We start from the raw sequence: 72,089 nt of genomic DNA on the forward strand, positions 1-72,089 counted from the left end.
CGGGCTTGCTCGTGCGATCAAATCATCAAAATAACATCAATAACTATGAATTTAGCATCAAAATCAAAGAAAAATCTCATGATCTCTTAAGTTCCAACTTTAACAATCGATGGTCCGATTCACGTCATACCAAGTCCGTTTCTTACCAAATTTTACAGGCTCAATTTAAATGCCATATAAGACCTGTACCGGGCTCCGAAACTAAAATACGGGCCTGATACCATCAAATTCAAACATATTCCAATTTCTAAAAAACTCTTATAATTTCAGTTAAACAATTTCTTTCAAAAATTCATTTCTCGGGCTTGGGACCTCGGAATTCAATTCCGGGCATACGCCCAAGTCCCATATTTTCTTGCGAATCCTCGGGGACCGTCGAATCACGGGTCCGGGGTCAATTTACCCAAAATATTGACCGAAGTCAATTTAAATTCATTTTAAAATCAAAATTTATTATTTTTGTCAAATTTTCACATAATAATTTTCCGGATATACGCCCGGACTACGCACACAAATCGAGGTAAAACAAAAAAGAGGGTTTTAAGGCCTCGAGATACAGAATTTATTTCTAAAATAAGTGATGACCTTTTGGGTCATCACAGAACTGCTTGCAAAATTGCCTTGCTATTTTGCTCTCAATTCACGTTTAACTTCTGCTTATGTGCATTACCTGTAAAAGAGAACAACAGTGATATTTATGGAGTTAGTAAATAGAGATTGACTAGAATACTGATGCTACTCTTCCTTGGTGGAAGAGTTCTAGTTGGTCTTATCCTCTAACTCTATCCATTTCTTAAACCGTGTTTCTCTTTGTGTAAGGAGTCTTTCTCCTTATCCAATATGCAACCTTTTTATTAGGATTAGGAGATGCCATTTTTGGTAAGTTAGATTTATCTCCTTCACGTGCATTTCACATGTTTGAGTTGATCATAACTGTGCTTCACAAGATGGACCTGGTCCATGTCTGAGTTCCTTTGTCAGTTTTCAAAACTTCACCTTTACTTGGGCTAACAGTGTTTTTCACAAGTGAGGATAGCTCTGTAGCTATTCTGTCACAAAGCTTAACAAGCCAAAAGGATCAGGAGATGTGGTGATTACAGAGAACTAGTTGTTCATGAATGGAATTCAAGTTGTTGTACTATTTGTCTGTATAGGCTTAGCATTTGTTTGTTTAAGTTTGTTTATATGTCCCTTTGCTGTTGGGCGACAACTTGTTGTTTAAAAGTAAAGTTTTTCTTTCAAATGAGATGTCAACAGTCTTAATTTGATTGTTTTCATTTTGCCCATTGCCTGGAAAATTTAATTCATAAGAATAGATCAATGGTTTTTTCCTTGTAAATTTGAAAGATGCAAAAGATGAAGATCACTTGTCAGAGATGTTTCTCCCTCATGGATTTAGTGTATTTGAGGCGTGGGTTTGGATTTATATCAAATGAGGTTTTGTAATCTATTTTTGGATTAACAATATGTTAAGTAATTAACAATTATTTTCCTTCTGTCCTTGTAGCTAGCAGAGATCTATTTAGGATTACTTTAGTAATATGTTCAAAACCCTTCATGTGTTTGAATTTGTTCAGCAGTACATACTCATACCCCAAGTCATTAGTTAGTTTCAATTTGTCAAACTATAATTGAGCCTTTGATGTATCTCAAATTGCTGTATTTAATTTCAATATGTCTAAAATATAGCTTGGGCCTAAGACTGTATTGTGGTTCGGGCCCGGGCCTAAACGGGCCAAACATGCAGGGCCAAACGGGCCTGGGCTTTGGCGGTCCCCGGGCCTAACGGGCCAAATGAGTGGAACCGGTCCACTGCGGTCCTAAGCCCGCATGGTCCCGGGCTAAACGGGTCGGGCCCGCGGCCTAAACGGGCTTTTCGTTTCGGGCTATTTTTTTTTATTTTTTTTATCTAAGGCAATTTCTTGTAAACTATATATGTATATACTAATATAAATTGCTTATATATAACTATATAAATATATATAGTATGTATATATAATTATATATTGCCTTATATAATATATAGCTTATATATATTATATATAGTTTATATGTATTATATATATATATATATTGCCTTATATATATGTATTATATATATAGAGTTTATATATATATATAATACATACTATATATACTATATATGCACATATACATACATATATACATATATATATACATACATATATATATATATATACATACATATATATATATATATACATACATATATATATATATATATATATATATATATATATATATATATATATATATATAGTTTATATGTATTAGAGATATTTATAGTGCCTTATATATAGCTTATATGTATTATATATGTGAGGATGATATTCCTACTAAATCTCGACCTTAGATCCTTCCATACAGTCATTAAACTATAATAGAATTTCCGTATATTTCGAATCCTTATTGATCGTGCGGACTATCGCCAACCTTTAAAGGGTACTAAAGCAGCTAGATCTGGATGGCCGTGCGGACTACCGCCCTCCTACCCTGATCCTGGTGCAGCTAGATCTGGATGGCCGTGCGGACTACCGCCCGCCTACCCTGATCCTGGTGAAAATGGTATCAGAGCCTAGGAATTTTCATAGTGAATATGTAATAGATATGAAAGATTCAACATAGGTATGAAGCTTTTGGAATGGATCTGGGAGAAACAAGTACTAAAAGTACTAGACTTGAAGAGGTAGATATACCTCAAAACCTTGATTTATTAAATAAATGGACAATTCCTAAAGTTTCTATAAAAACCATTTATGATTATGGTTGGTTTGATAAACTTTCTTCTAAACAATTGATAAAAACGACTGAGCAGTCTTTAGCATTAAATTCGTCTGAACAGACTATTCGTTTGTTAAACAAGCATGATATAGATTTATATAAACATCATTACCATTATGTGCATATTGGTATGGTTCAAATTGCATTTAAACCTTTAACCCTTAAAGGATTACCAGAGACCTTTTTAGCAGCTCTTAGAGATGCTAGAAATCTGAATTTCAGACAGTCTCTAATGGGTTCGATTGAATCTACTGTGGCCTATGGTCCAGTATATTTTAATACTCAACCCAATCTGCAACTATCTCTTTCTGATGTTAATATTCTTGATGCCTTGACTTTAAATGTGAAAACGCATGGTTATAATTATGCGCCTGGTTCTGAACTTATATGTCTGTCATATAGGATTTATTTCAAATTGTTATCTACTTTGAATCCTAGATGTAAGTTATACGATACTTCGGATCAGACCATATTGGTCGAAACCAATTTTGCAAAGTCCAAGGTCACCACTAGGAGACCTATCAGATGGGAGGAAATTAATTTTCCGACTACATGGACTTTAAATTCTGTTATATCCCCAAGTCAGATTACTAACGACTTGTCAAATACTGAATTTTCGCATGTCACTCAAAATCCGGATGGTAGGATTTGTATTCAATTTGATGATAAGTCTACTATTTATAATAGACATTCATTTTCTAATCATAGACTTCTACCTGCTATTCAACATATTTCCCCTGTTGAACCAGTTTACGGTCCAGCCCGCAATCGTGCGGCTTCTTTACACACTATTGCTAGTGATAAGCCTGATCAAAAGGTTAAGAGGGTTGAAAGGGTTAAGATTAACCCTAAAACAAATATTATTCAAGACAATGACAATATTTCAGATAAGGATATTCCTTCTTTATCCGAGATGGATTTCGACCCCAATAATATTTAATGATTCCACACCAAATTGATTTTATCCCCGGTACTCGGGCCGGTAGAGAAGATGCAGTTTATACCCTTATCCTTACTATCTTAGAACATTTCAATGGTAGATTTACCTCGAATCATCAAACCATCCGAACTTTACTTAATGGACTTAGATGTAAGACCCTTAGTGAATTTAGGTGGTATAAAGACACTTTTATGAGTAGAGTTATGGAACTACCCGACAATAAATTTGAGCATTGGAAAGCCAAGTTTATAGATGGTCTCCCTTCTTTATTTGCTGAAAGAGTGAGGAATGTGTTAAAAGGTAGTTGCGGTAAGATTCTGTATAATAATTATACCTACGGTAAGCTTATAGGAGTTTGTACACAAGAAAGATTAATATTGTGTAACGAGCTCAGGCTTTCTAGGCAGCTTAAGATTGATAAGCTTAAAGAAAAGTCCCAATTAGGTGACTTCTGTACCCAGTTCGATTTACCCGGAACTTCCACTCAAAGTAGAAAGAAGAAAATCAGATATCATAGGTATCCTTACCCGGATAGCCCGTATAAGAAAAAGAGGTCTAGATATAGGCCTAAGGAAGAACGTGATACTAGAAAAGCGCATCGAAAATCTACTCGATTTGCGAAGAATAGATCCAAACGTGATCTCGCTGATATTAAGTGTTATAAGTGTAAAAAGTTTGGTCATATTTCTCCAAATTGCAAGCTTCAAAAGCTAAAAACCTTAGAACTCGATGATGAGTTACACGATAAGGTTTATGGCTTGTTATACACTTCGGGATCAGAATCTGACTATTACTCAGAGACTGAATCTGAAGCTGAAGTTGAGTTAATTGATTTTTCTGATAATAATAAAAATGTTGATACTGCTTGCACTGCTTGCAAAGGTGATATTTGTGCTTGTGATAGTGACGAATTTTATAAATTGAAATCACAATTTGATGATCTTAATATAAAAACTATTACATCTGACAATGTAATAGAACTTTTAAAAGAAGTTACTGATGAAAAACTTCGTGAAAAAATTATTACTTTAGCTGCAAGTTCAAGTTCTAGTAGTTCAAAATCTGTTGAAAAATACAAAAACGAATTTGAACATTTTGCACCATATTCTTTATCTGAAATTAATAGAAGACTTCAAAAGTCCAGTACACCTAGTCGAGATACTTCTTTTGATGATTTAAAAGAAGAAATTGAGAATTTGAAAAGGGATATTAAGTCTCTTAAGCAAAATCAAATGATTTGCGATCACCGAATTACTCAAATTGAGAAAAATAATTCTCTACCTGAATTTTCGACTAAAGGAATTTCTGAATTTTCTAATGATAAAGGAAAAGAAATTTCTGATGAAAAATCTGATTTATTTTTAGGTATGATGCAAATTATTACTGCACACAAATGGTATATTAAATGTACTATTTTAATCGATAATAATTTTTCTATAACTGATATAGCTATGATTGATAGTGGTGCAGATGTAAGCTGCATTCAGGAAGGATTAATTCCTACTAAGTATTTTCAAAAGACCACTCATTTGGTGAAATCCGCTTCTGGTCATGCTTTAGATATAGAGTACAAATTGCCTAATACTCATATTTGCCAGAATAAAGTCTGTATTCCACATTTCTTCTTTTTGGTAAAAAACTAGTTATACCCTCCAATCATACTTGGAACACCTTTTATTAATGCTATTTATCCGTTTAATAATATAGATGAACATGGTTTTTCTGCTACTTATCAAGATAAAAAGATAAGTTATTCCTTTGTTACAGATCCCGTAACTAGAGATATTAATGCCTTGATTAATATGAAACAAAGGCATGTTGATTCATTACAATTAGAAATTCTTAGTATGAATATATTCGATACTATACAATCTGCTAAAGTTCAGCAGAAGATTAAATTGATTGCTGAAAAAATGGCCGTTGATGTTTGCGCCGATCACCCTAGTGCCTTTTGGAACAGGAAAAGGCATATTGTAACTCTTCCATACGAAGAAACCTTCTCTGAGGATGATATTCCTACTAAATCTCGACCTTGCCAGATGAATGCTGAGCTAGTTGAATTCTGCAAAAACGAGATTGATAGTTTGTTACAAAAGGGTTTGATAAAACCCTCAAAATCTCCTTGGTCATGTTCTGCCTTTTATGTTAATAATGCGGCAGAAAAGGAACGAGGTATTCCTCGCTTAGTTATAAATTATAAACCATTAAATAAACATCTAAAATGGATTAGGTATCCTATCCCTAATAAAAGGGACTTGCTATCTAGGTTATATGACGCCAATATATTTTCAAAATTTGATTTAAAATCTGGTTATTGGCAAATTCAAATATTTAAAGAGCATACTTATAGAACTGCTTTCAATGTTCCATTTGGGCAATATGAATGGAATGTTATGCCATTTGGTTTGAAAAATGCCCCTTCTGAATTTCAAAAAATTATGAATGATATTTTTAACCCATATTTGGATTTTATCATCGTTTATATTGACGACATATTGGTATTTTCTAAAACTCTGGAGATGCATATTAAGCATCTTGATATTTTCAAGAAAATTGTTATACAAAACGGTTTAGTAATCTCTAAGCCCAAGATGAGTCTATTCCAAACAAGTGTTCGAATACAAAGATCAATTGATTTTGCCTCAAAATTTCCTGATGTTATTACTGATAGGACTCAATTACAAAGATTTTTGGGAAGTCTGAATTATATATCCCCTTTCTAATAATGAGAGACATAAACATACTTGGTTTATCAAAGTATGTGCAAAGGTATTTACAGGACCTATCCCTAACTGGTTTTTAAACTGGTGGTCATACCACGGTCCTACTACCAAGATTTTGCCTGAACCATTCCTAAAGTTATACAAAGAATGGACAAAAGCTTCGCCATTTTTAACCGAGTTATATCACGCAGATCATATCTGCTATCTAGAAAAAATTGATCAAATCTACTTCTTTATTGAATTTTCTATTCCCTAGATCCATAAATGGACTCCGGAATTAGGTTATACGGAAGAACAAATCCCTTATTTATATAGGGTATTTTACAAACAAAAACGTTATATGGACAAGAATTATTGGATTCTATCAAAACACAAATCCAATTATATATAATAGCCCCTCAAAAGAGGATAATAGAAGAGAGCACAGTTAAACATATTGCTCGAAGAATCTCAATTCAAGACGGAGATAAAATTGATTTGATAAATCAATACTTAGAAGGATTGAAAAGAAATTTGCTCCAGTCACTAGATCAGTGCGAAAAATCAGATACTTCAATGAGAAGTGAAACGAGTGGTGATGACCTCGTAGAAGATACACAACCTATACAGCCAGAAATGATATTATCTGACAGAGATATCGACAAGGTGGAAGAATTCCTCCAACAAATGCACAATTTGGACAAAAAGAAGACTTGACAGCTTATCAGCCGCCAGGACCCACTTAAATAGTAGATACACTGTTCATCCACAGTAGAAACACTGTTCAACTACAGTAGAAACACTGTGTAGGGACCCAGATGTGGGATCCAATTTACTATTTTAGATTTTTTTTTGTTATATAAGGAGGCTTCTTCATTTGAAGAAGAGGAGTCGGAACCCCCTCTCTCTCTACTCTCTCTCTTCTCTCTCTCTCAACCAACCCCCTTTGTAAAGATTTAGCTTAATAGTTTGTAAATCAGTTTAAGATAAATAAAAGTTTTGAAGTTCAGTTCATCTTCAGGGCCTTGCTTCTCGGCCTTCAAGGTACTTATTCTATTTTCTTTTTAGTATTTTAAATACTTAGTTTCTCTCCCCAGCCGTGACTATGTCCGGCTAAACAGATTCATATCTATGTTGAAGAACTAATTTCTCTTGCATATTAACCATGAAGAATCCAGACTCTTTCAAAATATAAAGGAATTTTAATATAGTTTCTTGGCTTGGTTCCAAGATGGTGGTACAGTCGGTTCTGATACTACCTTATTGGCTTTGCCTTAGTGGCTATGTCTAGCCAGCTGTGACATTAGAGCCCGTCTGAAGTGTCAAAAGGGCTATCCCTTTCACAGTTAGAACTGCTAGACACATGGGTTCAGTAAGAGTATGTATCGGACCTAAACAAGCCCCTTGCTTGGGTAAAAGGATATAGATCCTTCCATACAGTCATTAAACTATAATAGAATTTCCGTATATTTCGAATCCTTATTGGTCGTGCGGATTACCGCCAACCTTTAAAGGGTACTAAAGCAGCTAGATCTGAGGCAGATAAGCCTTAATAAATCACCTATGAATTTCACTTATTGGGATTATATCCAAGCATTTGATAGGGTGCTTTATTATAACAATGAGAGACATAAACATACTTGGTTTATCAAAGTATGTGCAAAGGTATTTACATGACCTATCCCTAACTGGTTTTTAAACTGGTGGTCATACCACGGTTCTCTTGATGACTTAGCCCAGCTTTTAGATAAAAAACTTTCTGGTTTAAATATTAGACCTATTGATTTATCAAAAAATTTTGCTGATAAAATTGAGACCGTTTCTAATAAAACTGAGACTTGGTCAGAGTTTAATAAACTCAAAGGGATTGTTATATGTATATATATATATATATATATATATATATATATATATATATAGTTTATATGTATTAGAGATATTTATAGTGTCTTATATATAGCTTATATATATTAGATATATAGTGCCTTATATATAGCTTATATGTATTATATATATATAGTGCAATATGTAGATATAGTATATATAATATATATAAGCTATAGATATAGTTCAAATTAAAGTTTACATTTAATACTCGGTATCAAAGCTGCAAATTAAAGTTTACATTTAATACTTCAAATTAAAGTTCAATACCTTCAACATAATACTTCAAATTAATCTAACAAACTAGAACATTAAGCATAATACGTCTAATAATTTTAAAATAACACAAATTATCTCAAATCAACTTAAAATCTTAAATACGAATGTGTGGAGAACGCGCAAGACAACTCTTTATATGCCTCCTTAAAGAGCCTGTGCCCTCCTTTCGACGACGAGTGTAGACTCGACCACAGTTCTTGCACTTTATTATGTAAACTTCTTCATTTTATTCTACCACATTAATGTTTTCCAAAATAAATGGGTGCAATCTAGAATCACCGGGCATGATTTAACTTGAATTAAGAATTGGAGTTTGAGAAATGAGAGATGAGTGAAGACTTGAAGACTTGAATACTTCAATTTGAGTATGAGAAATGAGAGAGATTGATGAATTTGTGAGTAAAAATGAAATAATGAGGGGGTATTTATAGTTGAGAATAGGGGAAAGTTTAATTATAAAAAGTTTGGGGTTAAAACAAAGTTTGGAAGTCAAATGGCTATTTTTTAAAGTGCCAAAAAGCTAAAAATGCAGTCCAACGGTTACATTTTAAATATCTGACCGTTGTCCCTTTTTTTAATTTTTTTTTTAAAATTAGCTGTTGGGCCCGTTTGGCCTGATTGAACCGGCCCAAGCCCGCCTGCTAATCCCGGGTTAAACGATCCCGGACTCACAGGCTTTTTGGTAATGATCGGCCCGCTATGGACTTTTGCACCACTAAAGACCGGCCCGTTTGGCACGCGGTCCCGGGCCGGTCCCGGGCTGGGCCCGACCCACAATACACCCTTATTGGGCCTTAATAATTTTCTCTTACAGTCCTTTAGAATCCACTAAGTTTACTTTAAATTAGCCGCAATGTTTGTGTTCTCATTATTATTGATGAAAGTTTAGTTTAATTTTGATTTCCTCCAAGTGATATAGAATTAACTATACGTATCTTTCGAACAGTCTTTCCATATACATTGGACCTTTGCACATTTCATCTCAAACTTTAGGATCGATTCATTAAAGGTATAATCATCGTGATTATAGGTACGGTTTCCGTGACATAGTCATGATACATAATCCTCAATTTGGGTGCGCATTTCATATGACCCGACCATAACTTCAAACAATAATAAAATAAACATATTGTAAATCGTGGGTACGGTTCCCATGATGTGATTCACAATGTGTACAAAAGAAACGAGTGCGCGACATTGTGACTTGTTCAAACAAATTCCATAAATAATTAAAAGCGGTTAAAAGGTTAAAAATGCACAATAGGTTTTAAATATGTAATTAATCAGATAATTAGGCCAATTCTAGTAGTTGAGCGACCGTGCTAAAATCACGGAACTCGGAAGTGCCTCACACCTTCTCTCGGGTTAACATAATTTCTTATCCAATCTTCTGTGTTCGCAAACCATAAATAAGAGTCAATTTCCTCAATTTGGGATTTAAAATAAACCAGTGACTTGGGACACCATAAATTATCCCAAGTGGCAACTTTGTAATTAATTAAATAATCTCATTTCGATAACGTCACTTTAATTGAAAAAATTCCCTATACCCTCGGAAAAAAGGAGGTGTGACAATAGTAAAGTTGACGTGGCACGTTCCATAAATGAGGATTTCTATTTATCTTTTTTTCTATTTTTTCCCATTTGTTTATATTCTAAAAAGTCATGTTCTTCCAAAAAAGGAGCAGTTACAATATTACTAAGTAATAATAACTGTTGGAATTAGGAACGACACCAACCTATGAGAGGTTGCAAGAGGGAGTATAATTTCCCCAATTAAAGTAGAAACGACGCCATCCTATGAAAGGTTACAAGAGTGAGTATAATCATGTAAATTAAAGTAGTAAAACATACTACTCTTCCTTTTCACAACCGTCTTTGCTGCCATCTACAAGTTTAATTTGTTTCTTCTGTAATACAAATTCTTTTCTGCTTCATTATTACCTATCATTCCTATTATATAAGCATTGAATTTGTGTTTTACTTTTTTCTTAGAATCGACTTGTGTACTATTTTGTGATGACCCAAAAGATCATCTCGTATTTTAGAACTCAATTCGAAGTTCTGAGGCCTTCAAGACCTCCTTTTCTTTCTTCTCGATTTATGTGCGCGGTTAGGACGCATTTCCGAAAAGCCTTTATATGAAAATTTGAGAAAATACTAAGTTTTGCCTTTAAAATTGATTTTAGTTGACTTCGGTCAACATTTTGAGTAAACGGATCCGGACCCATGATTTGACGGTCCTGAAGAGTCCGTAGTAAAATATGAGACTTGGGTGTATGCCCGGAATTGAATTCCAAGGTCCGTAGTCCGAGAAATGAATATGTGAAGAAAATTGTTAAGTTGAAAATATAATAGTTTTTAGAAATTGAATAATGTTTGATCTTGTTGGTATTGAGCCCGTATTTTGGTTCGGATCCCGGTACAGGTTTAATATTGTATTTAAGTCATGTCTGTGAAATTTTGTGAGAAACGGAGTTTATGTGACGTGATTCGAACCCTCGGTTGAGAAAATAGAAACTTTAAGTGTTCTTGAGAATTTCATTGATTTTTTATGCTAAATCTGTAATGGTAGGTGTTATTTTAGCGATTTGATCGTACGAACAAGTCCGTATGATGTTTTTAGACTTGTGTGCATGTTTATTTGGAGCCTCGAGGGCTCGGGTGAGTTTCGGATAGGCTACGAGATGTTTTGAACTTAGAAAAATCTGTTGCATTGCTGTTGCTGGTATGACTGATAGTTTGTGCTTCGCGTTCGTGATGAAACTCTCGCGAATGCGAAGTGCAAGCTGAGCTGGGAGGGGTTTCTTTTACGCGAATGCAAGGCCTTGTTCGCGAACGCGGAACACTAGGGGATTGCTCTTCGCGAAAACGACCGACCATACGCGAACGCGTAGTGTAATGGAGGTGGCTGGGGGAATCTCTGAGTTGTTCTTCGGAAACGCGGTCCAAGGCCTGCGAACGCGATGGTCAGGGGGGAAAGAACATCGCGAATGCGAGCAACTATTCGCGAATGCGAAGGCCTTTCTGGCCGCAATGCATCACGTACGCGACAGGCCCTTCGGGAACACGAAGAAGGCCTGTCTAGTGTTTTAAAAATAGAACTCAAAATGGGAATTGGTTATTCTTTCATATTTTCAAAACCAAGGAAGCTTAGAGGCGATTTTTAATAGGCAAGTTCTTCCCAAAAGTGTTGGTATATGATTCTAAACCACTTTCTTTCAATTTACCCATTGCATTTCATCAATATTCATCCACAAATCTAGGATTTTATGGTAGAAATTGGGGGTTTAGGTAGAATTAGGGCTTGTTGTCGGGTCATAGCATGCAAGTGAGTCTTATACTTGTTATTGTTGTGTTTCTTTATACGTACTGTTCATGCTTAAACTGGTTATTCTTCATGTTAAACAAGTCTTATTAAGCTTTCCTGGCATTGGACATTTGTTGAGTATTGACTCAAGTTGAGATTTATATTGTGAAGTTAAATGTTGGAACGAGGTTGTTTATTGATGATTCCCTTGTTGGGTTGTTATTATTTCTGCTGTTTGCGTGAGGAAGAGTGTAAAACACGAAAGGTGATGTCGTACAATATTTTGTGAGTGAGTGATAAAGCACGAAGAATGATGTCGTGCCATATTCTGTGAGTGTTAATGCACGAAGGGTGATGCCGTGCAATGTTTTGTGAGTGTGTGATAAAGCACGAAGGGTGATATCGTGCCATATTCTGTGAGTGTTGATGCACGAAGGGTGATGCCGTACCGTATTCTGATATTGATAATGCATGAAGGGTGATGCCGTGCCATGATTTTGAGAGAGTTAATGCAAGAAGGATGATACCGTTCCGTTTCTGTTGTTTCTTATGGTAAGGACAAGAGTAAAAGCATGAAGGATGATGTCATGCACGTGATTACTGTGTTATTACTTTCGTTGGTTCAAAGCATGATATTTACTGTGTTCCTGTACTGTACTACTTTTAGAATATCCATAGTCCCCTTAACATGTTTTCCCCCTTCCCGTTATTATCTATTTGTCACAACCCAAGTTCTCCCTCCATGAACTGTCGTGACGACACCTAGTCTCTACGACTAGGTAAGCCTAACAAATTGCGGAAAAAGAAAACAAAGATATGAAACTAGCCATTCACGGGTAATATAATAGAAAAGTTTAAGATGCCACTCGGCATATACAATAACAACACTCTCAATCAATATTAACACTCCCAAAACCCGAAATCTCATGGATCACAAACTAGAGGAATTACATAATGTCTAACTCCGGAAGTCTAAAAAAAATAATTACAGAAGGTTTATAGCTAAAAGAGAGAATAGAGAGGGATTCCTCGGTCTGCGGATGCGGCAGATATACCTCAAAGTCTCTGAGAATCGCCTCGCCTCACTGATAGTATGACTGAGCCGAAGAACCTGGATCTGCAAACGAAAAACATGTGCAGGAAAGGGCATGAGTACACCACAGCGGTACCCAGTAAGTGCCAAGCCTAACCTCAGTCGAGTAGTGATGAGAAAGATTAGGGCCCTACTGGTTATATACATAAAACAAGGTAAATAGTACGAAATGTGACAGTATAATTAAAGCACTAACAGTTAATAGATAACAAAATTACAGAAAGAATGTAACTCAGTACACAGAGATAGCAACATGGGATCTCCCAGGATAGCGTCCCGTAGTCCCAAAAGTAAAAGTGCAGAGGATCTCCCGGAATACCAATCCGTAGCCCCAAAGTAAATATCCAGTACAGGGGAATCTCCCGGGTGTCGTCCCGTAGTCCCAAATATAAACGTGTAGGGGGATCTCCCGGAATACAGATCCATAGTCCCAAAGTAAACATGCAGGGGGATCTCCTGGGATATCGTCCCATAGTCCCAAAGTAAACAAACAACAGTATCAAGAAAGAATCTAAAGTTCTATTCATGGATAAACAGAAATTCTACTCTACACATGCTGCACAGAATACAAGTAAGCAGTTAAAGTAGCTAAGGCAATTAGAACACATAAGCATGCTTTTCCTAAGCTAAACAAAAGGCTTCAAGTACAAGTATTGCTCAATTACAGGAAAAAAACACAGATATTTACTTAATAAAAATGGGATTTTTCAATAATTAGCACGTGTACGCCCTCGTTACCTCACGTACATGACACTCATATAACAACAATACCAAAATCCTAAGGGGAGTTCTCCCACACAAGGTTAGGCAAGCCACTTACCTCGAATTGACTCAAAATCAATCCGAAATCATGCTCTTTCCACGAGTATCCAACTCCGGGCGGCCCAAATCTAATCAAATTAATATCATAACGTAAATACAACTACAAACAACTAATTAGCTAATGAAATCGAAGCTAAGGCAAGAAAATAGAAAAATGTCCAAAAATAATCCCTGGACCAACGTCTCGAAATTGGGTAAATGTTACGGATTATGAAACCCCATTCACTCATGAGTTCACTCGTACCAAAATTATCCATTTCTGATGTCAAAATCCCAATCAAAACTCGAAATCTTAGTTGGAGAACTCTATTCCATTTTCCCCAATTTTTCACCCCAAATCCGAAATTAAATGATAAAATTAATAATAGATTTGTGGGATATAATCAAAATCAAGTGTAGAATCATTACCCAATTGATATCTCTAAAAATCCCTCAAAACCTCGTCCAAATCTGAGCTCCCAAACTCGAGTTTTGATAAAAAATGGCTAACCCTCGATTTTGAAACTTTATAATCTGCCTAGGTAAATCCTTCTTAGCGAATGAGGAAGGCCCCTCGCGTTCGCGAAGCACAACTTCACTTGCCCCAGAATTCCTTTACCACGAACGAGATGATACTGTCGTGAACACGATAGCCACTCTCTCATTCCTACGCGAATGCGGGACCCTCTTCGTGAATGCGTAGGCATATGACCTCTCAGCTTCGCGAATGCGGGACCAATATCATGAACACGAAGTGTTAAATTTCCACCTGCCCCAGATCCTCTTCGCGAACGGGAGACCCCACCCGCGAACGCGAAGAAGGAAACCAGAGCTGGAGACTTCTGCAATTTCTGCAATCTTCTTCTTAAGTTTAAAGCTTAACCACCCAAAATCAACCCGAGGCCCCCGAGACCTCAACCAAACATACCAACAAGTCCTAAAACACCATACGAACTTAGTCCAACCCTCGAATCACATCAAACAATGCTAAAGCCACGAATCACCCTCCAATCCAAACCTAAAGAAGTTAAAATTTCAATAATCCTACAACCGATGTCGAAACCAACCAAACCAAGTCTGATTGACCCCAAATTTTGCACATGTCACATTCAACACTACGTAGCTATTCCAAATTTCGGAATCAGATTCCGACCCTAATATCAAAATCTCACTATCGATCCGGAAACTTCAAAAATTCAACTTTTCGGTATTTCAAGCCTAAATAAGCTCTGGGCCTCCAAACCACAATCCGAACATGCCCCTAAGCCCAAAATCACCCAACAGAGCTAACGAAATTGACAAAATTCCATTATGAGGCTGTCTTCATATTGCTCCAAATACGGTCCATGTTCTAAAGCTTAAGCTCTCATTGAGGAACTAAATGTCCCAAAACACTCCAAATCTCAAAACGAATCTTCCTGGCAACTCACAATAGCAGAAACAAACACGGGAAAAGTAGTTAATAGGGGATCGGGCCGTTAATTCTAAAAACGACCAGTCAGGTTGTTACATCCTCCCCTTCTTAAAACATTCATTCATCCTCGAACGAGCAATGAGACATACCTGAAGTAGTGAAAAGATGAGGGTAACAACTGCGCATATCCTGCTCGGTCTCCCAAGTCACCTCCTCGAGTAGCTGACCCCGCCACTGAACCTTCACTGATGCAATGGTCTTTGACCTCAACTTTCGAACCTGCCTATCCAATATCGCCACTGGCTCCTCAACATAGGATAGATCTTTGTCCAACTAGACTGAACTGAAATCCAACACGTGCGACGGATCACCGTGATACCTCTGGAGCATGGAAACATAGAATACCAAATGAACTCCTGCCAATATGGGAGGTAAGGCAAGCTCATAAGCAACCTCCCCAACACGTCTCAATACCTCAAAAGGACCAATAAACCTCGGACTCAATTTACCCTTCTTCCCAAATCTCATAACGCCCTTCATAGGCGAAACCCAAAGCAAGACCCGCTCTCCCACCATATAGGAAACATCACTATCCTTCCGGTCCGCATAACTCTTCTATTTGGACTGGGCTATGCGAAGTCTATCCTGAATCACCTTAACCTTCTCCAAGGCAACCTGAACCAAGTCTGTGCCCAATAATCTAGCCTCACCCGGCTAGAACCAACCCACCGGGGATCTACACCGCCTACCGTACAAAGCCTCATACGACGCCATCTGAATGCTGGACTGATAATTGTTATTGTAGGCAAACTCCACCAGTGGCAAGAACTGATCCCAAGACCCTCTAACCTCAATCACACACGCACAGAGCATATCCTCAAGATCTAAATAAAGCGCTCGGACTCTCCGTTTGTTTGGGGGTGAAATGTTGTGCTCAACTCCACTCAAGTACCCAACTCATTCTGCACGACCCTCTAGAACCGTTATGTGAACTGAGTACCTCTATCTGAAATGATGGAAACGGGAATACAATGAAGTCGAACAATCTCCCGAATATAAATCTCAGCCAACTGCTCTGAAGAGTAGGTAGTACACACAAGAATGACGTGCACGGACTTGATCTGCCGATCTACAATCACCCAAATGGCATCGAACTTCCTCGAAGTCCGTGGGAGTCCAACTACGAAGTCCATGGCGATCTTCTCCCACTTCCACTCCGAAATCTCTATCTGCTGAGGCAAACCACCCGGTCTCTGGTGCTCATACTTTACCTGTTGACAATTGAGGCACCGAGCTACAAACCCAACTATATCTTTCTTCATCCGCCTCCACCAATAGTGTTGTCTCAAATCCTGGTACATCTTCGCATCACCCGAATGGATGGAATACCGCAAACTATGGGCCTCCTCTAGAATCAACTCCCGAAGCCCATCAACATTGGGTACACAAATCCGACCATCCATCCTCAATACACCGTCATCACCAATGCTCACATCTCTGGCATCACCATGCAGAACCTTGTCCTTGAGGACAAGCAAATGAGAGTCATCATACTGATGCTCTCGAATACGATCGAACAAGGAAGACCGAGAAATCACATAAGCTAGAACTCGACTGGACTCCGAAATATCCAATCTCACAAACTGGCTAGCTAAGTCCTGAACATCCATCGCCATGGGCCTCTCCGCTGCTGGTAAATAAGTTAAACTCCCCAAACTCTCCGCCCGGTGACTCAAAGCATGGGCCACCACATCGGCCTTGCCTAGGTGATACAAGATAGTGATATCATAGTTCTTCAGCAACTCTAACAACCTCCTCTGGTGCAAATTAAGATCCTTCTGCTTGAACATATGCTGCAAACTTTGGTGATCCGTATAAATCTCATAAGGAACACCATACAAATAATGGCGCTAGATCTTCAAGGCATGAACAATAGCAACTAACTCGAGATCATGGATAGGATAATTCTTCTCATGTACCTTTAACTGTCTGGACGCGTAGGCAATCACCCTACCATCCTACATCAATACCGCTCCAAGGCCAATCCTTGAGGCATCACAATAGACAGTATAAGACCCCAAACCTGTAGGCAATATCAAAACTGGGGTTGTAATCAAAGCTGTCTTGAGCTTCTGGAAGCTCTCCTCACACTCTTCCGTCCACTGGAACGGAGCACCCTTCTAGGTCAGCCTGGTCATAGGTGCTGCAATAGATGAAAATCCCTCAACAAATCGACTGTAATAACCTGCCAAGCCAAGAAAACTACGTATATCTGTAGTTGAGGATGGTCTGGGCCAACTCTGTATTGCTTCCACTTTCTTCGGATCCACCTTGATCCCTTCACTTGATACCACGTGACCCAAGAATGCTACTGAATCCAACCAAAACTCACATTTCAAGAACTTTGCATATAATTTCTTTTCTCTCAAAGTCTGAAGCACTGTCCTCAGGTGTTGTTCATGATCTTCCCGACTCCGGGAGTATACCAGAATATCATCGATAAAGACAATGACGAACGGGTCAAGATATGGCCGTAATACACTGTGCATCAAATGAGTGAAGGCTAATGGGGCATTGGTCAGCCCAAATAACATAACAAGGAGCTCGTAATGACCATACCGAGTCCTGAAAGCAGTCTTCGGGATATCTGGCTCCCGAATCTTCAACTTATGGTAACCTGAACGCAAGTCAATCTTAGAAAATACTTGTGCACCCTATAACTAGTCAAACAGATCATCAATACGAGGCAAGGGATACTAGTTCTTTACCATAACTTTATTCAACTGGCATAATCAATGCACATAAGCATAGAACCATCAGTTTTCTTCACAAACAAGATAGGAGGACCCCAAGGTGATACACTGGGCCGAATGAAACCCTTATCAAGCAATTCCTGCAACTAATCCTTCAACTTAGGAGGAGCCATACGATAAGGAGGATAGAAATGGGTTGAGTGCCCGACAACAAATCAATGCCGAAATCAATATCTCTATTGAATGGCATACTCGGAAGATTAGCTGGGAACACATCCGAGAAGGCCCGTACTACTGGGACTGAATTAACTGTAGGGGTATCAACAATAACATCTCTCACATAAGCCATATACGCGCCACACCCCTTCTCAACAATTCGTTGAGCCTTAAGGAATGAAATAACTCTACTGGGAGTGTGGTCTAAAATATCCCTCCACTCTACTCGCAGCATACATGGCATTGCTAGCATCACAATTTGGCGTGACAATCAAGAATAGTGTAATGGGGCGACAACCAGTCCATGCCTAAGATAACATCAAAATCTACCATGCTGAGCAATAATAAATCGGCTCTGGTTTCAAACCCACTAAGAGCAACCAAACACGACCGATTAATGCGGTCTACAATAAGAGAATCTCTCATAGGATTAGAAACATAAACAGGGGAACTCAAAGAATCCCGAGATACGCCCAAATGTGGGGAAAAATAAGAAGACACATAAGAACAAGTGAAGCCTAGATTGAATAGAACTGATGCATATCTATGAAAGACTAGAACAATAGCTATGATGATAGAATCGGAGGCAACAGCCTCGGTACGGGCAAGAATGGCATAGTATCTAGCCTGACCTCCCCTTCTAGGGCGACCTCTACCTCCCCGACCTCCATCTCTAGCTAGCTGGGCAGGTGGGGTGCCAACTGGTGCTGTAATCATAGCCTGAGGACCTGGTGGAGCACGCTGTGGCTGGGAAGTTTGTGGAGGTTCAACCCTCTTAAGTCTGAGGCAATCCCTCACCATATGGCATATGTCGCCACATTCAAAACAAGCTCTGGGAGGATGTGGCGGATGTGGCTGACTCAGGCCAGGTCTGCTGGTCTGACCACTGAAAGCACCCCGTGCAGGAGGCGCACTAGCTACTGGAGGTGCATAATATGTCTCTTGAGGCCTAGGAGGAGCTGGAATACCACTGGCTACTGGAAGATATGAATGAATGTGGTGACTCATATAACCCCTACGATGACAAACTACAGTTGTAGCACGGGCACCAGAATAATGGTCCGACTCTTGAGACCTCTTGGCCTCCCTCTCCTCTCTATCTCGAGCATGCATACCCTCTACTCTCCTAGAAATGCTCACCACCTACTAATAAGAGATATCCATCTCCAACTCACAAGCCATGCTAGACCTGATGCTAGGAATGAGCTCCTCAATAAACCAGCGAACTCTCTCACAAACTGTAGAAACCGAGGCTGGTGTATGCCAAGCCAAGTCAGTGAAATGGACAGCATACTCCGAAATAGTCATAGTACCCTGGCGCAAATGCTCAAACTTTGCGTATCGTGCGTCCCTGAGGCTCTAAGGAACATACTCCCTCAAAAACATATCTGAAAACTGGGTCCATGTAAGGGAAGCTGCCTCAGCTAGGCTATCCAACTCATAAGTACGCCACCACTAATAGGCTGCTCCTCGAAGCTGGAAGGTAGTGAAAGAAACCCCACTCGATCCTAATATACCCATAGTACGAAGGATATAGTAGCACTACTCCATACATTCTAGGACATCATCTGATGCTAAACCACTGAATACAGGAGGCTTGTACCTTTTGAACCTCTCAAGCCTCTACTGCTCATCCTCTGAAGCTGTTGCCCTGTCCTCAGGCTGAACTGGGGCTACAGGCTGTACCGGTATAACCTCTGGGATCTGATCAACCTGAACCCGCTGCTCATGAGTACAGGTGGCGGGAGTCTGTGCTCCTCCCCCGGCTTGAGATATGGCTGCAGTAGGGGGAATCAACCCTGCTTGAGCTAGAGTAGTGTATATGCTTATGAACTGTGCAAGCGCCTCTTGAAGAGCTGGAATAGTAGTAGCAGTAGGCGTATCAGGTGCCTGGACTCCGTCTGGAGCTGCTGGTGGCTCCTCGGTGTCAGCTCGCGGGGATGCTCTGGCTGCACCACGTGCGCGTCCTCGGCCTCTACCCTGGCCCCGAACTTTGACGGCTCTAGCAGGGGGCGCGGGTAACTGGTTATCTTCGGTAGCACGTGTCCTCACCATCTGTGAGAGAATGAAGACAAAAGTTTAGAATTTCGATAGCAAAAATCTCGCATGACAAGGAAATTAAATGAAGTGGAATTTTCCTAACAGTTACATAGCCTCTCGTAGATAAGTAAAGACATCTCCGTACCAATCTGCGAGACTCTAATAAACCGGCTTGTGATTCATGACTCCTATAAACCTAGAACTATGATACGAACTTGTCACGACCCAAGTTCTCCCTCTGTGAACTATCGTGACGACACCTAGTCTCTATGACTAGGTAAGCCTAATAAATTACGGAAAAAGGAAACAAAGATACGAAACTAGCAATTTACAAGTAATATAATAGAAAAGTTTAAGATGTCGCTCGGCATATACAATAACAACATTCTTGATCAATATTAACACTCCTAAAGCCCGGAATCTCATGAATCACAAACTAGAGGAATCACATAATGTCTAACTCTGGAAGTCTAAAAAATAATTTCAGAAGGTCTTTAGCTAAAAGAGAGAATAGAGAGGGACTCCTCGATCTGTGAACGCGGCAGATATACCTCGAATTCTCTGAGAATCGCCTCGCCTCACTGATAGTATGGATGAGCCACAAAACCTGGATTGGCGCATGAAAAACACGTGCATGAAATGGCATGAGTACACCACAATGGTACCCAGTAAGTGCCATGCCTAACCTCGGTCGAGTACTGACGAGAAAAGTCAGGGCCCTACTGGTTATATACATAAAACAAGGTAAATAGTATGAAATGTGACAGTATAATTAAAGCACTAATAGTTAATAGAGAACAAAATCACAAAAATAATGTAACTCAATACACAGATATAGCAACAGGGGATCTCCTAGGATAGAATCTCATAGTCCCAAACGTAAAAGTGTAGAGGATCGCCCGAAATACCAATCTGTAGTCCCAAAGTAAATATCCAGTACAAGTGAATCTCTCGGGTGTCATCCCGTAGTCCCAAATATAAACGTGCAGGAGGATCTCCTGGAATACCGATCTGTAGTCCCAATGTAAACATACAGGGGGATCTCCCGGGATATCGTCTTGTAGTCCCAAAGTAAACAAACAATAGTATCAAGAAAGAATCTAAAAATCTATTCGTCGATAAATAGAAATTCTACTCTACACATGCTGCACAAAATAAAAGTAAGCAGTTAAAGCAAGTAAGACAATTAGAATACATAAGCATGTTTTTCCTAAGATAAACAAGAGACTTCAAGTACAAGTATTGCTCAATTATAGGAAAAAACACAGATATTACTTAGTAAAAATGGGATTTTTTAACAATTAGCATGTGTACACCCTCGTCACCTCACGTACATGGCACTCATATAACAACAATACCAAAATCCTAAGGGGAGTTCCCCCACACAAGGTTAGGCAAGCCACTTACCTCAAATCGGCTCAAAATCAATCCAAAATCATGCTCTTTCCACGAGTATCCAACTCCGGGTGGCCCAAATCTAATAAAATTAATATCATAACGTAAATACAATTACGAACAACTAATTTAGCTAATGAAATCGAAGGTAAGGCAAGAAAATAGAAAAATACCCAAAAATCCTCTCTGGGCCCACGTCTCGAAATTGGGTAAAAGTTATGGATTATGAAACCTCATTCACTCACGAGTTCACTCGTACCAAAATTATCCAAATATGATGTCAAAATCCCAATCAAAACTCGAAATCTTAGTTGAAGAACTCTATTCCATTTTTCACAATTTTTTACCCCAAATCCGAAATTAAATGATAAAATTAATAATAGATTAGTGGAATATAATCAAAATCAAGTGTAGAAGCATTACCCAATTGATATCTCTGAAACTCCCTCAAAACCTCATCCAAATCCGAGCTCCGAAACTCTAGTTTTGATAAAAATGGCTAACCCTCGATTTTGAAACTTTATAATCTGCCTAGGTAAATCCTTCTTCGCGAACGCGGAAGGCCCCTCGCGTTCGCGAAGCACAACTTGACTTGGCCCATAATTCCTTCACCGCGAATGAGATGACACTGTCGCGAACGCGATAGCCACTCTCTCACTCCTACGCAAATGCGGGACCCTCTTCGTGAATGCGTAGGCATATGAACCTTTCAGCTTCGCGAACGCGGGACCAATATCACGATCGTGAAGCGTTAAATTTCCACCTGCCCTAGCTCCTCTTTGCGAACGCGAGACCCCACTCGCGAACACGAAGAAGGAAACCAGAGCTGGAGACTTCTGCAATTTCTGCAATCTTCTTCTTAAGTCTAAAGGTCTGTTAACCACCCGAAATCAACCCGAGGCCCTCGGGACCTCAACCAAACATACCAACAAGTCCTAAGACACCATACGAACTTAGTCCAACCCTTGAATCACATCAAACAATGCTAAACCACGAATCACCCTCCAATTCAAACCTAAAAAACTTGAAATTTCAAGAATCCTACAACCGATGCCGAAACCAACCAAACCAATTTTGATTAACCCCAAATTTTGCACACAAGTCACATTCAAAACTACGGAGCTATTCCAACTTTCAAAATCGGATTCCGACCCCAATATCAAAATCTCACAATCGATCCAGAAACTTCAAAAATTCAACTTTTCGGCATTTCAAGCCTAAATAATCTACGGACCTCCAAAACACAATTCGAACATGTTCATAAGCCCGAAATCACCCAATAGAGCTTGTTTACCATGAAAATGGTAATAACAATTAAATTTGTAAATGGGACTCAAAAACTACATGATCTATTTTTATGCTAGTTGTTAGAGCAGTTGATACTTGGCGTATGAAGTTTAATGACGAAATACAAGTTAAAATGGGCAGTAATAAAATCGAGAGGCTTGCTACCTAGGCTTCGAACTGATCGATGAAAGGCCTCGAGGTCGATACCCGGCTCGAGCTCGAGCTATCGGGGGTGACCCGGAATGGGATAACAATTAAGATATAATTAAAGAAGGCTCTTTATGGCCAATATCAAGCAATAAATGAAGAACAAGTATGAAAGTAATAAATGGAAAGAGTACCCTCGAGCGAGTAAGTTAGAGAGAAAAGAGAGAGAGAGAGAGAGAGAGAGAGAGAGAGTTACTATTGATCTTGTGTAGAGTAGTTGGAGCAACAGCAGCCGAGAGTTACAAAATGATGGGGATCCCCTTTATGTAGGAGGGGAATCCCGTTATAGTAAAAAATACATTAATTGTAAAGGCATGGAGACGGGAAGGCTGGACGTGACATCTTAAGACAGGCCCCGGATAGGTCAGCTTTGCCAGATTAAGTCGTGTGCCTTGGGAATTACCCCTCATATACTATAGCCGTTAGAACGCAATGACCTCCGGGGTTGGTACCTGACGACCCCCGAGGGTGAGTCTCGACTTCGTCTTTAATGCTTGAGGAGCATGACCGCAAGACGACCTAATGACGAGGAAATAGGGTCCCCGGATTCACCGCATACAGATAGTCTCCGCGTTTCTTAGAGTGAAAGTGGTAAGAAATGATCCTGAAATTCTGCTTCCTTCGATGTTCTTGCAATCGGCGATGGCTACGAGGTGCCAAGATGCAACATGCGTGCTGTTCCTATAGGTTTCCGCATTGACTGCGGCGGTTCGCTGCCTTTTGGCTTCCTTCAATGTACATACGGTGCTTTTATAAATACTCCCCTCTTTCTTTCTTTCCCCCATATTGTGTAGAAAATCCCTAATAAGGTTTGTTCTTCTTTCGTTCTTGTTTGAAACTATTTTTCTTCTTTCAGAATCTCCCAAGGATGGCAAAAATTTCCACTTCTGCTTCCCAGGAGGTTGCGGGTCCGTTCTTTTCATTTTTCTCTCAAAGCGAAGCGACTACTCCCCCTTGTGCTGTGGAATGCATCCCAGGATCCTTTGCGATGAGCTCTGATTTCAAGGTCGAAAGACCTTCTTCGAATCTAGGGAATCGTGAGCCTGTAACTCGGTATATCATCTCGATAACGGACGTCGAGAGAGTGAAGGCTAACTGTCGCTGGGGTGATATCGTGCTTGTGGAGAATCCTGCTAAGGAGGAAGATATTACGGCTCATAAAGCCGGCTTTCTGAGCGTATAAACCTACCCATTTACCTTGGGGCCGGTGGGGCCATCCTCGCCTCCGATCGGCCCCGTGATTCTCGACTTCTGCCGGAGTTATCAAGTGACTCTGGGACAAATTCATCCCTCGTTCTGGAACGTGATTTATATGATCAGGCATTACTCGAACATGATAGAGGAGATGCCCTTCACCCTCAACCATCTGATTCGGATGTAGTCCCCGTTTTCTCCGTGGGGGTTTAATCAAGCTTCATTGCCGAGCCTCGAGATCCCTTTTTGCCTGCACCGAGGATCTCGGGGATGAGGGATGGGTAAGCCGATTCGTCCGAGTGAGGACATCTGACCTGATTCCTATGGAAAAAATGTCGTTCCTTGAGAAGTAGAATGTTGGGCATAAGTAAACGTGTTGTCCTTGCTTCTTTTTGGCGATATTTCTTCAAGCATCTAACTCTGCTTCTCTTGCTTTTTCAGTCGTAACGCTCTACCCTGGTATGGTGTCGGATCTCCAGGCTTGGGTTGGTTGCTTATACTCGATTTGCCCATATACCAAATGAGTGTGGCGAGATTTATCCCGAGCTCGGTGGGAAGTCAAAGACTATGGTGAGCCCCGAGCCTTGTTGCATCCGCATACTTTGATGTAGATCGTTGTTAGTAGCGTTCTTCATCCTTTGAATTTAACCTATGCATTTATGTAGGTCTGGGGGAAATCCCTTTGACGAAGGATGCACCGCCCGTTGGAGGGGATGCCCTGGTGCTTGGCGAGAAGAAGAAAAGGTAGGGGAGTCTACCGCTTGGGCCTCCGGAGCTCAAGAGGGTTAAGGCGGAAGATTCCAAGGTTGACCTAGAAATTTTGACCTCTAAGACGACAGGAAACCCTCAAACTGAAGGTGAGGGAGAAAGCATCTTCTCAACAACCCCCAAAGAGCGTATAGACTCGACCGACCCTCGGGCCGTGAGGATGGATACTCTCGAATCGGAGTTCGATGCTGCTACAGCCTAGCTTTGTGGTGGTAAGGCAATAGATGGAGTATCGAGCACTACCCCCGAGGTGGCAAGCGGCTAGAATTCTTCCCGAGCTAGGATGCCCTTAGTGAGTAATTCGAAGGGGCCTGGATCTAGGGTCCAGGGTGAACAAGGGATGGAGATTTTGGCTGATCCTGTTATCTCTTTGGTTGTAGTTGATTCTCCTCAAGGAGAGATCCTACCATCTCACAAAGTGCAAGATGTCCCGCGTGAAGAGCCTTCTGAAGTAGGAGCACTAGACAAAGGCGGAGATGCACTCGAGAGGTCGCCGACCATTCTCAAGGGAGGTCCCGAGGTTGATGCTTCATTCATTTTCGGCGAGATGGGCAGACTTTGAAAGCGAGTAATTTTAGCTAACCTTGTTCGCCGTTCTGGGCTGTTCCGGTCTTCGTTTTTCTAACTTGTCTTTTTACGTGGCTTCAGTCTAAAGTGCTTTATAACCAGGCTTTCACCCAGTATCAGGATGAGGTGAGCCGCCGCGAGAATGAGAAAGGCTATCTTACCGAGCAGGTTACTCATTCCCCGTTTTTACTATTATTCGTTGTGAGATTCCACCGCTTTTAACTTCTTAGACCTAATTTGTGTAGTTTGAGAAAGAGAATGCCCTACTGAGATGGGAGCTTCAGGCCAGAGATGCTGAAATTTTTGAGCTTAGTCGGTATGTAAATGAAATGGCTTCCGAGAGGGACAACCTCTAGGGAAAGGTAACCTTGATCGAGCATCAGCTCCAGGATGAGAAGGAGGATAGTGAAAATTACAAGGGTCTCCATTATGAACTAGTGGCTGCATTGTTTCGGATCAAAGACGAGGCCCAGGTGCTTGTATCCTCGCACAGGGGGCGGGGATGAGTTGTTGTCGTAGGTTCTTGCGTTGAGAAGGCATTTGAGGGGGCTAGACCGACGTTACCTCGAGCTGCGGATCATGCCTGGCCGGTATCCCAAAAGTAGACCGTTGGGGGCGCATCGGAAGGTAGCTCAGAATCCCCGTGGAGAGAAGATGCTGTTGAGAAGGGGCCGTCAGGGGACACGTAATTGCCTGGGTGCAACCCTTGGCGAGCTATTGAGGATGCCGGTTTGGAAATAGATTAAGATATTTGTTGATTTTCCTGTCGATTTTTATGTTGATCTTCCTGTTTGTATATAGTATTTTCATACTGGCATATGTATAAAGTGAATCCTGCGGCTTTGTTTCCTCTATTCCCCTCTTTGTCCGAAATTCAGCAAGAATTGTCAAGAAACCTTAGACCTGCGATATGGCCCTGTGGCTTGTTAGGCAATCCCAGGGGCTTTCATGCGCCTGGTCGATGCGGCCTTTAATGTAAACTGCTGTCAGAGCTATTACACTTTTGCTCAACTATTTTGGGTTCAGTCTTCGAGTCAGGCTTCGACTCGAGCTCAATCAACCCTCAAGTTTTATATCTGCATGGGCTGGCGACAATGGCTCTTATGCCTTGGGTAGAAGCGACCTTTTATGTATGTGGACCTGAGGCTTATGGAGTTGGCGACGATGACTCTTACGCTATGCCCTTAGGCATGTGTAGTTAAATATTTTGGATCCGGTGTCCGAATCAGGTTATGACTCGAGCTCATTTGAATCCTCAAGTTTTCAAATTTTAAGCTGGCGATGGTGGCTCTTACACTTTTGGTCGTTGCGACTTTTTGGTGTGTGGCCCTGAGGCTCATTTGGCTGGCGACTATGTCTCTTACTTTTGCCCATGGGAATATGTAGGCTTTCTTTTCCTCTCGTTAAGGTCTTTTTGAAATGATTTTGCCTGACCCGTCATCGGTTCGGGAAGAACCTCGATTAGCGGCGATGTTCGAGAACCTCGGAAGGTTTAGCTCGTAGGCTGAGTAGCTCGAAGCCTTGTGATTTGAAGCTGACATGGTCAAAGCTCATTTTCTTGTTAAGGGTAGCCTATTTTAACCGATTCTTTTTGAAGTAGATTCGAAGTAATGGCCTGTGATTTTATTAGCGACGGTTGGGCATCCCCGAGTCACATTGAGGTCTGCATCGAGGGAATTCCCTTTCGGGAGTCTTACAAATGTGACACATAGCCTAAACTTCGGGATTGAGTTTTATGCCTTTAGTAAGGTCTTACAAATTTTTCATGCCTGTTGAGGTCTTACAGTTTTTTCGTGCCTGTTGAGGTCTTACAATTTTTTCATACCTGTTGGGGTCATACAGTTTTTCCATGCCTGTTGAGGTCTTACAGTTTTTTGTTATCATGTAAAATAGATCTGGCCAAATCGAGTTTGCCCGCTCGTGGTCTTACGACCTCAGGTTTTTCAGTGAATGGCGACTGATGACAGTCTCTGAGTCATTGAGTTTGCTTAGGCTCGAAAACCATTACTCGTGAGCTCGGAATTGCCTCGTTGGGGCCTTATGAACATGGAGTTCTGACCCTGAGGTCATGTGGGTGCCAAATTGTTGATGCTAAGTCTCCGAGTATTTCGGGACGTACTCGATGGAGGGATCCTTGCCATGAGCATGCTCGATTTTCTGTGGAGTATGAGATGCTTTTGGCGAAAGATATTCTTTGATTGCTTGGCGTAAATACATGTCGTTGTGTTGCTATAAGCCCAGCTTATGCGGATGCGGTTCGTTCGACCGTTTTTCCCGGTACATTATTTCCTATTGGAACCTCGTTTGTCATTTCCTGGTACAGGGTTAATTGCGAAAAAAATATGGTAGGTTTGTTGAGTCCTTCTTAGGAAGTGCGTGGACGTTGCCTCGTTAAAAACCTTGCCGGCAAAAACCCATTTCAGGATAAAAAAACTCGGTCGGAGGAAAAGAGTGCAACGTTTGCTCGAGGATCTTTGTGGGATTTTCCGGTCGGGTGCCCTAGCAGTAATACCGCTTAAGCATCGATACATTCCAGTTGCTCGGAAGTTGTTTGCCTTCCATGGTTCCAAGCTTATAGGATCCCTTGCGAACTATCCCGAGGACACGGTACGGTCCTTCCCAATTCTGGCTCAGCTTTCCTTCATTAGGGTTTCGGGTATTGAGAGTAACCTTCCTTAGGACTAAGTCCCCAATCCCGAAATATCGGAGATTTGTTCTTCTGTTATAGTATCTTTCGATTTTCTGCTTCTGGGCAGCCATCCGAATCAGCGAGGCTTCCCGCCTTTCATCGAGTAGCTCGAGGACCGTTGTCATGGCCTCATTGTTCGAGCCCTTGTTAGTGTGTTGGAATCTGGCGCTCGGTTCCCCGACTTCCTCCGGTATCAATGCCCCGGCTCCGTATACTAGAGAGAAGGGTTTTTCCCCGGTGCTTGATTTTGAAGTTGTTCGATATGCCCATAGCACCTCGGGCAGCGTTTCTCTCTATTTTACCTTGGCGCTCTCCAATTTCTTTTTTAAGTTCTGAATGATGGTTTTATTCGTGGATTCGGCCTGGCCATTTGCACATCGATGGTAAGGCGTTGATAGGATTCTCTTGATTTTGTTATCTTCAAGGAAATATGTTACCTTGCTCCCGATGAACTGCCTCCCGTTATCGTACGTTATTTCGGATGGGATTCCGAACCGGCATATGATGTGATCCCATATGAAATTGATGACTTTCTTCTCTCTTATTTTCTCGAAGGCCTGTGCTTCCACCCATTTTGAAAAGTAATCAGTCATAAACAGAATGAATCTAGCCTTACCTGGTGCCATCGGCAAAGGGCCGATGATGTCCTTTCACCATTTCATGAATGGCCATGGTGATAAAATGGAATGTAGTTGCTCGCCGGGTTGGTGGATCATGGGAGAGAACCTCTGGCACTTGTCACATTTTCGGACAAATTCTCGGGTGTCTTTTTCCATGCTGTCCCAATAGTAGCCCGCTCTGATCACCTTTCGGACCAAGGAATCGGCCCTGGAATTATTTCTGAAGGTGCCCTCGTGGATCTCTCGGAGCACATAATCTGTGTTTCCTGGTCCCAAGCATACCGCTAGGGGGCCATTCTCCTGTACAAAGTCCCATTTTCGTCGAGCGAGAACCGGGTTGCTTTGGTTCGCAGGGCCCTCGATTCTTCTGGATCTGCGGGAAGCTTCTCGTCTTTTAGATAAACAATATATTTATCTTTCCAATCCCATGTCAGACTGGTTGAGTTAATCTCTGTGTGACCTTCCTCGACCACTGATTTAAACAGCTGGACAACAGCTCCGGGGAGTAGGTCTTCTTCTTCAGCAGAAGATCCCAGATTTGCGAGGGCATCGGCCTCATTGTTCTGCTCTCGGGGTACATGGACTAAGGTCCATTCTTTGAAGCGACATAACGCAACTTGGATTTTGTCCAAGTACCTCTGCATCCTATCCTCTCGAGAATCGTAGCTCCCATTCACTTAACTCACTACGAGGAGAGAATCATATTTTGCCTCGACGGTATCGGCCCCCAAACTTTTGGCCAACTCTAAACCTGCAATCATAGCCTTGTACTCGGCTTCATTATTAGTCAATTTTGTGGTTTTTATAGATTGTCTGATTATGCCGCCAACAGGTGGCTTTAGGACTATACCGAGCCCGATCCTCTTATGTTTGTGGCACCGTCTTTGAACAGGGTCCATACCCCGGAGGATGTGCCTGATTTCAATAAAAGTTCCTTCTCTACCTCAGGTACGAGGGATAGCGAGAAATTGGCCATGAAGTCCACCAGGATTTGGGACTTCATGTCCATCTGAGGTTGATACTCGATATCATACCCTCCGAGTTCAATGGCCCATTTGGCCAATTGACCCAATAACTCGGGTTTATGCAGTATGCTTCGGAGGGGGTACGTTGACAAAATGCAGATACGGTGACACTGAAAATAAGGCTTCAGCTTGCGCGAGGCTCTTATTAGCGTGAGAGCCAATTTTTCAAGATGGGGATACCGAGTTTCGATGTCCCCTAAGGTTTGGCTTACGTAATAAATAGGAAATTATGTACCTTGCTCCTCTCGAACCAGTACACCGCTTACCGCTATCTCAGACACGGCCAGGTACAGGTATAGCGTTTCATCCTCCTTGGGCGTGTGCAGCAAATGTGGGCTAGTCAGGTATCATTTTAGTTCTTCTAGGGCGCGTTGGAATTTTGGAGTCCATTCGAAGTTTCTCTTTCTTTTGAGTAGAGAGAAGAAGTGGTGACTTTTGTCTGATGACCTTGATATGAATCTGCCTAGGGCCGCTATCCGCCCTGTTAGTCGTTGGACGGCTTTTACGTTGTTCACCACCGTGATTTCTTCGATGGCCTTTATCTTGTCGGGATTGATCTCGATCCCCCTATTTGAAACTATGAAGCCAAGAATTTGCCCGAACCCACTCTGAAGGCACACTTCTCGGGGTTGATCTTCATGTTGTAGCTTCTGAGGATGTTGAAGTTTCCTACAAATGGGTCAAATGGTCCTCTGTGCGTAGGGACTTAACTAGCATATCATCAATATATACCTCCATTGATTTACCTACTTGATGCTCGAACATTTTATTAACTAGGCATTGGTACATTGCCCCTGCATTTTTTTATCCCGAAGGGCATTACGTTATAGCAATATGTACCATACTTTGAGATGAATGAGGTCTTTTCCCTATCTTTGGGTTTTATCTGGATTTGATTATACCCCGAGTAGGCATCGAGAAAAGTGAGGGTCTCGTGGCCGGTCATAGCATCGGTCAGGCGATCGATATTAGGAAATATGAAGGAATCTTTGGGGCACACCCTATTTAAGTCTTTATAATCTATGCACATTCTTAGCTTGTTCCCCTTTTTGGGCACTACTACTGCGTTGGCCAGCCATTTAGGGTACTTTACCTCTCTAATGGATTCGATTTTAAGAAGTTTCGCTACCTCTTCTTTGATGAAGGCATGTTTTACCTCAGACTGCACTCTTCTCTTCTGCTTCATGGGTTTGAATTTGGGATCCACACTCAGCCTGTGAGAGGTTATTTTCGGTGGGATTCCTGTCATATCTAGGTGGGACCAGGAAAAATAGTCGATATTGTTACTAAGAAATTGAATAAACCCTGTCCTAAGTTCGGGGGTCAACCTCGTTCCCAGGTATACCTTATGATCCGGTAGGTGCTCGATTAAAATGGTCTGCTCCAGCTCTTCGACTATTGATTTAGTCGCATCCGATTCTTCGGGGGCGACGAAGGTTCGGGGGCAAAGAAAACTTCCTCATCATCCTCGGGAGCCTTTGTGTTTCTATCCTCATCCGGGATTGGGCATGTGGGGATCAGTGCCTCATGGTGGACCACGAACATTTCTTTCGATGCCCGCTGTTCTCCATGTATGGTCATGATGCCATCCCTCATGAGAAACCTTATCACCTGATGCAAGGTTGAGGGTACTGCCCTCATACTGCGTATCCAAGGCCTTCCGAGTAATGCATTATACCTCATGTTGTCGTCGATGACCTGGAACTCGGTGTTCTGAATCGCGCCGGATGTGTCGATTGGGAGGGTGATCTCTCCCTTCGTTACTTTGCCTGTCATGTTGAAGCCGTGGAGGATTCGAGGGACAGTAATGACTCGATTGAGCAGCCCCAGTTGTTCTACTACCTCTGATCTAATTATGTTGGCCGAGTGTCACGACCCGGATTTCCCACCCTCAAGAGTCGTGATGGTGCCTACTAATGAGAGCTAGGCAAGCCAACCCTTAGCTATCTAATTCCTTACCAAATTACTTCCTTTTAATAATTACGAGCAATAACATAAAAACAACAGAACTTTAAATAATTAAGCGGAGGATAACCATGAAATGTCTGAAGGCTACATCTATTACAACTTTTAAAACCTCAAATACCCCAAAACCTGGTCCCACAGTGTCACGGACTGTCTAAGAGTTTCTACATACATGGTCTGAAGAAATAACAGTACACTGTTTCTGAAGTATGAAAAATGAAACAGGAAATAGAGATAGAGGGAGACGCCAGGGCCCGCAAACGTCTGCAGGTCTACCTTGGGTCTCCGGATGGACTGAAGGAAACCCTCCACCTAATGTCTGAAAGCTGCTCCGCGATCTGCACACAGTGCAGAGTGTAGTATCAACACAACCGACCCCATGTGCTGGTAAGTGTCTGGCCTAACCCCGGCGAGGTAGTGACGAGGCTAGGACCAGACTCTAGATAAACCTGTGCAGTTATATAACATATGGCGGAAAAGTAACAAGTCATAAGCAATTAAAGCTGGGGAAGGGTAACATGATTCGGGGGCAGCTCACAAGACAAAATAACAAGAAATAACAAGGAAGCTACCAATATAACTTCTAACATAGATAAAGAAAAGTAAGGACAACTTTCACTTTCAGTTTCCATCTTGTTGCAGGCGTTCAACCCGATCCCATTTCTCATATCTCGTGGTAGGCGTACCACCCGCTCCCATTTCATAATATCTTGTGGTAGGCGTACCACCCGCTCCCCTTTCATAATATCTTGTGGTAGGCGTACCACCCGCTCCCATTTCATAATACCTTGTGGTAGGCGTACCACCCGCTCCCTTTTCATAATATCTTGTGGTAGGCGTACCACCCGCTCCCATTTCATAATATCTTGTGGTAGGCATACCACCCACTCCCATTTCATAATATCTTGTGGTAGGCATACCACCCTCTCCCATCTCATAATATCTTTTAATTTCAAGGAATCCCGGCAAGGGAAAATAATCAATATAATGACTTCCCGGCAAGGGAACACAACAATGAAATAATTTTCCCGGCAAGGGAACAACAATATTGAAATAATCATCCCGGCAAGGGAGAATCAGCTATAACCATCTCAACTTAGCTTGTGCTCAGTTCAATTATTGAAAATGCTCAATCATAGAAGATCATTAAGTAAAGCACCCAAGTGTCAGTTAAGAACACAACAAATTTCAATTTAAGACTCACGGTCATGCTTGACACCAACGTATAGATACTCGTCACCATGCCTATACGTCATACTCAATAAGAAACAAGTAGCAAATATGACTCAACTCCTAATACCTCAAGCTAGGGTTAGACCAAACACTTACTTCGATGCAACGAACACAATTCAAACCTCAATTATATCTTTACCCCTTGATTCCACCACCAGTCCACTCGAATCTAGTCACAAGTTACTTAATTACATCAATAAGTGCTAAATGAATCAACCCCCAATGCATGAAAATGAGTTTTCCAAAGTCAAAAATCACCCCCGGGCACACGTGGTCGAAACCCAAGGTTCGGACCAAAACTCGATTATCCATTTCCCCACGAATCCAAATATATAATTTGTTTTGAAATCGGACCTCAAATTGAGGTCCAAATCCCTAATTTTAGGAAAAACTTAGGTTCTACCCAAAAACACCCAATTTCCCCCATGAAAATCTTTGATTTGAAGTTGAAATCATGTTAAAATATGTTAAGGAGTGAAGAAAATGAGTTAGAAATCACTTACCAACGTTTTGGAGAAGAAAGGTTGTTTGAAAAATCGCCTCTTATGTTTTTGGGGTTTTGAAAAGTGGAAAATAACTGAAATTCCCATTTATTTATACCCCACTCAGACCCCCTGTGCGGCCGCATCAAATGGACCGCATCCCCACAGGCCTCCCTGAAGACCTGCAGTTCAGCACCCTGTGCGGACTGCACAAGGCCGACTGCGGCCGCACAGCCTCCATCGCGGTTGCACGCGATTTCTCGCAGACCGCACTAGAGGGTTCAGAGGCCTGCAACTTCCTAAACCTGCAACATCTGACTTTCTAAGCCTAAGGCATCCGGAACCTACTCGAAACTCACCCGAGCCCTCGAAACTCCAACCCAAGTATACACACAACCTCAAAAACATCCTACGGACATATTTGTGTAATCAAATTACCAAAATAACATCACGAGCATCGAATTAAACCTCGAGATCAATGAAATTTCTCAAAACTCTTTTAAACATCAAATTTCTCAATTATGGTCCGGATCGCGTCAAACGACGTCCGTTTTTAACCAAATTTCACAGAAATGACTCAAGTCATATATAAGACCTATACCGGGCGCTGGAAGGAAAACTATTCGACCTCAACTGTCAAACTTGCCGGTCTAGAATAGCTTCCGACTCCTCCTCATAAGACAAGTCCTTGTCCAACTGGATAGTGTTGAAATCTAACACGTGGGATGGATCGCCGTGATATTTCCGAAGAATGGACACATGAAACGCTGGATGCAAGGCTGATAAGCTCGGCGGCAATGCAAGTCTATAAGCCACCTCTCCCACTCAATCAAGAATCTCAAACGGGCCAATAAACCTATGGCTAAGCTTGCCCTTCTTCCCAAATCTCATCACGCCCTTCATAGGCGACACTCGGAGCAATACCCGCTCACCAACCATAAAAGCCACATCTCGAACCTTGCGGTCTGCATAACTCTTCTGCCTAGATTGAGTTGTACAGAGCCTATCTTGAATGATCCTGACCTTGTCCAAGGCCTCCTAAACCAGATCCGTACCCAACAACCGAGCCTCTCCCGGCTCAAACCACCCAACCGGAGATCGACATCGCCTACCATACAAAGCCTCATAAGGAGCCATCTGGATACAAGACTGGTAGCTGTTGTTGTAGGCAAACTTTGCTAAAGGAAAGAATTGATCCCACGAGCCTCCAAAGTCAATAACACAAGCTCGGAGCATATCCTCCAATATCTGAATAGTCTGCTCGGATTGCCCGTCCGTCTAGGGATGAAATGTTGTACTCAACTCAACCTGGGTGCCCAACTCTCGCTGAACTGCTTTCCAGAAGCGTGAGGTAAACTGCGTACCTCGGTCTGAAATGATAGATACCGGCACACCATGAAGACGAACAATCTCCCGGATATAAATCTCAGCTAACCTTTCGTATGAATAGGAGACTGCCACAGGAATGAAATGCGCTGACTTGGTCAGCCTATCAACAATGACCCAAATTGCGTCGAACTTCTTCCGAGTCTGCGGGAGTCCAACAACTAAGTCCATAGTAATCCGCTCCCACTTCCACTCGGGAAGCTCAATCCTCTGAAATAAACTACCAGGCCTCTGATGCTCGTACTTAACCTGCTGACAATTCAAACATCAAGCCACATATACAACGATATCCTTCTTCATTCTAAGCCACCAATAATGCTGCCGCAAATCCTGATACATCTTCGTGGCACCCGAATGAATAGAGTACCGGGAGATATGGGCCTCTTCTAAAATCAACTCTTGAAGCCCATCCACATTAGGCACACAAACTCGACCCTGCAATCTCAAAACTCCATCATCACCTAAGGTAACCTGCTTAGCACCTCCACGCCGCACTGTGTCTCTAAGGACACACAAATGGGGATCATCAAACTGCCGATCCCGGATACGCTCCAATAATGAAGAACGAGCTACCGTGCAAGCTAATACTCGGCTAGGCTAAGATATATCCAATCTCACAAATCGATTGGCTAAAGCTTGAACATCCAACGCAAGCGGCCTCTCACCGACCGAAATATAAGCAAGACTGCCCATGCTAGCTGACTTTCTACTCAGAGCATCAGCCACCACATTGGCCTTTCCCGGGTGATATAAGATAGTGATGTCATAATCCTTTAATAACTCCAACAACCTTCTTTGCCTCAAATTCAACTCCTTTTGCTTGAACAAATACTGAAGACTCTTACAGATAGTGCCTCCAAATCTTCAATGCGTGAACAATGGCTGCTAACTCTAAATCATGAACTGGATAGTTCTTCTCGTGGATCTTCAACTTCCTTGAAGCGGAGGCAATGACCTTGCCATCCTACATCAACACTGCGCCAAGCCATATACGGGAAGCATCACAATAAACTGTGTAAGGCCCTGAACCTGTGGGCAAAACTAACACCGACGCCATAGTCAGAGCTGTATTGAGCTTCTGAAAGCTCGCCTCACACTCGTCCGACCATCTGAACTGGGCACCCTTCTGGGTCAACCTGGTCATCGGGGCTACAATAGATGAGAACCCCTCCATGAACCGACGGTACTAGCCTGCCAATCCCAAGAAACTCTGAATCTCTGAAGCTGATACTGGTCTAGGCCAGTTCTTGACTGCCTCAATCTTCTTCGGATCAACCTGAATACCCTCTGCTGATACGATATGACCCAGGAATGCAACCGAACTCAACCAGAACTCACACTTCGAGAACTTAACATATAATTGACTATCCTTCAGATTCTGAAGAACCACTCTGAGATGCTACTCGTGCTCCTCCTGGCTGCGGGAATATATCAAGATATCATCAATGAAGAATATCACGAACGAGTCCAAATAAGGTCTGAATACTCGGTTCATCAAATCCATAAAAGCTGCTGGGGCATTTGTCAACCCGAATGACATAACCAAGAACTCATAATGCCCGTACCGAGTGTGGAAAGCTATCTTAGGGACATATGATGCCCTAATCCTCAACTGATGGTAGCCAGATCTCAAGTCAATCCTTGAAAATACCTTGGCACCCTAAAGCTGATCAAACAAATCATCAATCCAGCAGTGGATACTTATTCTTGATGGTGACCTTGTTCAACTACCGATAATCAATGCACATTCTCATCGAACCATCTTTTTTCTTAACGAACAAAACCGGCGCACCCCAAGGCGAAATGTTAGGTCTAATGAAACCCTTCTCAAGCAAGTCTTGCAACTGTTCCTTCAACTCTTTCAACTCTGGCGGGGCAATGCAATACGTCGGGATAGATATGGGCTGAGTGCCCGGAGCCAAATCAATGCAGAAGTCAATATCCCTGTCGGGTGGCATCCCTGGCAGGTCTGAAGGGAAAACCTCAGGAAACTCATGAACCACGGGCACATAATCAATAGAGGGAACCTCCGCACTAGAATCACGAACATAAGATAAATAGGCCAAGCGCCCCTTCTCGACCATACGTCGAGCCTTCACATAATAAATAACGCTACGGGTAGAATGACCAGGAGTTCCTCTCTACTCTAAAAGAGGCATACCCGGTAAAGCTAATGTCACAGTCTTGGCATGACAGTCCAAGATAGCATGGTAAGGTGATAAGCAGTCCATCCCTAATATAACATCAAAGTCGACCATGTCTAGAAGCAACAAATCCACACGAGTCTCGAGACCCCCAATCACAACTACACAAGAGCGATGGACTCGATCTACCACAATAGAATCACCCATCGGTGTAGACACATAAACATGAACACCCAATGAATCACTAGGCATGATCAAATACAGTGCAAAATAAGATGACACATACGAGTATGTAGACCCTGGATCAAATAACACTGAAGCATATCTATCACAAACCTGAGCCATACCTGTAATAACTGCATCTGAAGCCTCAGCCTCGGGCCTGGATGGGAGAACATAACATCGGGGATGGGCCCCACCACCCTAAACTACCTCTATGGGACAGCCTGCAGCTGGCTGGCCTCCACCTCTGGTGGCTTGAGCTCCACCTCTAGGACCTCTACCTCCACCTCTAGCACCTCTACCCCCACCTCTAGCTGGCTGGGCGGGCTATGGAACATCTGGTGCGTGAACCATAGCACGGGAACCCTAATGCGGAGAACTACTCGAAGCTTGAGGGAAATACCTAGCAATGTGCCTCGTGTCGCCACAAGTAAAACAAGCCCTCAACTGTTGGGGCTGATGACCCTGAAAACTCTAAAGCGGTGGTGCACTGATAGGTGCTGGTGGTGCATTGAAGGACTACTGATCAGAATACTGCATCGGAAGACCACGGCCACCTGAAGCACCGTGAGAAACCTGAAGAGCTGACTGAAAGGGCCTAGGAGGATGGCCTCTACCATATGAATCTTTACCTCCAGACGAGGTACTACTGAATTTGCCTAAATTGCGGGGCCTTTTATCCGACCCATAACCCCCTCCCTGCGACAGAACCATATCAACTCTGCGGGCCACATTGGTCGCCTCCTAAAATGTGATCTCACTCCCAGCCTCCTTATCCATCTGAAGACGAATCGGTTGAATAAGACCGTCGATAAACCTCCTCATCCTCTCTCTCTCTCGATAGGAAGTATGACAAGAGCATGGCGATCTAAGTCGATGAACCTGGTCTCATACTAGGTGACCGACATGGAACCTTGCTGGAGGCGCTCAAACTGCCTCTAATATGCCTCTCTCTGAGTAACAGGGAGAAACTCAAGAAACAATACTATAAACTACTCCCAAGTCAAAAATGGCGACCCAACTGGACTAGCTAAGCAATAATCCCTCCACCAAGTCTTGGCAGATCCAGACAAGCGGAATGTAGCAAAATCAACCCCATTGGACTCAATAATGCTTATGTTCCTGAGAACCTCGTGGCAGCTATATAGGAAATCTTGGGGATCCTCAGAAGAAGCAACACTGAAAGTAGTAGTGAAGAGCTTGGTGAACCTATCCAGCCTCCACAAAGCATCGACAGACATCGCCACTCCATCGCCGGTCTGAGCTATGACACCCGGTTGAACTGCTCCAACTGGCTGAACTGCTGGAGGCTGAATCTGGGGAGCTACTTGCTCCGGAGTGCATGTAGCAGTAGTCTGAACTCCTCTTGTAGCCTAAGAGATGGATGGCGCTACAGGAAGCAAGACTGCCCGGGTGACACTCTCCATGAGGCCCACTAATCGGACCAGAGCATCCTAAAGAACTGGGGTAGCAATAAACCCCTCTGGGACCTGAGTTGGGCCCACCGGAACTGCTGGAGCCGGAACCTCCTCATCAAAATCAACCTGAGGCTCCGTCACTAGGGCTGCTGCTCGGGGCTGAGATATGCCCCTACCTCGGCCTCGGCCTCTACCCTTCGTGGGAGCTGCTGCTGGGGACTCGGGCTGCTGAGCGGTAGATGAGGAAGAGCGTGTTCTCTCCATCTATGAAAGAATAAAGCAGAGATTCAATCAGTGTTGGGAAACAGAACCGCACGACAAGAAAGAACAAATGTGAAGTTTTCCTAACTCTGTAGCCTCTGGGGGATAAATACAGACGTCTTCGTACTGATCACTCAGACTCTACTAAGTTTGTCTGTGAACTATGAGACCCAGGTAACCTAGAGATCTGATACTAACTTGTCACGACCTGGATTTCCCACCCTCGGGAGTCGTGATGGTACCTACTAATGAGAGCTACGAAAACCAACCCTTAGCTATCTAATTCCTTACCAAATTACTTCCTTTTAACAATTACGAGCAATAAAATAAAAATAGCAGAACTTTAAATAATTAAGCAGAAGATAACCATGAAATGTTTGAAGGCTACGTCTATTACAACTTTTAAAACCTCAAATACCCCAAAACCTAGTGTCACAGTGTCACAAACTATCTAAGAGTTTCTACATACAAGGTCTGAAGAAATAACAGTACACTGTTTCTGAAGTATGAAAAATGAAACAGGAAATAGAGATAGAGGGAGACGCCAGGGCCCGCGAACGTCTGCAGATCTACCTTGGATCTCCGGATGGACTGAAGGAGGCCCTCCAACTACTGTTCGAAAGCTGCTCCGGGATCTGCACACAGTGCAGAGTGTAGTATCAACACAATTGACCTCATGTGCTGGTAAGTGCCTGGCCTAACCTCGGCAAGGTAGTGAAGAGGCTAGGACCAGACTCCAGATAAACTTGTGCAGTTATATAACATATGGCGGAAAAGTAACAAGTAATAAGCAATTAAAGCTGGGGAAGGGGAACAAGCTTCGGGGGTAGCTGACAAAACAAAATAACAAGAAATAACAAGGAAGCTAACAATATAACTTCTAACAAATATAAAGAAAAGTAAGGACAACTTTCACTTTCAGTTTCAATCTTGTTGCAGGCGTTCAACCCGATCTCATTTCTCATATCTTGTGGTAGGCGTACCACCCGCTCTCATTTCATAATATCTTGTGGTAGGCATACCACCTGCTCCCATTTCATAATATTTTGTGGTAGGCGTACCACCCGCTCCCATTTCATAATATCTTGTGGTAGGCGTACCACCCGCTCCCATCTCATAATATATTATAATTTCAAGGAATCCCGGCAAGGGAAAATAATCAATATAATGACTTCCCGGCAATGGAACACAACAATGTAATAATTTTCCCGGCAAGGGAACAACAATATTGAAATAGTCATCCCGACAAGGGAGAATCAGCTATAACAAATCTCAACTTAGCTTGTGCTCAGTTCAATTATTGAAAATGCTCAATCATAGAAGATCATTAAGTAAAGCACCTAAGTGTCATTTAAGAACACAACAACTTTCAATTTAAGACTCACAGTCATGCTTGACACCAACATATAGATACTCGTCACCATGCCTATACGTCGTACTCAACAAGAAACAAGTAGCAAATATGACTCAACTCCTAATCCCTCAAGCTAGGGTTAGACCAAACACTTACTTCGATGCAACGAACACAATTCAAACCTCAATTATAGCTTTACCCCTTGATTCCACCACCAATCCGCTCGAATCTAGTCACAAGTTACTTAATTACATCAATAAGTGTTAAATGAATCAACCCCCAATGCATGAAAATGGGTTTTCCAAAGTTTTACCCAAAAGTCAAAAATCACCCCCGGGCCCACGTAGTCGAAACCCGAGGTTCGGACCAAAACCCGATTACCCATTCCCCTACGAATCCAAATATATAATTTGTTTTGAAATCGAACCTCAAATTGAGGTCCAAATCCCCAATTTTAGGAAAAACCTAGGTTCTACCCAAAACACCCAATTTCCCTCAAGAAAATCTTTGATTTGAAGTTGAAATCATGTTAAAAGATGTTAAGGAGTGAAGAAAATGAGTTAGAAATAACTTACCAACGTTTTGGAGAAGAAAGGTTGTTTGAAAAATCGCCTCTTATGTTTTTGGGGTTTTGAAAAGTGAAAAATAACTGAAATTCCCGTTTATTTATACCCCTCTCAAACCCCCTGTGCAGACCGCATCAAATGGACCATGGCCGCACAGGCCTCCCTAAAGACCTTCAGTTCAGCACCCTGTGCGGACCGCACAAGGTCGACTGCGGCCGCACAGCCTCCACCGCGGCCGCGCTGGCCCCTCCGCGGTCGCATGCGATTTCTCGCAGACCGCACTTAAGGGTTCAGAGGCCTGTAACTTCCTGAACCTGCAACATCTGACTTTCTAAGACTAAGGCATCTGGAACCTACTCGAAACTCACCCGAGCCCTCGAAACTCCAACCCAAGTATACACACAACCTCAAAAATATCCTACGGACATATTTGTGTAATCAAATTACCAAAATAACATCGCGAGCATCGAATTAAACCTCGAGATTAATGAAATTTCTCAAAACTCTTTTAAACATCAAATTTCTCAATTAAGGTCCGGATCGCGTCAAATGACGTCCGTTTTTAACCAAATTTCACAAGAATGACTCAAGTCAAATATAAGACCTGTACCGGGCGCCAGAACCAAAATACGGGCCAGATACCATTGCTTTCTAATCAGTTTTCATTTCAAATTTCCTTAAACAATTTTACTTAAAAATTCATTTCTCGGGCCCAGGACCTCGGAATACGATTTCGGGCATACGCCTAAGTCCCATATTTTCCTACGAATCCTTCGGGACCGTCAAATCACGGGTTCGAATCCGTTTACCCAAAAGGTTGACTGAAGTCAAATTAACTCATTTTAAAGTCAAGACTTAACATTTTTCATAGAATTTTGTATTTAAGCTTTCCGACTACGTGCCCGGACTATGCACGCAAACCGAGGCTACTCTAAATGAGGTTTCCAAGGCCTTGGAGACACATAAATCGACTAAAAGCAAGTGATGACCTTTGGGTCGTCACATTGAGCTGCTTGGATCCACGAGCACGCGCTTTATCCTGGTATTATTTAAAAGAAACGAGATCACCAGCGCATCGTTGTGCGGTTCTACCATGGCCTCGAGGTCCTTTTCACTGAATATGAGGGTGTCTTTGGGCACGCGAATCCGGGTCGGTCCTTCTTCCTAGTGGATGTTCTCGTTCGTTTGAACATGGGTCCTTGGGGAACATCGGTTCCCCCAAAAATCATGTGGACGTCATGTCGGAGAACCTTCCCTTCCACCCAGGTGGAGTTCGGTGGTGTACTGACATATGGAGCAGCTGTGTCCTTCTCTCTGTTATTACTAAGGCTCTGATTTCCCATTTTGTTCACCGAGTCGGGCGCTCTATCCTTAAATCGAAGATCTTGGACAAGAAAAGTATGAAAGATAACTTGCATCGTGTAACAAAACCAATAAGAAAATAATCACTATTATTTTTAACCCCACGATGGGCGCCAAAGTATTTACCGTAAAAATGGTAATAACAATTAAATCTGTAAATGTGACTCTAAAAGTACATGATCTATTTTTATGCTAGTTATTAGAGTAGTTGATGCTAGGCGTATGAAGTTTAATGACGAAATACAAGTTAAAATGGGGCAGTAATCAAACCGAGGGGCTTGCTATCCAGGCTTCCGACTGATCAATGAAAGGCCTCGAGGTCGATACCCGGCTCGAGCTCGAGCTATCGGGGGTAACCAGAAAGGGGATAACAACTAAGATATAATTAAAGAAGGCTCTTTATGGCCAATATCAATCAATAAATGAAAAACAAGTATGAAAGCAATAAATGAAAAGAGTAGCCTTGAGCGAGTTAGTTGGAGAGAAAAGAGAGAGAGAGAGAGAGAGAGAGAGAGAGAGAATTATTATTGATCTTGTGTAGAGTAGTTGGAGCAACAGCAGCCGAGAGTTATAAAGTGATTGGGATCCCCTTTTTATAGGAGGGGAATCTCGTTATAGTACAAAATGTATTAATTGTAAAGGCATGGAGACGGGACGGCTGGACGTGACATCTTGAGACAGGCCCTGGATAGGTCAGCTTTGCCAGATTAAGCTGTGTGCCTTGGGAATTCCTCCCTCACATACTATAGCCGTTAGAACGCAATGCCCTTCGGGGCCGGTACGTGACGACCCCCGAGGGTGAGTTTCGACCTCGGCTTCAATCCTCGAGGAGCATGACCGCGAGACGACCTAATGATGGGGAAATCGGGCCCCCAGATTCACCGCATACAGAGCTAACGGGATCAACGGAATTCTATTCCGAGTCCGTCTTCACACTGCTCCGACTACGGTCCAAATTCTAAAGCTTAAGCTCTCATTGAGGGTCTAAGTGTCCCAAAATACTCGAAAACTCAAAATGAATCTTCCCGGCAACTCACAATAGTAGAAACAAATAGGGGGGAAAGCAGTTAATAGGGGATCAGGATATTAATTCTTACAACGATCGGCCGGGTCGTTACACTGTTAAATTTTCATTATTGTTATTTTCTCGTATATAATTTAACTGTACAGGTTTATGTTATTTGCCGTGTCCTAACCTTGTTACTACTTCACCGAGGTTAGGCTCGACGCTTACCAGTACATTGGGTCGGTTGTATTGATACTGCACTCTGCACCTTTCTGTGCAGATCTCGGTACTGGACTGCATTGATCAGAGTTAGGGTTGCTGCCTTAAATCCATATGAGACCCAAGGTAGATCTGCCGGCGTTCGCAGACCCTGGAGTCCCCTTCCCTCTATCGTAGTTCCCCTGTTTTCTTTCATTTCGAGAACAGATGTATTTTCTTTGAACCAGTATTTGTAGAAACTCTTAAACGTTTGTGGATTGTGACACCAGATCTTTTGGGTAGTCGTGCATTAGTATTTAAAACTGTTATAAAATTTCCGCACTTCATATTTGTTTAGTTTAAATTATTATTAATTACTGTTTTGGTTAATGATTAATGTATTAAAATTGTATCTGTTGACTTGCCTAGCATTCTAAGAGTTAGGCGCCATCACGATCCCGACGGTGAGAAATCTGGGTCGTGACATATTTGTAAGACAACCATCTGTGTTGAGCCATTTACACGTTTAATTTGTTTTTCTATAATACAAACTATTTTTTGCTTCATTGTTACTTATCATTCCTATAATATAAGCTCTGTATTTGTATTTTATTTTCTTCTTGGTATGATTGCGTATTGTTTATAGGATATAATTATATTTTTTTTCTCTTTTGATGAGAGGACACAAATAATAATAGCAAGTATTGTGAAGTGAAGTATCCGATTTTCTTCGTAACTCGTAATTTTTCTAGAAGTTGAGATAATTCTATTTTAAATTTGTAATTCACTTTCATCATTGAGTTGGATGGTAGGATACAAAAAATTGGAGCAAGTATTTTCAAGAGAAGTATTATGTCTACCTTATAACGTTTGACTTTTTCTGAAAAAATATTGTGATAATTCTAATTTGTTTGCAGTTTCTGCCTTCAATTTTTTTTATTTTGATCAATCTCTATGGTATCAACTTTTATTAACAAAAAAAAACAACTACTCTTTCATATCATTTGTTGAATCGCAACTTATTGCAAGAGCATGATTACAGTCCCTCAGCACCGCTCCGTGAGGTGGGTTCAATGTAAAGAAACTTGTGATTGGATTAATTGATAAACTCTATACATGAGTCTTTGCATCATAAACTTTAATGTGAATAAGATTTAGTGGAATAGAAAACATTCTTTAAGATGTCTCTCTTATTTTTTTAATCATATTTTGGCATTTTATGTCCAAAATTGTCGAAGTATGTTTTATGAGTCTAATTTTGTGAGAATCATTTTTTTTAAGACTAGCATATGTAGGAAAATATTTTTGTAGAAATTTTAATGAATTTCGTGAGTAAGAAAGAGGGAGAAATGAGAAAAAGAAGAAAAACAAATATAAAGGAAGTGAGGGGAATAAAAAGAAAGAGGAAGAAACAAAATAGAGGACAGATAGGAAGTAATGACTTTTTATTATTTTTCTTAAATCATTTTGCAATTTTTTCTCTCATTTAGCCCAAAATGCTACAATTTTAGTTGTTTTCTCTTCCAATATTTAAGATAGTTTCGTAGTAATTCTCAAAACTAAACTAAATGTGATAAACTGAAAGGGTGACCGTATAAAGATGGAGTAAAGAACAAAAAGATAAAATAGAGGAAGCAAAAGGTACAAGTTATTAAATGTAATAGAAAAAGCAATCCTAGAAAGAAGGTTTGATGAAGAAGAAAAAAAGAGGGAGGAAAAAGGAAGAAGGAAAAATAATCAAGGATAGAACTTAGAAGGAAAGTAATGTAACTTTTATGGAATAGTAGCTTAGAGAATATGAGATGTTAATCTATATCTATACTATATTAAAAGTACGAAGGTCCTTAGCAAAATGTCGGTTGCCTTTTTTACCCTTTTAAAATAGAGTTCATATTGAACAGAATCGTAATTCAAATTATTTTTCTAATATTTAGAATTTAAATCTACTAAAATTTTAATTATTAGATATTTTCTTATTTGAACTGATATAACTTTCCTTCTCTGAATTAAGTAAACGACCCTATATTTAAAACTTTACAATCAATTAAAATTTACCTTATATATAAATTATATACTACAATATTTGGACACTGGCTTATAATAAACTTTAACTTCAACTAAAACTATGTCCACTTTGAATTTATGTAAATTAGGTAGCGATGGACTAAATTCGATTTATATTCAAATCCATAATGGTAAAATCGAAAGAATACAGTTTGTCTAGAATAACATCTATTCCTCTAATAAAGAAGTTATTTTTCCAAGTTGATTCTTATTAGAATTCTGCAACTTTTTACTGTTAAATGGACGAATATTTAATATAGTTAAAATAAGATATTTTGTGAAATAAAATTATTTTGACCTATGGAAAAAGTATCAATATGTAGGAATCTAAAATCAAATTAAGATTTAAATTATTTTATACAAATAATTTTCTTATATTTGAACAATATAACATTAGTGTAATTCTGTGACGACCCAAAGGGTCATCACCTATTTTCTTACCCATTATGTGCTTTCGAGGCCTTGAAAACCTCATTTAGAGTCGCTTCGATTTGCGTGCACAGTCCGAGCACGTAGCCGGAAAGCTTAAATATGAAATTCTGTGAAAAATGTTAAGTCTTGACTTTAAAATGAATAAATTTGACATCAGTCAACATTTTGGGTAAATGGATCCGGACCCGTGATTTGACGGTCCCGGAGGGTCCATAGAAAAATATGGGGCTTGGGCATATGCCCGGAATCGGAATCCAAGGTACCTAGCCCGAGAAATGAATTTTTAAGTGAAATTGTTTTCAGAAATTGTTTAAGGAATTTGAAGTGAAAACTGATTAGAAAACAATGGTATCGGGCCCGTATTTTGGTTCCGGCACCCGGTACAGGTCTTATATATGACTTGAGTCATTCCTGTGAAATTTGGTTAAAAACAGACGTCGTTTGACGTGATCCGGACCTTAATTGAGAAATTTGATGTTTAAAAGAGTTTTGAGAAATTTTATTGATCTCGAGGTTTAATTCGACGCTCGTGATGATATTTTGGTCATTTGAGTACACCAATATGTCCGTAGGATGTTTATGAGGTTGTGTGTATACTTGGGTTGGAGTTTCGAGGGTTCGGGTGAGTTTCGAGTGGGCTCCGGAATGCCTTAGGCTTAGAAAGTCAGATGTTGCAGGTTCAGGAAGTTGCAGTCTCTGAACCTTCTAGTGCAGTTCGCAAGAAATCGCGTGCGACCGCGGAGGAGCCAGCGCGGTCGCGGTCGCCTTTGTGCGGTTCGAGGTGGAGGTTGTGCGGCCGCAGTCGCCTTTGTGCGGTCAGCTCAGGGTGCTGTACTGCAGGTCTTCAGGGAGGGGCCAGCGCGGCCGCGGTCGCCTTTGTGCGGTCCGCGGTGGAGGCTGTGCGGCCGCAGTCCATTTGATGCGGTCCGCACTAGAGGTCTGAGAGGGGTATAAATAAATGGGAATTTCAGTTATTTTTCACTTTTTCAAAACCCCAAAACATAAGAGGTGATTTTTCAAACAACCTTTCTTCTCCAAAACGTTGGTAAGTAATTTCTAACTCATTTTCTTCATTCCTTAACATCTTTTAACATGATTTCAACTTCAAATCAAAGATTTTCATGAGGAAAATTGGGTGTTTTGGGTAGAACCTAGGTTTTTCTAAAATTAGGGCTTTGGACCTCAATTTGAGGGAATGGGTTATTGGATTTTGGTCCGAACCTCGGGTTTCGACCACGTGGGCCCGGGGGGGGGGTGATTTCTGACTTTTTGGTAAAACTTTAGAAAACTCATTTTCATGCATTGGGGTTGATTCATTTAACACTTATTGATGTAATTAAGTAACTTGTGACTAGATTCGAGCGGATTGGTGGTGGAATCAAGGGGTAAAGCTATAGTTGAGACTTGAGTGGTGATCAAGGCATCGAGGTAAGTATTTGGTCTAACCCTAGCTTGAGGGATTAGGAGTTGAGTCATACTTGCTACTTGCTTCTTTTTGAGTACGATGTATAGGCATGGTGACGAGTATTTATACGTTGGTGTCTAGCATGGTCGTGGGTCATAAATTGAAAGTTGTTGTGTTCTTAAATGACACTTGGGTGTTTTACTTAATGATCTTCTATGATTGAGCATTTTCAATAATTGAACTGAGTACAAGTTGAGTTGAGGTTAGTTATAGCTGATTCTCCCTTGCCGGGATGACTAATTCAATATTGTTGTTCCCTTGCCGGGAAAATTATAACATTGTTGTGTTCCCTTGCAGGGAAGTTATTATATTATTTATGTTCCCTTGCCGGGATTTCTTGTGATTGTGTGATAAAATGTGAAATGGGAGCGGGTGGTACGCCTACCACAAGATATAATGAAATGGGAGCGGGTGGTACGCCTACCACGAGATATAATAAAATGGGAGAGGGTGGTACGCCTACCACAAGATATAATAAAATGGGAGCGGGTGGTACGCCTACCACGACATATAATGAAATGGGAGCGGGTGGTACGCCTACCACAAGATATGAGAAATGTGATCGGGTTGCACGCCTGCAATAAGATGAAACTAAAAGTGAAAGTTGCCTTATTCCTCTTTATCCATGTTAGAAACTAAACTGTAGTTTCTTTACTATTCCTTGGTATTCTATTTTATCTGCTACCCCCGGAGCATGTTTTCCCTTTCCCAGCTTTAATTACTTATTACCTGTTTAGTTTTTTGCCATATAGTATGTAACTGCACAGGTTTATCTGGAGTTTGGTCCTAGCCTCGTCACTACCTCGCCAAGGTTAGGCCAGACACTTACCAGCACATGGGGTCGGTTGTGCTGATACTACACTCTGTGATCTTTTGCATAGATCCAGGTCTTGGACAGCAGCAGTAGCGTAGGAGCCAGCTTTCAGTCCAGTGAGACACCGAGGTATCCTTGCAAGCGTCTGCAAGCCCGGCGTCTCCTCTATCTTTATTCCAGTCTGTTATCTCATGTATTCGAGACAAATAGTTTATTTATTTTCTTTCAAACGGTTGTATTTAGTACTTTTAGAAGTTCGTGAGTAATGTGACACCAGTTCTTGGGTAGAGTCATATGTTGATTTCCATATTATTGTTCAGTTTCCTTAATTTAAGTCTTCTATACATTTATTAAATTCCGCTATTTTTATGTTATCACTGATAATCGTTAAAAGAAGTGATTTGTTAATGAAGTAAGTTGTTAAGGATTGGCTTGCCTAGCTCATATTATTAGGCGCCATCACCACTCCCGAGGGTGGGAAATCTGGGTCGTGACAAGTTGGTATCAGAGCTCTAGGTTACATAGGTCTCACAACTCACGGACAAGCTCAGTAGAGTCTGAGAGATTGGTACGTAGACGTCTATATTTATCCCCCAGAGGCTACAGAGTTAGGAAAATCTCACATTTGCTCTTTCTTGTCGTGCGGATTTGTTCCTCAAATGCTAATTGGATTTCTACTCTGTTCATTCGCAGATGGCGAGAACACGCGCTTCCTCATCTACCGCTCAGCAGCCCAATCCCCCAACAGCAGCTCCCACTAGGGGCAAAGGCCGAGGCCATGCTAGAGGCTGAGGTAGGGGCAGAGTTCAGCCCTGAGCAGCGGCACCAGTGGTGGAGCCTCAGGTTGATTTTGAGGAGGAGGTTCTGGCCCCAGCAGTTCTTGTGGGCCCAGCTCAGGTCCCCGAGGGGTTTATTGCTACCCTAGTTCTTTAGGATGCTCTGGTCCGATTGGTGGGCCTCATGGAGAGTGTCACCTGAGCAGGTTTGCTTCCTGTATCCCCAGCCACTTCTCAAGCTGGAGGAGGGGCTCAGACTCCTACTACACGCACTCCGGAGTAGGTAGCTCCTCAGATTTAGACTCCAGCTGTTCAGCCAGTTGGAGCAGTTCAACCGGGTGTAGTAGCTCAGACCGGTGATGGAGCGGCTATGTCTGCCAATGCTTTGTGGAGGCTGGATAGGTTCACCAAGTTCTTCACTACTACTTTCAGCGGTGCTTCTTCTGAGGATCCCCAGGATTTTCTATATAGTTGTCACGAAGTTCTCAGGAACATGGGCATTGTTGAGACCAATAGGGTCGATTTTGCTATATTCCGCCTGTCTAGATCCGCCAAGACATGGTGGAGGGATTATTGCTTAGCTAGGCCAGCCAGGTCTCCATCTTTGACTTGGGAGCAGTTTACAGTATTGTTTCTGGAGAAGTTTCTCCCCGTTACTCAGAGAGAGGCCTATCGGAGGCAGTTCGAGCACCTCCAGCAGGGTTCCATGATGGTCACCCAGTATGAGACCAGGTTCATCGACTTAGCTCGCCATGCTCTTGTCATACTTCCTACCGAGAGAGAGAGAGAGGGTGAGGAGGTTTATCAACGGTCTTATTAGGTCGATTCGTCTTCAGATGGCCAAGGAGGTCGGGAGTGAGATCACTTTTCAGGAGGCAGCCAATGTGGCCCGCATAGTTGAGATGGTTCTGTCGTAGGGAGGTGGTCAGGGGTCGGATAAGAGGCCCCGTCATTCAGGCAGATTCAGTGGTACCTCGTCTGGAGGTAGAGATTCATATGGTAGAGGCCATCCTCCTAGGCCATTTCAGTCAGATCTTCAAGCTTTTCACGGTGCTTCAGGTGGTCGTGGTCCTCCGATTCAATATTCTGATCAGCAGTCCTTCAGTGCACCACCAGCACCTATCAGTGCACTGCCACTTTAGAGTTTTCTGGGTCGTTAGCTCCAGCAGCCGAGGGCTTGTTTTACTTGGGGCTACACGAGGCACATTGCTAGGTATTGCCCTTGGGCTTCGAGCAGTTCTCCGAATTAGAGTTCCTGTGCTATGGTTCAGGCACCAGATGTTCCACAGCCCGCCAGCCCGCTAGAGGTGGGGGTAGAGGTACTAGAGGTGGAGATAGAGGTCCTAGAGGTGGAGCTCAGGCCGCCAGAGGTGGAGGCCAGCCAACTACAGGCCGTCCCAGAGAGGTAGTTCAGGGTGGTGGAGCCCAGCCCGATGTTATGCTCTCCCAGCTAGGCCCGAGGCTGAGGCTTCAGATGCAGTAATTACAGGTACGGTTCTGGTTTGTGATAGAGATGCTTCAGTGTTATTTGATCCAGGGTCTACATACTCGTATGTGTCATCTTATTTTACCATGTATCTGGTCATGCCTAGTGATTCATTGAGTATTCTTGTTTATGTGTCTACACCGGTAGGTGATTCTATTGTGGTAGATCGAGTTCATCGCTCTTGTGTAGTTGTGATTGGGGGTCTTGAGACTTGTGTGGATTTGTTGCTTCTAGACATGGTCGATTTCGTTGTCATATTAGGGATGGACTAGCTATCACCTTACCACGCTATCTTAGACTGTCACGCCAAGACTGTGACCTTAGCTTTACCGGGTATGCCTCGTTTAGAGTGGAGAGGACTCCTGGTCATTCTACCCTTTGCGTCATTTCTTATGTGAAGGCTCGGCGTATGGTTAAGAAGGGGTGCTTAGCCTATTTAGCTTATGTTCGTGATTCTAGTGCAGAGGTTTTCTCTATTGATTCTGTGCCCATGGTTCGTGAGTTTCCTAAGGTATTCCCTTCAGACCTGTCGGGTATGCCACCCGACAAGGATATTGACTTTTGCATTGATTTGGCTCCGGGCACTCAGCCCATTTCTATTCCGCCGTATCGCATGGCCCTGTCTGAGTTGAAAGAGTTGAAGGAGCAGTTGCAGGACTTGCTCGAGAAGGGTTTCATTATACCCAGTGTTTCGCCTTGGGGTGCGCCGGTGTTGTTTGTTAAGAAAAAGGATGGTTCGATGAGAATGTGCATTGATTACTGATATTTGAACAAGGTCACCATCAAGAATAAGTATCCACTGCCAAGGATCGATGATTTGTTCGATCAGCTTCAGGGTGCCAAGGTATTTTCAAAGATCGACATGAGATCTGGCTACCATCAGTTGAGGATTAGGGCATCCGATGTCCCTAAGACAGCTTTCCGCACTCGGTACGGGCATTATGAGTTCTTGGTCATGTCATTTGGGTTGACAAATGCCCCAGCGAGTTTTATGGATTTGATGAACCGAGTGTACAAGCCTTATTTGGACTCATTCGTGATATATTCCCTCAACCAGGAGGAGCACGAGTAGCATCTCAAAGTGGTTCTTCAGACTCTGAAGGATGTCAGTTATATGCTAAGTTCTCGAAGTGTGAGTTCTGACTGAGTTCAGTTGCATTTCTGGGTCATGTTGTATCAGCAGAGGGTATTCAGGTTGATCCAAAGAAGATTGAGGCAGTCAAGAACTGGCCTAGACCAACATCAACTATAGAGATTCGGAGTTTCTTGGAATTGGCAGGCTACTATCGTCTGTTTGTAGAGGGGTTCTCATATATTGCAGCCCCGATGACCAGGTTGACCCAGAAGGGTGCCTAGTTCAGATGGTCGGACGAGTGTGAGGCGAGCTTTCAGAAGCTCAAGACAACTCTGACTACCGCACCGGTGTTGGTTTTGCCCACAGGTTCAGGGCATTACACAGTCTATTGCGATACTTCCCGTATTGGGCTTGGTGCAGTGTTGATGCAGGATGGCAAGGTCATTGCCTATGCTTCGAAGCAGTTGAAGATTCATGAGAAGAACTATCCGGTCCATGATTTAGAGTTAGCAGCCATTGTTTACGCATTGAAGATTTGGAGGCATTATCTGTATGGCGTGGCATGTGAGGTGTTCACTAATCACAAGAGTCTTCAGTATTTGTTCAAGCAAAAGGAGTTGAATTTGAGGCAGAGGAGATGGTTGGAGTTGTTGAAGGATTATGATATCACTATCTTATATCACCCGGGGAAGGCCAACATGGTGGTCGATGCTCTGAGTAGAAAGTCAGCCAGCATGCGCAGTCTTGCTTATATTCCGTTCGGTGAGAGGCTGCTTGCGTTGGATGTTCAGGCTTTGGCCAATCGATTTGTGAGATTGGATATCTCTGAACCTAGCCGAGTATTAGCTTGCACGGTCGCTCGATCTTCATTATTGGAGCGTATCCGTGATCAACAGTTTGATGATCCCCATTTGTGTGTCCTTAGAGACACGGTGCAGCGTGGAGGTGACAAGCAGGTTACCTTTGGTGATGATGGAGTTTTGAGATTGCAGGGGCGAGTTTGTGTGCCTAATGTGGATGGGCTTCGAGAGTTGATTTTAGAGGAGGCCCATAGTTCCCGGTACTCTATTCATCCAGGCGTCGCGAAGATGTATCAGGATTTGCGGCAGCATTATTGGTGGCGTAGAATGAAGAAGGATATTGTTGCATATGTGGCTCGATGTTTGAATTGTCAGCAGGTTAAGTATGTGCATCAACGGCCTGGTGGATTGTTTTAGAGGATTGAGCTTCCCGAGTGGAAGTGGGAGCGGATCACTATGGACTTCGTCACTGGACTTCCGCTGACTCGGAAGAAGTTCGATGCAGTTTGGGTCATTGTTGATAGGCTGACCAAGTAAGCGCATTTCATTCCTGTGGCAGTCTCCTATTCATCCGAGAGGTTAGCTGAGATCTATATCCGGGAGATTGTTCACCTTCATAGTGTGCCTGTGTCTATCATTTTGGACCGAGGTATGCAGTTTACCTCGCGTTTCTGGAGAGCAGTTCAGCAAGAGTTGGGCACTCAGGTGGAGTTGAGTACAGCCTTTCATCCCTAGATAGACGGCCAGTCTGAGCGGACTATTCAGATTCTGGAGGATATGCTCCGAGCTTGTGTCATTGATTTTGGAGGTTCGTGGGATCAGTTTTTGCCTTTAGCAGAGTTTGCCTACAACAACAGCTACCAGTCAAGTATCCAAATGGATCCTTATGAGGCTTTGTATGGTAGGTTATGTCGATCTCCGGTTGGATGGTTTGATCCAGGGAAGGCTCGGTTGTTGGGTACGGATCTGGTTCAGGAGGCTTTGGACAAGGTCAGGATCATTCAGGAGAGGCTTCGTATGGCTCAGTCCAGGCAAAAGAGTTATGCAAACCGTAAAGTTCGAGATGTGGCTTTTATGGTTGGTGAACGGGTATTGCTCCGAGTGTCGCCTATGAAGGGCGTGATGAGATTCGGGAAGAAGGGCAAGCTTAGCCCTAGGTTCATTGGTCCATTTGAGATTCTTGATCGAGGGGGAGATGTGGCTTATAGACTTGCATTGCCGCTTAGCTTATCAGCCGTGCATCCAGTATTTCATGTGTCTATGCTTCGGAAGTATCACGACGATCCATCCCACGTGTTAGATTTCAGTACTATCCAATTGGACAAGGACTTGTCTTATGAGGAGGAGCCGGTGTGTCACGACCCCAACCCCAGTCATGATGGCGCCCAACACACTACTAAGCAAGCCCGACCATTCTACAACATTATCCCAAATTCTTATTCAGATTATAGATAAATATCACAGAGAATTTACTAAGTCATTACATACAAGTGTATAATTAATAATAAAATCTGCGGAAGTTCAACTAAAATACCACACCATAGCCCAATAGAATCTGGTGTCACGAATATGAGCCTCTAATACAGAATATCCACCTATTACAAGTCTGTCTAGGAAAAATGCGGAATAAAAGATAGAGATAGAGGGGAGAGATCAAGGCTGCGAATGCCATGCAGCTACCTTAATACTCCCGGATACTGCTATTCAGCTAAACAAATCCTCACTCAGCCTGTGGTGTACCTGGATCTGCACGCAAGGTGCAGGGAGTAATGTGAGTACTCCGACCCAGTGAGTAATAAACATAAATAAAGGCTGAGAATAAGAAATCATGGAAAAATACAAAGTAAACTATAACTGGCAGTTTAGAACAACAAATAGTGAAGCAACAAGTCAATTAAATCAGAGTAACAAATACTGAGACAGGTATAATCGATAAAAACAAATGCATGAGTGCAATGCAATGCATATGATGGTACACTCTAGTACCCACTGCGGCGTGCAGCCCGAGCCATCCATTTATTTATCGTCGACGACGCCTCACTGGGGGTGTGTACAGACTCCGGAGGGGCTCCTACAGCCCAAGCGCAATATCAAGCCATCTCGTGGCATCAAATCTAGGCCCTCGGCCTCATATCAATCTCAGTATAATCAACCAGGCTCTCGGCCCGCAATATCAATGTACTCAACCAGGCTCTCGGCCTCAATATCAATGTAATACTGCTGCGGCGCGCAGCCCGATCCATGCTCAGTCCAGAAACCATCATAAGCCCCTTGGGCATTTGTAAAACAGTAGTTCTCAGCCCGAAATATCATTTAGAAATATCATTTAAGTTTTTAAATCTTAGAAAGATGGCTGAGTTTGCAAAACAGTATTTAAAACCTTGGACTGAGGTCAAATGATATGCAAAATATACGAAAGCAGTGATATCAATCCCTGTAGGATTCAAATAATTGGTGTAACAATTAAATCTAAGTAAGGATGATTTTCAATTTAGTTCAAGTAGAAAACACGGTAGAAACATCTCTCGGGATGGACCAAATCACAATCCTCAATGGTGCTCTACCCCACGCCCGTTATCCGGCATGCAAGTCACCTCAATATTGCGTTACGATGTGAAATTCCGGGGTTTCAAACCCTCAGAACATCATTTACATCAATTACTCACCTCGAACCGGCTAATTCTCTAGCTCGCGATGCCTTTGCCCCTTATTGACCTCTGAATGCCTCGAATCTAGCCATAACGATTCGATTCTGTTAATAAAAATTATAGGAAGTAATTCCATATGGAATTCTACATTTTCCATCAAAAATCCGAAATTACACTCAAAATTCGCCCGTGGGGACCACATCTCGGAATCCGGCGAAACTCATAAAATCCGACAACCCATTCCGATACGAGTTCAACCATACCAAAATTATCAAATTCCGACAACAACTCGACCTCCAAATCTTAATTTTTCATTTTAGAAAAGTTTTGCAAAAATTCCAATTTCTTCCATTTAAATCCGAATTAAACGATGAATATAATCATGTATTTATGAAATATAATCACTTTCGGATATAGAACACTTACCTCAAATGTTTCCCTTGAAAAATCTGTTGAAAATCGCTTTTTCCAAGCTCTACAATAGTCACAAATGAATAAAAATGGCTAATTCCCGAATATAAGTTGTTTTCCAGGCAAGTCGCATCTATGAAATGCGATTTGCACTTATTTCCAGCCAAAACAAAAGGCAGTCCCAGCCTTCACTAAATCCGTCATAACTTTCTGTACAAATATCGGAATGATGAATGATTTAACTTTTTGGAAAATAGAATGCAAGGGATACAACTTTTATGTTTTAAAAATTTTCAGATTCCTTATGAATTTCGAGGTATAATCTTCCAAAGTAGCCCTCTCGCATGAAACATTTCTGAAAAATTTCAAAACAGCTTTACCAACCCTTATTCAATCAATCATAACTTTCTGTATAATTGTTGGAATAATTAATAGTTTATCTTTCTGGAAACTAGGATGCAAGGGCTACAACTTTCATGTTTTGTAAATTTACAGATTCCTTATTTATTTTGAGATATAAGCTTCCGGAATAGGCTCCACGATTGCACAGTTGCTGTCCAAGACAGCTTCTGCAGCAGAAAATTCCAGCAATCCTTTTATCCGATTTCCATTCCGTTAACCTTCCGAAATCCATTCGAGGCCCTCGGGACCTTAACCAATTATACCAACATGTCCCACGTCAACCAAGAATTCCTTCAAATTTCATAAAACATCAAATTTTATCATTTTGAGTCCGAAACACGTCAAACGACGTCCATTTTCAACCAAACTTTACAGAAAGTGCTTAACCCATATATAAGACCTGTACTGGACGCCGGAACCAAAATACGGGCCTGATACCATCACTTTCTAATCAAATTTCATTTCCATTTTCCTTAAATATTTTCAGAAAGCAATTTTACTCAAAAATTCATTTCTCGGGACTGGGACCTCGGAATTCGATGATTCTTGTTCCTATGAGTCACAAATAATAATAAGAATATAGACCTTCAGTCGAAACTCAATTCGGAGCTTATTTGCTCACTTCAATACCCATTTCGCTCGTTAAACAATTAACTCATGTTTCGCGTCAAAAACCCAATCAAACCACGTCTGATTGACCTGAAATTTTGCACACATATCCCAAATACCCTAACGAAGCTACATCGACTCTTGGAATTCCATTTTGACTCTCGGATCAAAATCTCACCTATCAACCGGAATTCGCCAAAATACTAACTTCGCCAATTCAAGCCTAATTCTACACCGGACCTCCAAAATTACTTCCGATCACACTCCTAAGTCACAAATCATCCCCCGAAGCTAACCGAATCATCGGGATTCAAATTCGATCCCTTTAACTCAATAGTCAACATCCGGTTGACTTTTTCCAAAACAAGCCTTCCTTAAAGATACTAAGTGTCTCATTTCCTATCAAAGCCAATCCGATTTAACTCTAACACCGAATACCGATAACGAAACATGAAGAAGCATAAAAATGGGGGAAACGGGGCGGTAGCTCATGAGACGACGGGCCGGGTCGTCACATCCTCACCAACTTAAACAAATGCTCGTCCTCGAGCGAGTCAAGAAACATACCTGAAGCCTCAAACAGGTGAGGATATCTGCTCCGGATCTCCCGCTCGGTCTCCCAGGTAGCTTCCTCCACGGACCGACCTCTCCATTGCACTTTTACTGAAGATATATCCTTTGACCTCAATTTCAGAACCTGACGACCCAAAATAGCCACTAACTCCACATCAAAGGTCAAATCACCATCCAGCTGAACCGTGCTGAAATCCAAAACATGGGACGGGTCCCCAACATACTTCCGGAGCATAGAAACATGAAATACCGAATGCACACTCGACAAGATGGGTGGCAAAGAAAGCATATAGGCCACCTCCTCAATCCTCCTAAGTACCTCAAAAGGTCCAATGAATCGTGGACTCAACTTTCCTTTCTTTTCAAATCTCATAACACCCTTCATAGGCGAAACCTTCAGCAAGACCTTCTCACCAACTATGTAGGACACATCTCGAACTTTCCGATCCGCATAACTCTTCTGGCGCGACTGCGCTGTACGAAGCCTCTCCTGAATCACCTTCACCTTCTCTAAGGCATCATGAACCAAATCTGTCCCCAATAGCCTAGCCTCGCCGGGCTCGAACCAACCAACTAGAGATCTACACCGCCTCCCATACAAAGCCTCATACGGTGCCATCTGAATGCTGGACTGATAGATGTTGTTGTAGGCAAACTCTGCAAGCAGCAGAAACTCATCCCAAGAACCTCCGAAATCAATCATACAGGCACGCAACATATCCTCCAATATCTGAGTAGTACGCTCGGACTGTCCGTCCGTCTGAGGATGAAATGTTGTGCTCAACTCCACCTGGGTACCCAACTCTCGCTGAAAAGTCCTCCAAAACTGGGAAGTAAACTGAGTACCTCTATCTGAGATAATGGAAACTGGAACACTGTGCAATCGCACAATCTCTCGGATAAATATCCCTGCCAACCGCTCCGAAGAATAAGTAGTACACACCGGAATGAAGTGCGCGGACTTGGTCAGCCGATCCACAATCACCCAAATAGAATCAAATTTCTTCAAAGTACGAGGAAGACCACTCACAAAATCCATGGTAACTCTCTCCCACTTCCATTTTGGGATAATCATCCGCTGAAGCAAACCACCCGGTCTCTGATGCTCATATTTCACCTACTGACAGTTGAGACACTGAGCTACATAACCTACAATATCTTTCTTCATTCTTCTCCACCAATAGTGCTGTCTCAAATCCTGATACATCTTCGCGGCACCCGGATGAATAGAATACCGCGAGCTGTGGGCCTCCTCCAGAATTAACTCTCTAAGTCCATCTACATTGGGCACACATATACGGCCCTGCATCCTCAATACGCCATCATCATCTATAGTCACATCCCTGGCATCATCATGCTGAACTCTGTTCTTAAGGACAATCAAATGCGGATCATCATACTGGTGTTCTCTGATGCGATCATATAAAGAAAATCGAGAAACCACACAAGCCAACACCCGACTGGGCTCAGAAATGTCCAGTCTCACAAACCGATTAGCCAAGGTTTGAACATCAACTGCAAAGGGCCTCTCCCCAACTGGAATGTACGCCAAACTCCCCATACCGACTGCCTTTCGGCTCAAGGCATCTGCCACTACATTGGCCTTTCCCGGATGATATAAAATAGTGATGTCATAATCTTTTAGCAACTCAAGCCACCTCCGCTGCCTCAAATTAAGGTCTTTCTGCTTAAACAAATGCTGAAGACTGCGATGATCAGTGAATACCTCGCAAGATACGCCATATAAATAGTGCCTCCAAATCTTCAAGGCATGAACTATAGCAGCCAACTCTAGGTCATGAACAGGGTAGTTCTTCTCATGGGGCTTTAACTAACGAGAAGCATAAGCAATAACTCTACCCTCCTGCATCAACACACAACCAATCCCAACTCTCGAAGCATCACACTATATAGTATATGAACCTGTAGCTGATGGTAAAACCAATACTGGAGTTGTGGTCAAAACTGTCTTGAGCTTCTGAAAGTTCTCCTCACACTCGTCTGACCATACAAATGGAGCACCTTTCTGAGTCAACTTGGTCAAGGGAGACGCAATAGATGAAAACCGCCGAACAAACCGGCGATAATAGCCTGCTAATCCGAGAAAACTACGGATCTCTGTGGCTGAGGACGGTCGAGACCAACTCTGCACTGCTTCTATCTTCTTTGGATCAACCTGAATACCCTCGCTGGACACTATATGTCCCAAGAATGCCACAGAACTTAGCCAAAATTCACACTTGGAGAATTTTGCATAGAGCTTCTCCTCCCTCAATCTCTGCAACACTACACGCAAATGCTTGGCGTGCTCCTCCTGGCTACGTGAGTACACCAGAATGTCATCAATAAATACAATAACAAAAGAATCCAGATAAGGCGGAAATACACTGTTCATCAAATGCATGAACGCTGTTGGGGCATTGGTCAGCCCGAAAGACATGACTAGAAACAATTAGTGACCATATCTAGTCTTGAAAGTTGTCTTAAGAATATCCGAGTCCCTGATTTTTAACTGGTGATAGCCCGAATGGAGATCAATTTTTGAAAACACCCTCGCTCCCTGAAGCTGATCAAATAAGTCATCAATGCAAGGCAAAGGATATTTGTTCTTCACCGTTACCTTATTTAACTGTCTGTAGTCAATGCACATTCTCATTGTGCCATCTTTCTTCTTCACAAACAGAACTGGCGCACCCCATGGTGACACACTAGGCCGAATGAACCCCTTGTCTAGGAGCTCCTGAAGCTGCTCCTTCAATTCTTTCAACTCTGCTGGTGCCATACGATATGGCGGAATAGAAATGGGCTGGGTGCCCGGCACCAAGTCATTGCCAAAATTGATATCCCTATCCGGCGGCATGCCCGGCAGGTCTGCAGGAAATACATCAGGAAAATCCCTCACAACTGGGACAAAATCAATACTAGGAGTCTCAGCTCCAACATCTCGCACAAAAGCTAGATATGATAGACAACCCTTCCCAATCATACGTTGGGCTTTCAAGAAGGAAATTACTTTGCTAGGAACATAATCAGTCATACCATGCCACTCGATCCTCGGAACACCCGGAATAGCCAAAGTAACTGTCTTAGCATGACAGTCTAGAATAGCATGACATGGAGATAGTCAATCCATGCCCTAAATAACATCAAAATCTACCATGCTCAACAGCAATAAATCAACTCGGGTCTCCAGACCCCTAATAGTCACAATACAAGACCGATACACATGGTCTACAATAATAGTATCGCCCACTGGGGTAGATACGTGCACAAGTAAAGCAAGACACCCTCAGGTCGTACCCAAATGATGATCTAAATATGAGGACACATAAGAATAGGTGGATCCTGGATCGAATAATACAGAGGCATCTCTATGGCAGACTGGAACATTACTTGTAATGACAGCATCTGAAGCAATAGCATCTGTCCTGCCTGGAATAGCATAGAAACGAGCCTGGTCACCGCCTGATCGACCTCCCCCTCTGGGGCGACCCCTTGATGCCTGACCTCCACCCCTAGTGACTGGGCGGGTGCTGAAGAAACTGGAGCAGAAGACAAAGGTTGGCCCCTCTGCTGAAACTGACCATCACAAAGTCGAGGACACTGCCTCTTTATATGACCAAACTCTCTGCACTTGTAGCAACTACCAGGTACTGGAGAAGGGAACTGGAGGGAACCCCTCACACCTGAATGACCAGCCGATGCACTCGGCGTAGATGAACCCTGAACTGAAGGGGCATAGGATGAGCTCTGAGCTGGGAGAGCGTTAAGTAAAGTCTGGCCCTGCTGAAATCCCTGATGACCACGGTTTGAATATGTCCTACTATACTCTGGACGGGTCGGCTGAGGAGGTCTGAAGGAATGACCTCTACCACGCTGGAACTGTCCCCTAGACGGAGCACCACTGAAACTGCTTGAACCTCTGGGCCTCTTGGCCTCCCTCTCCTCTCTCTCTCTGCGGCGAACTGTCTCAATATCACGAGCAATGTCAGCTACACCCTCAAACGAAACACCCAATACTCTCTCTCTAGTCATCAAAATGCAGAGAGAGTAGTTAAGACCATCCACAAATCTCCGGATCCTCTCACGATCCGTCGGCATCATCCAAGTAGCATGATGAGCCAACTGTGAAAATCCCATCTCGTACCAGGTCACGGACGTATCTCCTTGAGTCAACCACTCAAACTGCCTACGCAGCTCCTCTCTGCGGGACTGAGGTACATATTTCTCTAGAAATAGAGTGGAGAACTACTGCCAAGTAAAGGGCGTTGCACCAACAGGTCTACGCCTCTCAAAATCTTCCCGCCATGTAAATGCAGCTCCCTGAAACTGAAATGTAGTAAAAGATACACCACTCAACGCCAAAATCCCTGCGGTGCGAAGCATACGCTGACACGTGTTGAGAAAACCCTGGGCATCCTCGCCTTCTGCACCACTAAATGTCGAAGGCTGGAGCCTACCAAATCTCTCGAGACGATGCTGCTCATCGCCTGGCATAGCTGGGACCACAAGGTTCTGAACTGGTTCAACCGGCTGAGCTGGAACAGCTTTCGGTGTCTGCAATCCCTGCACAACCTGCTTAGTTGTGCGATTAACAGGAGTCTGGGTGCCTTCACTGGCCTGTGAAGTAGCTGCGACTATAGTCGCTGAGACCGCCTGAGCTAGGCCAGTGCAAACTGTCAAAATCTGAGCCAAGATATCCTAAAGACCCGGAATCACAATAGGCATAGCTGGTGCTTGAACTGGTACAGCTGTTTGAGCCTGATCTGGAACTGGGGCAGCTGGTGGATTAACAGGTGCTGCCCGCGCTACTCTACCTCTGCCACGCCCATGACTGCATCCACGGCCTCTGGTGGCATCAGTGGGTGGCACTGGTGGTCGTCTGCCTCATCCAGTAGCACGAGTCCTCGCCATCTGCGAGAGAATAGAATGATAGAAATTTTTAGTGTTCGGATCAACAAAGTCGCACGACAAGAATTTCAAGAATATGAAGTTTTCCTAAAGGTTCTGCAGCCTCTCGAGGATAAATACAGGCGTCTCTGTACCGATCCGCGAGACTCTACTAAACCGGCTCATGACTCGCGAGACCAATTAACCTAGGCTCTGATACCAACTTGTCACGACCCCAACCCCGGTCATGATGGCGCCCAACACACTGCTAGGCAAGCCCGACCATTCAACAAAATTATCCCAAATTTTTATTCAGATTATAGATAAATATCACAGAGAATTTACTAAGTCATTACATACAAGTGTATAATTAATAATAAAATCTGCGGAAGTTCAATTAAAATACCACACCATAACCCAATAGAATCCGGTGTCACAAATATGAGCCTCTAATACAGAATATCCACCTATTACAAGTCTGTCTAGGAAAAATGCAGAATAAAAGATAGAGATAGAGGGGAGAGATCAAGGTTGCGAATGCCATGCAGCTACCTCAATACTCCTGGATAATGTTGTTCAGCTAAACAAATCCTCACTCAGCCTGTGGTGTACCTGGATCTGCACGCAAGGTGTAGGGAGTAATGTGAGTACTCCAACCCAGTGAGTAATAAACATAAATAAATGCTGAGAATAAGAAATTATGGAAAAATACAAAGTAAACTATAACTGGTAGTTTAGAACAACAAATAGTGAGGCAACAAGTCAATTAAATCAGAGTACCAAATACTAAGACAGGTATAATCGATAAAAACAAATGTATGAGTGCAATGCAATGCATATGATGGTACACTCTAGTACCCACTTCGGCGTGCAGCCCGAGCCATCCATTTATTTATCGTCGACGACGCTCACTGGGGATGTGTACAGACTCTGGAGGGGCTCCTACAGCCCAAGCGCAATATCAAGCCATCTCGTGGGATCAAATCTAGGCCCTCGGCCTCATATCAATCTCAGTATAATCAACTAGGCTCTCGGCCTCAATATCAATGTACTCAACCAGGCTTTCGGCCTCAATATCAATGTAATACTGCTGCGGCGCGTAGCCCGATCCATGCTCAGTCCAGAAACCATCATAAGCCCCTTGGGAATTTGTAAAACAGTAGTTCTCAGCCCGAAATATCATTTAGAAATATCATTTAAGTTTTTAAATCTTAGAAAGATGGCTGAGTTTGCAAAACAGTATTTAAAACCTTGGACTGAGGTCAAATTATATGCAAAATATGCGAAAGCAGTGATATCAATCCCTGAAGGATTCAAATAATTGGCAAGAAGCCCAAATGTAACAATTAAATCTAAGTAAGGATGATTCTCAATTTAGTTCAAGTAGAAAACATGGTACAAACATCTCTCGGGACGGACCAAGTCACAATCCCCAATGGTGCTCTACCCCACACCCGTTATCCGGCGTGCAAGTCACCTCAATATAGCGTTACGATGTGAAATTCCGGGGTTTCAAACCCTCAGGACATCATTTACATCAATTACTCACCTCGAACCGGCTAATTCTCTAGCTCGCGATGCCTTTGCCCCTTATTGACCTCTGAATGCCTCGAATCTAGCAATAACGATTTGATTCAGTTAATAAAATTATAGGAATTAATTCCATATGGAATTCTACATTTTCCATCAAAAATTCAAAATTACACTCAAAATTCGCCCGTGGGGCCCACGTCTCGGAATCCGGCGAAACTCATAAAATCCGACAACCCATTCCGATACGAGTTCAACCATATCAAAATTATCAAATTCCGACAACAACTCGTCCTCCAAATCTTAATTTTTCATTTTTGAAAAGTTTTGCAAAAATTCCAATTTCTTCCATTTAAATCCGAATTAAACGATGAATATAACCATGTATTTATGAAATATAATCACTTTCGGATATAGAACACTTACCCCAAATGTTTCCCTTGAAAAATCTGTTGAAAATCGCTTTTCCCAAGCTCTACAAATCGTCACAAATGAATAAAAATGGCTAATTCCCGAATATAAGCTGTTTTCCAGGCAAGTCGCATCTATGAAATGTGACTTGCACTTATTTCCAGCCAAAACAAAAGGCGGTCCCAGCCTTTACTAAATCTGTCACAATGTTCTGTACAAATATCGGAATAATGAATGGTTTAACTTTCTGGAAACTAGAATGCAAGGGCTACAACTTTTATGTTTTGCAAATTTTCAGATTCCTTATGGATTTTGAGGTATAAGCTTCCAAAGTATCCCCCTCGCATCAAACATTTCTAGAAAATTTCAAAACAACTTTACCAATCCTTATTCAATCGATCATAACTTTTTGTATAAATGTCGGAATAATTAATGGTTTAGCTTTCTGGAAACTAGGATGCAAGGGATACAATTTCATGTTTTGTAAATTTATAGATTCCTTGTGTATTTTGAGATATAAGCTTCCGGAATAGGCTCCACGATTGCACAGTTGTTGTCCAAGACAGCTTCTGCAGCAGAAAATTCCAGCAATCTTTTTATCCGATTTCCATTCCGTTAACCTTCCGAAATCCACCCGAGGCCCTCGGGACCTTAACCAATTATACAACATGTCCCAAAATACAATACAAACTTAACCGTGCGATCAAATCGCCAAAATAACGTCATATACCACGAATTAAGCTTTAAAATCCAAGAATTCCTTCAAATTTCATAAAACAACAAATTTTCCATTTTGAGTCCGAAATACGTCAAACGACGTCCATTTTCAACCAAACTTTATAGAAAGTGCTTAAACCATATATATGACCTGTACTAGGCGTCGGAACCAAAATACGGGCCCGATACCATCACTTTCTAATCAAATTTCATTTCCATTTTCCTTAAATATTTTCAGAAAGTAATTTTACTCAAAAATTCATTTCCCAGGCCTGGGACCTCTGAATTTGATGATTCTTATTCCTATGAGTCACAAATAATAATACGAATATAGCCCTTCAGTCGAAACTCAATTCGGAGCTCATTTGCTCAGTTCAATACCCATTTCGCTCGTTAAACAATTAACTCGCGTTTCGCGTCAAAAACTCAATCAAACCACGTCCGAATGACCTGAAATTTTGCACACATATCCCAATTCACCTAACGAAGCTACAAAATCTCTCGGAATTCTATTTCGACTCTCGGATCAATATCTCACCTATCAACCGGAATTCTCCAAAATACTAACTTCGCCAATTCAAGCCTAATTCTACACCGGACCTCCAAAATTACTTCCGATCACACTCCTAAGTCAAAAATCATCCCCCGAAGCTAACCGAATTATCGTGATTCAAATCTGAGCCCTCTAACTCAATAGTCAACATCCGGTTGACTTTTTCCAAAACAAGCCTTCCTTAAAGAGACTAAGTGTCTCATTTCCTATCAAAGCCAATCCGATTTAACTCTAACACCGAATACCGATAACGAAACATGAAGAAGCATAAAATGGGGGAAACGGGGCAGTAACTCATGAGACGACGGGCCGGGTCGTCACACGGTGGCTATTCTAGACCGGCAGGTCCGTCAGTTGAGATCGAAGAGTTTTCCTTCGGTTCGTGCTCAGTGGAGAGGTCAGCCTCCTGAGGCATCGACCTATGAGTCCGAGTTCGATATGCGGAGCCGTTATCCTCACTTATTCCCCGAATCAGGTACTTCCTTCTTCTGTCCGTTCGAGGACGAACGGTTGTTTTAGAGGTGGAGAATGTGACGACCCAAAGGGTCATCACCTATTTTCTTACCCATTATGTGCTTCCGAGGCCTTGAAAACCTCATTTAGAGTCGCTTCGATTTGCGTGCGCAGTCCGAGCGCATAGCCGGAAAGCTTAAATATGAAATTCTGTGAAGAATGTTAAGTCTTGACTTTAAAATGAATAAATTTTACTTCGGTCAATATTTTGGGAAAATGGACCCGGACCCGTGATTTAATGGTCTCGGAGGTTCCGTAGGAAAATATGGGGCTAGGGCGTATGCTCGGAATCGGAATCTGAGGTCCCTAGCACGAGAAATGAATTTTTAAGTGAAATTGTTTTCAGAAATTATTTAAGGAAATTTGAAGTGAAAACTGATTAGAAAACAATGGTATCGGGCCCGTATTTTTGTTCCGGCGCCCGGTACAGGTCTAATATATGACTTGAGTCATTCCTATGAAATTTAGTTAAAAACGGACGTCGTTTGACGTGATCTGGACCTTAATTGAGAAATTTGATGTTTAAAAGAGTTTTGAGAAATTTTATTGATCTCGAGGTTTAATTCGACGCTCGTGATGTTATTTTGGTCAGTTGAGTACGCGAATATGTCCGTAGGATGTTTTGAGGTTGTGTGTATACTTGGGTTGGAGTTTCGAGGGTTCGGGTGAGTTTCGAGTGGGCTTCGAAATGCCTTAGGCTTAGAAAGTCACATGTTGCAGGTTCAGGAAGTTGTAGTCTCTGAACCCTCTAGTGCGGTCCGCGAGAAATCGCGTGCGACCGCGGAGGGAGAAATCGCGTGCGACCGCGGAGGGGCCACCGCGGTCGCGGTCGCCTTTGTGCGGTTCGCGGTGGAGGTTGTGCGGCCGCAGTCGCCTTTGTGCGGTCCGCCCAGGGTGCTGAACTGCAGGTCTTCAGGGAGGGGCCAGCGCGGCCGCGGTCGCCTTTGTGCGGTCCGCGGTGGAGGTTGTGCGGCCGCGGTCCATTTGATGCGGTCCGCACTGGGGGTATGAGAGGGGTATATATAAATGGGAATTTCAGTTATTTTTCACTTTTTCAAAACCCCAAAACATAAGAGGTGATTTTTCAAACAACCTTTCTTCTCCAAAACGTTGGTAAGTAATTTCTAACTCATTTTCTTCACTCCTTAACATCTTTTAACATGATTTCAACTTCAAATCAAATTTCATGGGGGAAATTGGGTGTTTTGGGTAGAACCTAGGTTTTTCTAAAATTAGGGATTTGGACTTCAATTTGAGGTCCGATTTCAAAATAAATTATATATTTGGATTCGTGGGGGAATGGGTAATCGAGTTTTGGTCTGAACCTCGGATTTCGGCCACGTGGGCCCGGGGGAGGGGGTGATTTCTGACTTTTGGGTAAAACTTTAGAAAACTCATTTTCATGAATTGGGGTTGATTCATTTAGCACTTAGTGATGTAATTAAGTAACTTGTGACTAAATTCGAGCGGATTGGTGGTGGAATCAAGGGGTAAAGCTATAGTTGAGTCTTGAGTGGTGATCAAGGCATCGAGGTAAGTGTTTGGTCTAACCCTAGCTTGAGGGATTAGGAGTTGATTCATACTTGTTTCTTGCTTCTTGTTGAGTATGACGTATAGGTATGGTGATAAGTATCTATACATTGGTGTCAAGCATGACCGTGAGTCTTAAATTGAAAGTTGTTGTGTTCTTAAATGACACTTTGGTGCTTTACTTAATGATCTTCTATGATTGAGAATTTTCAATAATTGAGTACAAGTTGAGTTGAGGTTAGTTATAGTTGATTCTCCCTTGCCGGGATGACTAATTCAATATTGTTGTTCCCTTGCCGGGAAAATTATAACATTGTTGTATTCCCTTTCAGGGAAGTTATTATATTATTTATGTTCCCTTGCCGAGATTTCTTGTGATTATGTGATTAAATGTGAAATGGAAGCGGGTGGTACGCCTACCACAAGATATAATGAAATGGGAGCGGGTGGTACGTCTACCACGAGATATAATAAAATGGGAGCGGGTGGTACGCCCACCACGAGATATAATGAAATGGGAGCGGGTGGTACGCCTACCACAAGATATACTGAAATGGGAGCGGGTGGTACGCCTACCACAAGATATGAGAAATGGGATCTGGTTGCACGCCTGCAACAAGATGAAACTGAAAGTGAAGGTTGCCTTATTCCTCTTTATCCATGTTAGAAGTTAAACTGTAGTTTCCTTACTATTCCTTGGTATTTTGTTTTATCCGCTACCCACGGAGCATGTTTCCCCTTTCCCAGCTTTGATTGATTATTACCTGTTTACTTTTCCTCCATATAGTATATAATTGCATAGGTTTATCTGGAGTCTGGTCCTAGCCTCGTCACTACCTCTCCGGGTTTAGGCCAGACACTTACCAGCACATGGGGTCGGTTGTGCTGATACTACACTCTGTGCTCTTTTGCACAGATCCAGGTCTTGGACAGTAGCAGTAGCGCGGGAGCCAGCTTTCAGTCCAATGAGACACCGAGGTAGCCTTGCAAGCGTCTGCAGGCCCGGCGTCTCCTCTATCTTTATTTCAATCTGTTATCTCATGTATTCGAGACAAACAGTTTATATTTTTCTTTCAAACAGTTGTATTTAATACTCTTAGAAGTTTGTGATTAATGTGACACCAGTTCTTGGGTAGAGGCATATGTTGATTTCCGTATTATTGTTCAGTTTCTTTAATTTAAGTCTTTCGTACATTTATTAAATTCCGTTGTTTTCATGCTATCACTGATAATCGTTAAAAGAAGTGATTTGTTAATGAAGTAAGCTGTTAAAGAATGAGACATGGGAGATTGTTGATTTACCTCCTGGAAAGAAGACTGTGGGATCTAAATGTAAATGGGTATACACAGTGAAATTCCAGCCAAGTGGGGAGATTGAGAGATATAAAGCAAGGTTAGTGGCAAGAGGATTCACACAAACCAAAGGAATAGACTATGGCGAGACCCTTTCAACAGAGGCAAAGGTCATTTCTATTAGAATCTTACTTTCCTTGGCTACACAGAGATCATGGCCATTGTATCAGTTAGATGTGAAAAATGCCTTCTTGCATGGGGACTCGCACGAGGAGGTGTATATAGAGATAGCACCCGGATATGTTTTTATAATATTTAAATACTACAGTCGATAATTTCAGCAAGTAATAAAAAGGTATTTGAGAATATAAAAGAGAAAAAAAGAATTTGACGTCAGAATAACATTTAAATATTGGATGACCTAATATTAACAATGAATCAATAAAAGTAAACTACTTCCTCTAATGTTGAACAAATAACCAAATCTTGCATTTATTCCAACAAACAATAGCTCTCTTTACCGAATTAACCGTATGGGATTATCATCCATCATTTTAAAGAACCCATGCTTTTTCTTTTTTAATATTTAGTTTATAACTCATATACGTTTAATAAGATTTATTTAATTTTAAAAAATTAAATACTCATTAATACAGGGTACATGCGCAAAGCACGTACCCTAAAATTAGTACTATATTAAAAGCACAAAACTCTTAGTAAAATGTCGTTCGCATTTTCTATCCTTTAAAAATATATTTTATATTGGATAAAATAGTAATTTAAGTTATTTGCCTAAAATTTAGGGCTTCAAAATTAATTTAATTTGTATATTAAAATACTTCCTTATTTAAACTATGTAAAAAGATCTAAATTTAGAATTTCAAAATCAAATAAGATTTTACCAAAATTAGACAACCTAATTGTATGGACTTTGAACCAAATATTATTTGACTTCCCATTTAATTGTTGTTCACTTTTTGTGTGTGTACGTGACCTTCTTTTTTTAAAAAAAAAAAAAACTTTCGTATGTTGTTTCTTATATTTTTGTTGGTTCCAAGAATATTATTTTGTTGTGACTTATTAATGCATTACTCTATATTTTATGGCTTATCTATTTTCATCTTAATCATGTATCCGAGATTTTTTTCTTATTTTAATTATTTATTATTAATTTTATATATTTTAAATTTAGTCTAATATGCCATTACTTTTAATCTAATCAATTACAATACAAATCAAGCAGTGAATAAGAATATTTTCCAATAAACTTATAAGCAGGATAAACTAATTCGTCTCAACATTCATCTAATTAGTCAATACAATATATACAATCTTAGTATCCACCTTACACACATATAAGATAAGAAAGTTATTTTTAATAAAAGTTGTATACTTTTGTCTCACTTAATAGGAATAAATTGATTATATTATGTAATCCATCAGGTGTAATATAAAGTACTTTAGAAAGGCATTATATGTAGATTAAGATACAATCGAGATATCATTTATAAGAACGATTAGTATTTATCGAGTTGCGATGCCTAATATTATTAATAAAGCATAATTAAAATAAGGATACAAGTTAGCGCTCTCATAAATTAAGTAAAATATGAATAAAATATTTTCAATTGTTGATAATCTATTAGACTCAATTTTTTTTAAAATTAATATGACATAAAAGCAGTATACCTAGCAAGGTCTCATATCATATGTAAAATCGAACAACCTCTTTATCTTTAATCAAACATTACTCCATAACGTTTTTGCACAATGAAGCAATTAATAAAAAGAAACCGGAAGAAAGAACCGCTACACTGGATACAAATCTGAAACATATATTAATATTTATTATTTTTAGCAACTTGTATTTTTTTTGTAAATATTTGTTTTATAACAGATATACATTTGAGTATTATTTATGTTATTTTTTAAAAAGTTTATGTTTTTTATACAAGATACACGCGTTGTCACGACCCAAGTTCGCCCTCCGTGAACTGTCGTGACAGCACCTAGTCTTTACGACTAGGTAAGCCTAACAAATTACGGAAAAACAAAACAATAGAATACAACTAGCCAAAACTGTAGAAGAATAACAAAATGAAGCGTTTAAGATGTCGCTCGGCATATACAATACAACTTTCAAACTGAACTACATTTTCCAAAACCTGGAATCTCATAGAATCACAAGCTATTGAATAACTACAAGTGTCTAACTCCAGAATGTCTAAACAAAAGTAAATACAGAAGGGCTAATACTATGAGAGAGAATGGAAAGGGACTCCTCGGTCTGCGGACGCGGCAGATATACCTCGAAGTCTCTAGAGAATTGCCTCGCCTCAAGGGTAGTAAGGCTGAGTCGAAGTACCTGGATCTGCACATGAAAACACGCGCAGAAAGGGCATGAGTACACCACAGCGGTACTCAGTAAGTGCCAAGCCTAACCTCGGTCGAGTAGCAATGAGTAAGGTCAGGGCCCTACTGAGTTTAATGAAAAACAAGGTACAACCGTATAGAGTAAGACAACATAATTAAGTGCAACAGTAAGAAGTAACATAGGATAGAAAGAACAACAACTACAACAGAGACAAAATAATCATAGAAGGAGTACAACTCAACACAGAGGTAACAACCGGGGATCTCCCAGGATACCGTTCTATAGTCCCAAATATAAATATCCAGTGGATCTCCAGGGTGCTGTCCCGTAGTCTAACTCATAGTGCGCGGGAATTCTCCCAGAATACCAATCCGTAGTCCCAAATGTAAATACCCAGTATTGGGTGAATCTATCGGGTGCAGTCCCGTAGTTCCAATATAAAAGTGCAGGGGGATCTCTCGGAATACAAATTCGTAGTCCCAAAGTAAATATGCAGGGGGATCTCCCGGGATACTGTCTCATAGTCCCAAAGTAAACACACAGCAGCAACACGGAGAATACTCAATTCAATTCAAATTTCATACCAAGGTAAAACAGGTATTTCTAACCTAACATGCTGCACAGAATTCGAATAAGGCAGTTTGGGAAAATAAAGCAATTAAGTCAATTAGACATGCTTCCCTAAGCTAACAGTAGGCTCAAATTGCAAGTAGTATAAACAGAGAAAGAAACACAATTATAGTTAATGAAAACAGGATTTTCAACAATTAGTATAAGTACGCACTCGTCACCTCACGTACAAGGCATTTCAAATATCAACAATACCAAATCCTAAGGGGGAGTTCCCCCACACAAGGTTAGACAAGCCACTTACCTCGAACTGGCTCAAATAATTAACCCGAAACCACGCTCTTGCCACGAGTACTCGACTCCAAATGGCCCAAATCTATTCAATTCAATTGCATAATATAAATATAACTTCAACTAACTGATTCCACTAATTAATTCTAAGCTAATACGCAAAATTAGGAAAACTGACCAAAACGCCTCCTCTCCTCCGAGCCCATATCTCGGAATCGGGTAAAATTTACAAATTCGAAATCCTCGCACTCTCACGAGTATATATATATATATATATAT

The sequence above is a fragment of the Nicotiana sylvestris genome, chromosome 7, assembly GCF_000393655.2.
Source record: "Nicotiana sylvestris chromosome 7, ASM39365v2, whole genome shotgun sequence".
Classification (NCBI taxonomy): Eukaryota; Viridiplantae; Streptophyta; class Magnoliopsida; order Solanales; family Solanaceae; genus Nicotiana; species Nicotiana sylvestris.